General features: G+C 48.9%; 2 protein-coding genes across 5 annotated transcripts; both read left to right on the top strand.

Moving 5' to 3' along the window:
* The first annotated feature begins 7,006 nt into the window (after window positions 1-7,006).
* Window positions 7,007-12,952, top strand: ANKRD33 (ankyrin repeat domain 33). Of its 3 annotated transcripts, XM_070454387.1 has the most exons (6): window positions 7,007-7,241; window positions 7,494-7,561; window positions 7,905-8,156; window positions 8,366-8,495; window positions 8,674-8,814; window positions 9,878-12,952. In XM_070454387.1, exons 3-6 carry the CDS (start codon window positions 7,950-7,952, stop codon window positions 10,591-10,593), a joined length of 1,194 nt encoding a protein of 397 aa, XP_070310488.1. In that variant the 5' UTR covers window positions 7,007-7,241; window positions 7,494-7,561; window positions 7,905-7,949; the 3' UTR covers window positions 10,594-12,952. The 3 variants fall into 3 exon arrangements, with proteins under 3 accessions (XP_070310488.1, XP_070310489.1, XP_070310490.1); XM_070454388.1 differs by lacking the exons at window positions 7,007-7,241; window positions 7,494-7,561 and adding an exon at window positions 7,569-7,651; XM_070454389.1 differs by lacking the exons at window positions 7,007-7,241; window positions 7,494-7,561 and having other exon boundaries at window positions 8,069-8,156; window positions 8,370-8,495.
* A 9,861-nt stretch (window positions 12,953-22,813) lies between these two features.
* ACVRL1 (activin A receptor like type 1) lies at window positions 22,814-37,229 on the top strand. 2 transcript variants are annotated; one of them, XM_070454386.1, is made up of 11 exons: window positions 22,814-22,875; window positions 23,360-23,551; window positions 28,259-28,327; window positions 28,868-29,116; window positions 29,303-29,514; window positions 29,768-29,867; window positions 30,221-30,367; window positions 30,652-30,927; window positions 31,751-31,948; window positions 34,744-34,874; window positions 36,134-37,229. In XM_070454386.1, the coding sequence occupies exons 3-11, from the start codon at window positions 28,264-28,266 to the stop codon at window positions 36,266-36,268; spliced, it is 1,512 nt and encodes a 503-aa protein (XP_070310487.1). In that variant the 5' UTR covers window positions 22,814-22,875; window positions 23,360-23,551; window positions 28,259-28,263; the 3' UTR covers window positions 36,269-37,229. The 2 variants fall into 2 exon arrangements, with proteins under 2 accessions (XP_070310487.1, XP_020740372.1); XM_020884713.2 differs by lacking the exon at window positions 22,814-22,875 and having other exon boundaries at window positions 23,160-23,551.
* The last annotated feature ends 15,759 nt before the right edge of the window (window positions 37,230-52,988 follow it).

Raw genomic sequence — 52,988 nt, 5'->3', positions numbered from 1 at the left:
CACAGTTCCTTCACTGTTAATCCTTCAGTCTGCCACATGAAGACTCCAGAAGGAAATGTACCTGACAGAGGGTCCCTGTATCACCCAGGATGTTATCCTTATTTTACACATTAACCAGCAACCTCCATTCTCCCACCACCACAATCATCTCTATCAGCAAAGACATATAGAGGCAGGAAGCGTCAAGACCCAGGCTGGGATGCTGAGCAGGGGTTGGGGAGGGACAGAGAGTCCTCCTGAGGACAAAGACTGCAGAGGACACCTCCAAACGGGGCACTGCTGCAGATGGAAGGTGAAAGAAACCTCACAAACCTGTGTACCCAGACCAGTTGGTTCATGTTGATCTACAAAAATAATTCTCTTGTCCTTTGTGCCAAAAATGGAACCCCAGGCCTCTCCCCCTGTGCACCTGTCTTGCCAAGACCTACCCATGCGCCTGACCCCAGAACTCTCTGCTATAGCCTCCATTCTTTTGGGCCGGGTGCGGGGGTGTGCTCTCCCAATTCCTGCACAGGGCTGCCACCTGCTGGCTGAGAGTGGCCTTGCAGAAACAGGACCCTTGAAGGGGCTGGTGGTGGTGTGTGCTGGTCTGGTTAGACTTTCTCTAGGAAGGAAGAGAATTCGAAAAGCAAAATGTGAAAGCCCCTTTCACCTAGCTAGATGTTTTAGCTATGGGACTCTCAGAGGAGGTTAAAGGCTCCTAGCCGTCTACAGTCACTCCTGAGGGGTTCAGACCAAAGGAGAGACTCAGGAAACTGTGAATTTTCTGAGTGGTCGACACTGTGCCACGTGCAGGAGACGGAGGGGACCCAGGTGCGGGAAACAGCCAAGTACAAAATTAACGATAACTAGTGTGATAACTAGTGTGAAAAGCACCAGAGCCAAAATGTGTGCCTGACACAAAGCAGGGCTCAAGAAATAGTTATTGAATGAATGAATGCATGAGTGAATGAAGAACAGAGCACGGAGGAATGATGAACTCTGTACAGGAAAGGTTGGGGAAGAAGAGGAGGAAATATTTCTGCTTCTTTTCTTTCCCCTTTTTGTTATCAAGAAATAATTATCCTGGTGGAAGATTCAAACATTAAAAACCAAAATATGAAGGTCCCCTTTCACTTCATTCCTATTCCCCTCCTTAAGTTAATTACTGCCAACATTTTTTGTGTGTGTGTGTGTGTGGCGTGTTCCCTGACCAGGGATCAAACCCACCCTCCCTGCATTGGAAGTGCGGAGTCTTAATGACTGGACCACCAGGGATGTTCCTTACTGCCAACATTTTAATGAGCTTCATTCTTTACAGTAGCTCTCAACTTTGGCTGCACACTAGGATCACATGGGGAGATTTTTTAAATCCCATCGCCCAAGTTGTGCCCCAGACCAATTACCTCAGAATTTCTGGGGTGGTTCCAGGTATCATTATTTTTAAAAGTCCCCAAGTAATTACACTGTGCAGCCAGTGTTGAGAACTGCTGTTTCAGGCCTTTACATATATGTAAGCAGTCAACTGTGCATGTGCTTGCACACACATACCACATATATATTACCTTGGGTTTTTCTTCTTCATTAACACATCTAAGAGATATTTTCAGAGCAGTCCATATGGATGTATCCTATTATTTTTTAATGAAGGCAAAATTTGCATGTGCATATTTTTCAAGCCCTCCTTCTACTGATGAACATTTAAAAGTTGTTTCTAAATTTTTAAAAATTAATATGAATAATCTGCCTGCAATGCAAGAGACCTGGTTCAATCCCTGGATCAGGAAGACCTGGAAAAGGGAATGGCTACCCACTCCAATTTTCTTTCCTAGGAAACCCCATGGACAGAGGAACCTGGCAGGCTTCCTTCAGTTCATGGGGTCACAAAGAGTTGGACATGACTGAGTGACTAACATTTTCAATACAAATAATGCTGCAAAGTATATCCTGTATATCTTTGTTCACATATGCGAGTGCTGTTTTGGGAAGGCACTTTTCCCAAAGTGCTGGGTTAATGTGTATGTACATTTGTTATTTTGATAGACACTGTCAAAATACTTTCCAAAAATACTCTGCTAATTTACATTCTTCCAACAGTGTAAGCATTTAATATTATTAATGTTTAATTTTTGCTGAAATGATGGTCCAAAGTAATATTTCATTATTGTTTTAATTTGCCCTTTTCTGCTTACTTGTGAAGTGAAGCATCTTTTTCATATATTTATTTTAGCCATTTGTATTTCTTCTATGAATTAATTACCATGTCTTTTGCCCATTTTCCTATTAGACTGATTTTTTAATTAGGATTAGAGGAAATTCTATTTCCAATAATATGACTGGCTGGACTCAAGGCTAGTCTTTCTGAGTAAAACAGTAAAAATGCTAGTTAAAATGCAAGTGCAAATTATTTAAAAGCCAGAAGAATTCGCCAGAGAGCAAGAATTTATTAGGTTAAAATCTAAGGGAAGGTAGAAACTCAGGGAAACAGAGCAAGGAATGTACTTTAGTCTGAGAACAGTTGTTGAGTTAGACAAACTCAAGCACAATTTATAGTAGCAGAAACTTGGAAACACCCCAAATATCCATCGATAAGGCAGTAGGATAGCTGTGGTATATTCAGACAGCAGAGTATTACATAGCAACCAAGATGAAGGGACTGTAGTACCATACAACAGCATGAGTGAGTCTTAGCAAATGTTATTCAATGATAAAAGCAGACAGCAAATGACTACCACAGCATTTACATCCTGTAAACTAAAATACTAGAATTATACATGTGTAATATACATAATGTATATACGTTGAAGGAATATCTAAAGATGCAATGAAACAATATATCAAGGAAAGCAACAAAATAATGGATATGAAGTTCAGGATTATAGCTACCTTGAGTGGGGAGAGGCTGAGGGTAATTGAGGAAATCATGTAGTGTGATGTCAAGTTCTAGCTTTTGCTTGGAGACGTTATTCTGGGTGCTTATTGCCTTATTAAAAATAATTAACTAAGTAATAAAATAAAAGCAGACTATATAGGCATCAATAAGGAGAATACATCATTAACTGGGGATTGTGCTTAATCTGATTCAGCATACATGAGGGCTAAGAAAAAGTTGCATCTACATCAACAATAAGGAAAACAAAAACATGAGACTTTAATTATGATAGCAAGAAAAACTAGAAAGAATCTAGGAATCCACCTAACAGTGAATGTATAAGACTGTGCTGGAGAATAAAAAAAGTTAACACTATTGAAGGACATAAACGGAAACCTGGAAAATGAATAAATATACCATGTTCTGTGGAGGAGAAAATTTAATGTTGTGAAGCAGTCCACTGTCTTCAAATTAATCTATAAATTCAATGCAATTTCTATCAGAATGCTGGCAAATTCTTTTCTAAAGAATCCAGCAAACTGATTTGTAATTTTATGTGAAAAGATAAAAATCAATTTTGAAAAAGAAATTTTCAAAAGATGGAGTGCTCACCCTGTTAGGTAGTCAAACACACTGCAAAACTGATGTAGTAAAATCAGTGTTGCATCAGCAGAGAAAGGCTCTAATAAAATGATAAAAGAGAACTTAAACACGACATGAAACATTAAAGAGAATTCGAAGTTTATAGATGGTAAAGATGATGCTACAGGGGAAAGAGAATTGCTTAATAGATGGGGTTATTCACTAGTTGGAGAAAAGGCTGGATTTTGTATTAGTCTGTTTGAGCTGTCATGACAAAGGACCACAGAATAGGAGGCTTAAACCATAGAAATGAATTTTCTCACAGTTCTGGAGGCTGGAAGTCTAAGATCAACATGTCAGCAGGGTTGGGGTAAGAGGTCTCTCCTTAGCTGGTAGATGCCTGTCTTCTCACTGTACTCACTGTACTTTCACTTCTCATGGCCTTTCCACTGTCCTTATACAGGGGCTGGCATGGCAGGGAGAAAAAGAAAGAGGCAGCGGGCTCTGATGTCTCTTCCTTTCTTCCTTTTTTTTCCTTCCTTTTCTTAAAAGGATAGCAGTCCCAGGGCTTCCCTGGTGGTCCAGTGGTTGAGAACCCACCTTCCAGTGCAGGGGACCTGGATTTGATCCTTGGTTGGGGAACTAAGACTGCACATGCCACAGGGCAGCTAAGCCTGAGCACCGCAATGAGAAACCCCTGTGGTGCAACAGGAGACGGCCACAGCGCCGTAACTAGAGAAGCCCGGTGCGCCACAACGAAGACCCAGCGCAGACAAAAATTTTTTTAATTAAAAAAATAAAAGGACAGTAGGCCCCTATTGGAATGGGGCCTTACCCTATGACCTCATTTAATCTTAATTACCTCCATTATGTCCCTATCTCCAAATATAGTCACAGTAAGGGGTCACGGCTTCAACATATGAATTTTAGGGGGACCCAATTCTGTTCATAACAGTCTTCCTCATACCATATATAAAAGTAAATTCCAGATGGATTAAAGACTAAATACTAAAAAAAAAACCTGCAAGATTAATAAGAGAAATGAAGATCCTTGTGATCTTGGAATGGGAAATTCTTCTCAAGCAAGCCTCAAAAGCACCAAGTATAAGGAGAAATTTTTATGAATTTAACCACATCAAAATTTAGGATTTCTATCAATAAAGTTCACAACAGATAAAGCTAACAGAAAGCTTTATATACAGTGAAGTGAAGTGAAGTGAAGTCGCTCAGTCGTGTCTGACTCTTTGCGACCCCGTGGACTGTAGCCTACCAAGCTCCTCCCTCCATGGGATTCTCCAGGCAAGAATACTGGAGTGGGTTGCCATTTCCTTCTCCAGGGGATCTTCCCGACCCAGGGATCGAACCCGGGTTTCCCGCATTGGAGGCAGATGCTTTAACCTCTGAGCCTACAGTAGCCACATCCAAAACCTGTCTAACAATGGGTTTATTATCTAGAATATTAAAAGGAATTCTTGAAAATCCAATAAGAAAAACACAGGAAAATCCAATAGAACGCTGGACCAACACTATCAATAGGTGATTCCCAGGAGGGGAGACAAGAATGACTATCAGGTATGTAGAGAGATGCTCAACTTGTTGATAGTCAGAAAAATCCAATGTAAAATAGCTGTATCCCTTTATAGTTCTGTACTATCAGATTGACAAAAATTAGAAGTCTAAGGGGACTTCCCTGGTGGTCCAATGGCTAAGACTCTGTGCTCCCAATGAAAGGGGCCCGGGTTTGATCCCTGGGCGGGGAACATGTAGCAACTGAGAGTTTGCATGTCGCAACTAAAGATCCCGTGTGCCACAACTAAGACCTGGTACAGCCAAATAAATAAATAAATAAATAAGTGGCATGAAGTTGGAGGCAACATACGTATCCAACACTGGAAGAGTAGATAAGTAAAATGTAATGGATGCACTCTATAGAATTCTATGCAGCAGGAATAAGAGGGAAGAAAGAAAGGTTAAAAGGTACACTGCACATATTTTATCAAGATAACAAGATTTTTCCAGGAGTCTCACCCATTAGAGTGCTGCTTGCATGTCATTGGCCAAAATTGTGTTACTTTGCCTTACCTAACTAAAAAGTGACTAGAGAGAATGGGGAGTTATGGATAGGGACTGCATTATCTATCAGTGATGTCTAACAAATAATCTAGTTGATTTCTTCCAAATGCTGCACAAAATCCATAGTGTACATTCACCACATTTTGCTGTGATGGCTAGAGGTATAGCAGCCATCTTGTGACCATGAGGGAAAGTCAAGAGACTCCTAGAGAAGACCTTGAAATCTTAAGTTACTAAATCAACATCAACAGCTTCTTATCCTTGAACTTTTTATCTTGTATGAAGAATAAATCTCTATTTGTTTAAGCCACATGTGTCAGAGTGTCTGTTCAATTACAGACAATAGAAATAAACCTGGCTAGTTTAAATGGAGAAGCAGGCTCTAGGTCCAGGAACAACTCCCAGCTTTAAGAGGCACATGACCTCTGCTTGTGATGGGGAAAACAACAGTCATTACTACAGGAAGCCGATGAATCAGGAAGCTACTCACCAGAATCCCCCTGCATCTATCATGATCTGTGACAGCAAAACGGATGTCCCATGCTACTTAGCTGTATTCCAAATTTATGTCTCACACAAGAGCAGAACATAAATCATAGATTCCTAGCTCACAAGAATCTGGGAGATGTCATTTTAGCTTTCCAGCATCTGCAGTTTTGGATAGATGTTGAACAGTCAGTCTGTGGCAGCCACCACACCGCTAAGGTCAGTTTTTGATTACTTACAACCAAAGGCACTCCTGACGGATACACTGCAAGGAATGCAACAAGGACAGAACCTGAAAACATAGCGCTGAGTGAAGAGAACAGACACAATGAGATTAGCACAATCTAAGGTGTTAGTTAAAGTGAAAGTCGCTCAGTGGTGTCCAACTCTTTGGGACTCCATGGACTATACCATCCATGGAATTTTCCAGGCCAGAATATTGGAGTGGGTAGCCTTTCCCTTCTCCAAGGGATCTTCCTAACCAAGGGATCGAACCCAGGTCTCCTGCATTGCAGGTAGATTCTTTACCAGCTGAGCCACAAGGGAAGCAAGGTGTTAGTTAAAACAGACACAAATCAACACTACCTTTCTCAATGAAATGTACATTTTCAAGGATATTTGTGTCAATTGGTAAAGGAAAGGAGAATGGGCTCCGGGGATCAAGGAAGAAAGAGATAAGTCAAATAAAGTAAAACAAGAGAGAGATCTTATACAGTCTTATAATTGAACTGATATAAGCAGAGGAATATGACTTGCTCCATTTTCTACACCTGAGGCCCAAAACCAATTCATTAAACTTGATATTTATTAGTAATTTAAAGAATGGTTTGACAATACTTCATTATTAATTTAATAAATAATTATAAGTAAACAAATTACATAATCAAATAAATTCATTTAAATATCAACACAATTTAAATATTTCATATTTAATTTACCACAACAAACTAATCCCGTAAACTTTCTATATCATAATTTTTGTGCCCTTAATTAAGCAATTCTTTATATTTTAATTTCTCCAGAACCTCAAAAAATAGATCCAGGTGACCCCTGGAACCCCCATTTCCCTCCAGCCCCTGTTTGGTGAGATGTCAATAGCACCCTCTTCCACCACCGCCCCATCACCAAGGCCCCGCTCCACCAAGGAAGAAGGGACTTCAGCTTTTGAGACTGAGTCTGAGGACATCGCAGCCCTTCCACGATCGAAGGATCGGTTTCTGATAGAGCCAGCCTCCCCTGAAGGCGCGAGGTGAGTGCGTGGGCTGAGATGGGGTGCTTACTCTCAGAACCGCCTCCGCGGGGGCGGAGCTGCCCTGACTGGGCCCCGCCCACCCCGGGCAGGCTTTTGGGGCGGGTCTCTGTCATCTTGGAGAGGAGAGCGCCGGCCCCGCCTTGCCCGCGCCCCCCCCCCCCCCCCCCCCCCACCGCACCGCCTCCCCCCAAGTAACCCGGCTTGATCCAGCTCAGCTCCGAGGTGTTTGAGGCAGCTTTTTCCGTTAAGGCGAGCCATCTGTTACCAGCGTTGCTTCCTGGGGCGGATAGTCCACCTCGACACACGCCAGAGACACGGTGAGTGTGCTTCCAGGAGTCTGGGGAATGCTTTGGGCTCCAGGCTGGGCCCCAGCAGTGACTGCCTGCTAGGGACCCTGCGAACCCCAGGTAAGTTCCCATGGGAAAGAGAAGACCGCTCCTCTCCTTGAATCTCACTAGGATCCTCGCTTAGTAGTGAAGGACTCCTGTCCTCTTAAGACTCTTGCAACTCTCTGCCAGGGGTTTGTCCTCTCTCCAAGGTAGATGGGACGGGAGACTCCAGCAAGAAAAAGCTCTCCCCAGGGCCAGTTGGGCAGTCACAACTGCTGGGGTCCCTCTCCGGGTCCAGGGAGAACACTGTTCCCCTCATCCTGTGTTATAGATGTCAACCGCGTGAGAAGGAGCCATTCGCCTTCTTGGCTGCAAGATGGAAGACCAGGAGCCGACCTGGCAGAAGGGAGGGCTGGATGCATCTGAGGCCCTGTCCTGCCCGGACAGTGAGGCCTCTACCCCAGGCTGCACACTGGGGGCCCTGTACTGGGCCTGTGTCCGCAATGACCCTGCCCAGCTGCAAACCATGCTGGAAGATGGGGTCTCCCCAGAGGAAGCCACCCAGGTGGACGGCAACGGGAGGGTGAGCCACACCGGGGGGCTTGGCAGGGCAGCGAGGGCACTGTGAGCTTCAGGGTCAGCACCCATCACCTGGGTCCTCAGGAGGGAGTGGGTAAGAGTGGGTCTTCCCAGGGCCTGGGACATCTCTGAGACGGTTGTGGGTTTAGAGGACCCAGGGCCCCCATGGAGCTCCTGGAGGAAACCACAGAGGCTGAGCTGCCCCTCCTCCAGACAGGCCTCATGGTCGCCTGCTACCATGGTTTCCAAAGTGTGGTGGCCCTGCTCAGCCGCTGTCCTTTCCTGGATGTGAACCAGCAGGACAAAGAAGGGGACACAGCCCTCATGCTGGCTGCCCAAGCAGGTGAGAGGCTGCTAACCCCATCCTTAATCAGTAGTCCCGCTCCAGACCCGACCATAGCCCCACACTGTCTGCAATGACGTTCTCCCACCCCAGACGCTGCCTTGTTGGATGGAAGGTGGGTTTGGGGCTTTATCATCCCTTTCTTGAGTAGCTAAGCTCTGCCCTTGGTGCCTTGTAGGCCACGTGTCTCTGGTGAGTCACCTGATCAACTACTATGCAGGCCTTGACCTGGAGCGCCGGGACCAGCGGGGACTGACCGCGCTGATGAAGGCCGCCATGCGGGATCGCTCAGAATGTGTCGCTGCCCTCCTCATGGCAGGTGCATGGGGCCTGGACCAGGATCTGTGGCCTTGAGTCCTTCCCCCATCCCTCCCCACCAGCACTGTCTGCTATCATAGTTGCAATGAGGAGAGAGATGGAGAAGGAAGATCAATCCAGGCTGACCTCCTGGAGTGGGGGGGAGTGTGCTGGGACTTCTGATAAAGGGTCCAGCTATTGAGAGCTCTGTTTACACTGTGAATGATGGTCCCAGAAAAGAAAGGTTGGGAGGATAACTGGACTAGCTAGATAACCTAATACCAAAAAAAGCTGGAGTCTGGAACCAGGTTCTTGAGTTCTCATCCCGGCTGTGCCACCAACTGGGTGATTGAGGGCTAACGGCTTCCCTCTCTGAGCGTACCCAGGGTAATGAGAGTGATGGCCTTCTCTGGGCTGATTTCCAGCTCTGAGGAGCCAGGGTTCCAGGAATGCAGTGATGGATGGTTGAGATGTAGGGGCAGTGTAGAGTTGTTCTGGGGTGAAGTTCACATTGTCTGTGCACTCTCAGACCATCATTACTCCATGAGGTGGGTCCCCCCTCTGTTGTTCACTCTGGGGAACCCCAGCCTTCAGCTTTTCCCTTCCCCATTGCATCAGACTGGGTTTGGAGTCAGAAGAGAGGAAGGTCTGCGCCCCCTCCTTTGTTTCAAAGAGACAGCCTCTCCCTGCTTCCCAGGATTAGGGGGGTGTGGTGATGAAGGGCGGAACCAGGAGTGGGAACCAGCAGGATCCCCTCACCTGCTCCAGGGACCCCCACCCCATCCTGGGCAACCTGCACACCATCCCTCTGGTGTGTGCCTTAGCTCAGGGGGTCTCTGTTCTACACCAGGTTTGGAGACCCTCCCTCCCCAGGAGGTCTCTCTGAAGTCTGTTCCCCTCGCTGGACTCCAATTTCTTCATCAGTCCTAAGCCAGAAGTTGAATCTGGGGCTGGTACTGACCCTGGGCTATAGCCACTGAGGATCCTCAGCTCCAGCTGCAACAGGATGAGACACTCCATCCTATTGGTAAAGAATCTGTCCTTCTGCAAGTCAGCATGACACCCCTGTGCCCCCCACCCCCCAGGTGCTGACCTGACAGCCGTGGATCCCGTCCGGGGCAAGACCGCCCTGGAGTGGGCGTTTCTGACAGACAGCTTCGACACGGTGCAGAGGATCCGGCAGCTGCTGCGGCGGCCCCAAGTGGAGCAGCTCAGCCGGCATTATCAGCCTGAGTGGCCAGCCTTGCCCGGGCTCGTGGCCCAGGCTCAGGCCTCCCCGTCTCTCCTAGAGCGACTGCAGGCCACCTTGACCCTCCCCTTTGCGCAGTCTCCTCAGGAAGGGGGTGTCCTGGACCACCTTGTGACCATCACCACCAGCCTGGCCAGTCCTTTCCTCACCACCGCCTGCCACACCCTGTGCCCTGACCACCCCCCCGCAGTGGGAACCCGAAGGAAGTCTGTCCCGGAGCTGCTGGGCACTGCCCCGCCCCCGCCCCCAGCCCCCCAGCCCCCTCAGGAAGTCCCCGGCCCCCGGGTCTTCACCCCCTACCAGAGCCCTCAGGGTGTGCTGAGCATGTGCCCCCAGTGGCTCCAGCCCAGGGATAGTACCAGCCCCAGGCCCCGAGCCCCCAAGATCCTCCTCTCCAAGGCACCCTCGGCTGGCTTTCAGTGGAAGCCAGAGCCCAGGGCTTCAGGGAACCGCCGGCTGTCCCTTCCTGTCTGGAGATACCAGGAGCTCAGGATGGAGAGGAGGAGACAGGAGGAGGCCGGATTGGCACAGAGCCAGGGGAAGACCGGCTAGGCAGGGCTGGGAGCAGGTAACCAGGGCCCTCCCTCAGGCTCCTGTGCCCTCCAGAGGCCCTTCAGCCTTCCCTCAGCTTCTAAGCGGTTCTGCCCTCAGGCTGTGTACAGGGTTACTCATACAGCACTGTTTGCAACGATAAAAGAGTGGAAACGACTTAAGTGTTCATCAGTAGGGGGCTGGCTAAATTGATTCTGAGTATAAATACTGCATAACCTTATGATGTATTCTATACAGTGACAAAACAAGAGTAAGGAAGCTCTTTATATTCTGGTGTGAAACTACCTTCAAGATGTATTAAGTGAAAAAAAACAAAGGGTAGGACAGTGTATATGGCCTGGTACTATTTGTCAAAGCAAAATTTGCACCAAGGTAAACTTGACTAATATAGATACATAGTGAGATCCAAGATTTATTTAACTATTTAATGAGTAAACCAGCAGGATGGATCGGAGGAAGAAATGAGGACTTCCCTTGTGGTCCCGTGGTTGAGAGTCTGCATTCCCAATGTTAGAGGCCCAGGTTTGATCCCTGGTCAGGGAACAAGATTCCATGTGCTGGGACAGCCAAACAAATAATATTAAAAAAATTAACTTAGAAAAAAGGAAGAAATGAAAAATTATTGACACTGGGGGAAAAAGAATGCTTGAATAAGACTGCAAAATTAGATACAAAGAAATTAATTCCTACTTGGCAATAAAACCATAACTTTTTTTTTCCTACCTGCAAAAAAATTTGCTGTTCATCAATCTTCTACAGGTTAACCTCTTTATAGAGTCTACACACTAATCAATCAATAGCAAATCATGTAGCAGTTACTTCCCCTGGCTGACCCATAGGTGGGGTTATTAGTCAATGATCTAAAATAACTCTGAAAGGACTCTGATTTTTTTGATGTGCGTTATTTGCAAGTTTTGGATATTTTCTATTAACATTTGTTGCATAAATATATTTGCTTACTTATATGCAATAATAAAAGCAAACACTTATAAGACGCTTACTATATACATTAATACATTTAACACTCCCAATAATTTTATGAGGATTTTAGCTTTGAGGGTACAAGGCAAGAACAGGGTAAGGAACTGCCAGTGTCACACAGCTAGAAACCAACAGAGATCAAGACTGAGGGCCAGTTATTCCAGTTGTGGGGGCCAGACTCTTAACACCAAACCATGCTGCTTCACTGGAACCCTCCTGGAAAGAGGCATGGTGGTTTGGAGGGGAATAAACCTGAGCAGATAATCAAGGGTAGAAGGGAGACTTTTCACCGAGTATTTTTTTTTTTTTTGAAACTTCAAGCTTCTTTGAAAAGTAAAGTTAATTTTTTTTTCTAGCAGTTTTAGATTTACAGAAAAATTGTGAAGAAAAGTTTCCATATACCTCACATCCACTGTCTTCTTTTATTGACACAAGTATAGTATATTTGGTAATTAATGGGTGAATATTAATACATCCATTCTTAATTCAGGTTTCCTTAGTTTTTTCCTAACATCCTTTGTCTGCCTAGGATTCCTTCCATTTAGCCATCGCATTTCCAAAGATTCCTCTTGACTTGAGTTTCTCAGATTTTCCTTGTTTCAGATAACCTTGACAGTCTTGAGGATGCTTGGTCGGTATTTTGTAAGTGGTCCCTTAACTGGGATTTGTCTGTTGTTTTTCTGAATAGACCGGGTTGTGGGTTTTTGGGAAGACCACAGAGGTTAAGGCAATGGCACCCCACTCCAGTAACTCTTGCCTGGAGAATCCAATGGACGGAGGAGCATGGTGGGCTGCAGTCCATGGGGTCATGAAGAGTCGGACACGACTGAGCGACTTCACTTTCACTTTTCCCTTTCATATATTGGAGAAGGAAATGGCAACCCACTCCACTGTTCTTGCCTGGAAAATCCCAGGGACGGGGGAGCTGGTGGGCTGCCGTCTATGGGGTCGCACAGAGTCGGACATGAGTGAAGTGACTTAGCAGCTTTACATTATGTTCAGGATACATAACCTATTATAAACATGACTTGATCACCTGGCTGAGGTGGTGTTTGTTTCAGGTTTCTCCACTGTACTGTTACTCTGCCCCGCTTTTCTATATTGTACTGTCATTATCTGAAGCCCACACTTAAGGAGTGGGGAATGATACTCCATTCTCTTGGGGGTGGAATATCTACATAAATTATTTGGAATTCTTCTGCACAAAATGTTTTGACTTTTTAGTCATGTATTACCAAATTTTGAAAGACTTAAAAATAAATCTGCTCCTGTGTCCATCAAAAGATGAATGAATAAAGATATGTTGTGTATATATACATACACACACAATGGAACACCACTGTAAAAAAAGAATAAAATTTTGCCATTTGCAACAACATGAATGGACTTGGAAGGTATTATTCTGAGTGAAATAAGTCAGAGGAAGACAAATGCTGTGTGAAAAATAAAAAAATAAATCAGTGAGCATAACAAATAAGAAATAGATTCACAGAGGATAAACTAGTGGTAACCCAAGGAAAGAGGGAAGTGGGAGGGGAAAGATAAGGTTAGGCAATTAAGAGGTACAAACTGCCATGTATAAAATAAAACTACAAGGAAATACTGTATAGCACAGGGAATATAGCCAATTCTTTATAATAACTATAAATGGAATATAACCTTTAAAATTGTAAATTACTATATTATATAACTGAAATTTATATAATATTGTCAATTATACCTGAATTTTTTAAAAATTTATTTTAATTGGAGGCTGATTACTTTATAATATTGTAGTGGTTTTTGCCATACATTGACATGAATCAGCCATGGGTGTACATGTGTTTACCTCAATTTAAAATAAAACAGATCTGTTCTTTGAACAGAGGAAAACACACACAAATGCTGATGTGACAGCAACTATTAGGGTTAGATAGTATGTGATTTCTCCTAGAAACGGTGGTGAACCAGAGTGTGTTCAAGGCTAACTTTGCCATTCCCTACCTGTGTGATCCTGAATAAGACACTTAAGTTTCTCTTACCTCTCTTTTTCTCATCTGTTAACAAGATTATTAGAAAGATGCATTAGCTAATAAAGGTAAAGAGGATCTGTATACTGTAAAGTGCTGCCAAGAGCTGAAGTGCTATGGAAGGGCCTTGGAGAACTGAGTTTGATTGAGTTGCTTCCAAACCTCCAGAATGGAGCTAGAGTTCTTTCCTCCTCAACCACTGCTGAAATCAAAGCCCAAGAAGCCAGCCCTGGCAATGGGAATTGCAGCCAGGAAAGGAACCACATGGCAGGCTTGGAACAGCATGGGGATTACATGCTTCAGCCTAGCTTGCCTTTGGGCTCTGGTGGGTTATAGGAACTTTCTAAGCCTCAAGACTCTCATATGTAAAGTGGAGGTAACATTAGCATGTAGGGCTGTTGTGAGAATTAGATGAACAAATGCAGCTGTCTGCACCATGCACTAAGTTGCTTTAGTCATGTCTGATTCTTTGCAACCCCATGAACTACAGCCCACCAGGCTCCTCTGTCCATGGGATTCTCAAGGCAAGAACACTGGAGTGAGTTGCAAAATTTTCTCTTCCAGGGGATATTCCTCACCCAGGAGTCTCCTATGGGACCTGCACTGGCAGGTTCTTTACCACTAGTGAGACCTGGAAAGCCTGTGCCTGGCCTAATTCTTGCAACCTTCCTCTTTTACAGTTGAGAAAATTGAGGCAATGTGACGGTTAAGCTACTTTCCCAAGGTCACCAGCTGGCTAAGTGGCACTTGGAGTTCAAGTTCGTGGGCTCTGGATCCCATGTCCCTTCCACTGCAGCACACACCCCCACTCACAGCCCAGGCTCCCTGGCCCTCTGAGACTCCTTCCCACTTCTAACTGGCTTGAGTTTTACGAGTGTGCAGGGGTGACCATGGCATCCTCAGGGCTAGAGAACTACCCCCTGTGGCTCTCCCTCCCAACTGGCTGGCCTGGGGTAGATCTGGGCTGGGAGGTCCCATAGGCAGGCAGTCACACCTGGGCCACAGGTCAGACAACATTTTCCAGCAGAGGGAGCCTTTCCACCTTGGAGAATACCCACCTCTCCATCCCTGGCCATCTCCAGGGCAGCCAGAGTCCCAGGTCAAGCCATTTCTCTCTAATCCTCTAGCAGCTCCTGACAGCCCTTCAGGTCACCAGCGAGGAAAGAAGCCTAGGGCCACTCTACCTGTGCCGCCCTGAGTTAACCCCTCCACTAGCATCCCAGCTTCTCCACACTCTAGCCTGGCTCCTGATGCTTCCCAACTGAGTCCCCATGAGCAGAGGCCAAGGAGCCCAGGACAAGGCCCCTGGTGGTAAAGAACACAGGCCACATCAGAGCCGCCCTGCTGCGACCCGCAGACCTGGGTTTGACTCCTGACCCGGCCTCTTATCTCTGTGACCAGCTCCTCTCCAGCCTCAGTCTCCTCCACATTGTAAGATCCAATGTGATAATATCCAATCGCTACTTCCCAGGGTTGCTGTGCCGCCTAAACAGTGGGAGGCACGCCAGGCATAGAGCATGGCCTGGCTCACAGTCAGCACCTGGTAAACAGTAGCTTTTGTTACTGCGCTGGGCGGCAATGGGTAAGGAAATGGCCGAGGGGGCAGTTCCGTGGAGGAGGCCAGTGGATGTGTCTTTGGAACCCCATGGCCTCCCCTGCAAGTCCTGGATACCATTCTGGTGGTCCCTGAATGAGAACACGCACTTCTCCCAGATGACCTTCTCAGACCTGCTCTCCCACATGCTCTGCATGCCTAAGCCCATTCCCAACACCGCAGCGGGCATGGCCCGCTAGCCTGGCAGACGGGCTCCTCCAGAGAGGACTGCAGGTTGACTGTACTCACTGGGATGTCAGCCAGGCTGTGGGGACTCCTGGGAAACCTTCCCCTCACTCCGGCGAAGGCAGAGACTATGTCTGTCTTCCTCACTCCTGCCTCTGTGCCTGATTCATACAGGCTCAATGGATGTGTATAGAAAAGAACCAAGTTCAGGTTCCACTAAGGTCTGGGATGCTTGTTCAGTTGCTAAATTGTATCTGACCCTTCTCTGGGATGCTCAGAGGGGCCGTTATCACCTCCCTCTTTTTTTCAGGGGCTGCCCTGCTTCCAGGAGTGGCAGTGTTCCTGGTTACTCCAGGACATGGCCTAGGAGACTCCTGTTAGGCCAAGGGAAGGCAAGGGAGTGTATATATTATGGGGGGGGACAGAACAACAAGTTGGGGCTCATTGATTTCTGTCCCGCTTTTCCCCACCTGGGGCACCTGGACAGGATTCCTCTCCAGCTGTCCTATTTTCCAGATGGTTGAAAACATCTTCTCTGTATCATCCACCCCACAGTCACCAGCCAGTCATGCCTCTCTCTGCCTCAGAGGGCCCATGGCTTCCCGTGTTTAAGGAAGATACCACACCTGAAGGGAATACTTGCGTGCAAGGAGTGGGGTTGGATAGACTCTGCATCACTCATAGTCAGACACGCAATGTCACATGGGGACACACAGTCAGCCGGGGCCCACGGGGGCCTGTGGACGCACAGGCATAGAAATACACTCAGGCCCCTTGGTCTACAAACTCCTAGTCGCACACAGAGACGCCACCACACGAGCACACATAAATACCCCATCACACAGCTGCACAAACACATCTGCTCACTGACAGAGGCAAAAATAAAGGCAGGGTCCCCCCACTCCCTGTGGTTCCTGGCCCACCCCTCCCCCTCGGATCCCCACTGCTCCCCAACACTTTGTGGTCCCCTAGCTGCCTGGCTTCACATATGGCCTGTGTGACTGGTGGAGGATGCAGAGTCTGTCTAACCGTGGGGAGTGAGTGGTGGGGGGCTGAGGGAGGTCCAAGCCTGACCCTTGAGTCCTCCCCATAGACCTGGGTGCCTTCCTCAACTGTGAAATCTGTGGTCCTCTCAGGGAAAGGAGAGAGGGGGCAGCTGAAGCCTAAATCCAGCTCTATGGTTATTTCCTCCACACCAGTCTTAGCTACCCCACCGCCCCTTCATCCTGCATCTGGGATCTGCCCTGGGGAACAAGGGGCAGAGCCTGCAGATGAGGGGGTCTTGGAGACAAGAGGTCGCTGGGAACCCTCAGTGCCAGGCCCCCTGGCGCTGGGAAGGGCAGCGTCTGGGCACAGATGCTGGAAGGGGTAGGAAAGGGGCAGGATTTGTGGCATTTCCCCTCCAGCTGGAAACAAAGGCAGATTCCTGTGTCCTGCTCCAACAATCCGGTCCCACCCACCCGAGTGGCGGGAGCTGAAGGAAATCCCGCTGGCCTCTGGCCTCACCCAGCCACTCGGCGTCTCTTGCAAACAATCTCTCTCCCAGCCTCCTTATACAAGGAGGACCCCCTTTCTCCTAGAGACCTCCATCCTTATACAAATACCAAGTCCTCCCCATTGGGAATGGTTCCATAGCCGCTCAGATTCTCTCTTCCAGCAGCAAGGATCCCCTTAGTACCACTCAAGAGCCTGGCAGGCCCATTTTCCCCTTGCTGGGCAACTCTGCCCACCCTCACTCCAGCAAACTCAGGCCCTGCTTCTGTTTAGAGTGGGCAAAAGCCTCGATGCCCTGGCAACTCCTGTGGCATACAAACACTCAACCAGACCTGCAGGGCATCTTCATGTCCTGAGTTTCAGTGGAACATCCTCTCAAACCAAGATCAGTGGACCCATCTTCCCTTTTTTTTCTTTGCCATGCTATGCAGCACGTGAGATCGACTAGGGATCGATCCCACGTCCTCTGCGTTGGAAGCACAGAGTCTTAACCACTGGACCACAAGAGAAGTCCCCACATCTTCTTTTATTGTGGCAAAATTGCAGCTCAACTCTCCTGACGTATTGGAGTCAAGGGACACTGTGTGATATAAATAGAACAAGAACTAAATGTATATTGGGCTTCTTTGTGGCTCAGATGGTAAAAAATCTACCTCTAATGTGGGAGACTTAGGTTCGATCCCTGGAGGAGGGCATGGCAACCTCTCAGTAGTCTTGCCTGGAGAATCTCCATGGACAGAGGAGCCTGGTGAGCTGCAGTCCATGGGGTCGCAAAGAGTCGGACACGACTGAGTGACTAAGCACAAACGTATATTAGAATAACATATGATCAATAATTAGAAGGAAGAGAACCTAAGTGACCTAATTCTGAAGCTTTAAAATCTAGAGATAGCAGAGAGACAAATACTACATGGGTACATGGGATCCCTTACATGTGGAATCTAAAAGCAAGTCAAATTCATAAAAACTGAGAGTGGAAAAGTGCTTGCCAGAGGCAGAGGGGTGGAGAAATGGAGAGAGGTTGGTAAAGGATACATACTTTCAGCTCTAAGGTGAATAAAGTCTGAGGATCTAATGTATAACATGGCAACTGTGACACCGAGGCCCTCTAAAACAGTTTCCTTACCAAGTTTATGATCAATCTCTTTATCCAAAACCTGCTCCCTTTCTTGTTCCCTCTGACCTCAATCCTGTGCTAACTGAACACCAATCAACCAGAGTCAGATGACGAAAATCGCTGTTGCTGATAACATCGTTCATGACTAAAATTGCTAATATAAATATCACCATTAATGTACGAACTCAGGTTGTTTGTCGAGGGCAAGAATAACTAACAGACCCCAAAGCCATGAACCACCTGGCCAGAGAATCATAAACCAGAGATATCCTGATTCTCGAAACTACCATTAAGAAATGTTCACAGGACTGTCACAAGACGATGATTAATCCCAGCCTCTTTGATCTTCCCCTTAAAAAACTCCGACCTCAAAGACCAAGTGGGAGTGGATGGGAGGCTTGGCTCCCAATCCCTTGCTTGGTGTCCTGCGATAATTCCTTACTTTGCTGCAAACTCCTGCTGTCAGAGTGGGGTTTTCTGCACAGTGGGCCCAGGAGCCCTTCACTCAGTGACAACTGTAGCTCAGAACACTCTGCTGGATAATTGAAATTAGCTGAGAGAATAGAACTTAAATTTTACTTACCCAAAAAACTTCTCACCAAATTAAAAAAAAAAAGGATAAATATGTGAGGTGATGGATATGTTGATTAAGTAGATAGGAAGAATCCTTTCACAATGAATATGCATATCGAATCACCATGATGTACACTTTAAATATCTTTTTAAAAAATCTTGCATCTTTTAAACCATTGAAGTATAGTTGATTTACAGTGTTTTTACTTTAAATATCTTACAATTGTATTTGTCAGTTATACCTCAATAAACTTGAAAAAAAGAATCTAGAGATACCAGTGTAAGCATATTATTTAGAGTGATCAAAGTAAATGTCAGAGAAATAAATAGCTTTGGGAAAGGGTTGGCCCCAGCAGGAGGGTCTGGGGATGAGAGTCGCTTCTCATGGTAAACTCTTCTGCAGAATTAAAAAAAAAAAAAATCCATATTTACTTGGTGCTTATTTGGGATTTCCTGAGTTATTTTCAGAATGGCTGCCTCATCCCTCAAAGTCCTGTGCAGTGGCTCTATACTCATCTACACAACAACCCCTCAGAGTGCTATTCATAGAAGAGGCAACGTTTAGCCCTGGTATTTGAACAGGTAAGGAAGTTCACCTCCCTGCCACACAGCCAAGCCTCTGCCCTCCTGACTCTCCGTTCATGCTGTTTATCTTGCCCCACAGCTCAGCCTCCCTCTCTCAAAACCAGGTGTCTGTGAGGGTTTTACATCTGGAAAAGGAAGCTTACAGGCCTTAAAAAGAAAAAAATTAATTTGCCTGCACTGGATCTTAGTTGCACCACGTGGGATCTAGTTCCCTGACCAAGGAGCGAACCTAGGCCCCTTTCATTGGGAGAATGGAGTTTTAGCCACTAGACCACCAGGGAAGTCCTGGGTCTTTTGCTTTTATTTGGAGAATGTGGTGGAGACAGAGTTTGCATCCCTTTCATACAGATATGGAACCTGAGGCTCACACACAGGGCATCCAGCATGGGCAGTTGGGTGGAGGACAGTCATCCTCAAGGAGGCTCATGGGAAGGGGCAATCCACAGGTGGCTGGACTGCCAAGAGATGGTGCAGGGGCAGCCTCTCAACAGAGCTCAGGTCCCCCCCGCATCGTGCGGGCACCATCTTGTCGCAAACTCCTGCCCTGATGTGCTCTCGTTTCTTAAGAGATTCTCTCCTGAGACGAGTCATCTTTGGGGCTCTGACTCTGGGTGGGCAAAGAGTGGACAAAGCCATCCTGGGGACATCCTGGAGGAGCTGGAGAGGAAGAGGAAGGTGACTCAGTGATTCAAATTGTGGTCCCTGTCTGCCAGCCTCTTCCTGAGGTGCTGGGCAGAGCTCTGGCCGCCCCACCCTCATCAAAGTTAGCACTGGCCAAACTGCCTTTTCACCTGAGCTGAGGTGTCAGTGCTTGGGAGCCGGTGGTTTTCTGAATCTTAGAGTCAAAGAAAACAGCACGCAGCTGGGAAGAGCCTTTGGGGGTATCCGGTCCAGGTCAGGCTGGCACTGGTACCACGTCCCCAGGGTTACCGCTCTTGCCAGGACTCCATGGTGCCTCTGGCCTCAGTGGAGGAGACCCAGAGAGGGGACGTCCTCTCCCTGAAGCCCACAGAGCTGAGACTCTCTCCTATGTGCTGAGTAGATGGATAAACGGAATTCACAGGAATCCACCCCACTTCTGTGAAGAGACCCACAGTTCTTCCTCCTCTGGTACCCTGTTCTAATGTTTCCATGTCTCTCACATTTGAAAAATCCTTAGGTTGTCTAACTTTCATTTCCCACTCTACAGTTAAAATGAAACCAAACCCACCTTACCCCTCTGCTAACCCCCCACCCACTCACCCCTACCTCCTACGCCTGGCTTTTCTTTCCTACTCATCCTGGTGCAGAACCGGCTACATAATTTGTAGGGCCCAGTACAAAATGAAAATGCTAGGCTTTCTGTTCAAACATGAGTAAGAATTCCAAGATGGCAATAGCAGAGCATTAAACCCAGTGTAGGGAGCTGTGGGTCTGCACAGGTTAGACACCCACAGAGTCGACCCTGCCCTAGTGTCAGAAGCAATGCTTGAATTCAGTACTCAGCTGATCCTGCAAGGTCAGGTTGTTCAATCCCCTGCCTTCATGCCAGGCCCACATCTCCTGCCTTCCATAGGTGAGAATCTCCTTGAGAGGTCACCCCCACCTACCCTTCCCAGGATCTCCGGGCCTCAGCTTTACACACTGCTGGGAAATCCTTCTAAGTGTCTAAATATAAGTCTTAGCCCTCCAGGCCTGTTTCCTTTTGTTCTGTCCTCACTGAATATAAGGAACAGCTGGTCCTTTTGAGTAATTAATTCTCGTAGACTTGGACACAGTCTGTAATTCCTTTTTCCTTTCCTCATTGGGTTGAGTCTCCAGCACTTTTTCCAACTCTGCATCCCCCCTCTGATGTCTTCCCCAGGGAGGGGAAGCACAGAGTCCCCAAGAAGCCCCAAAGAGCACAAAGTCCAGAGGCTCCATGCTCTGGAGAGGCGGGGAGACTCCAGCACTGAGGAACAGCCATCCCCCACCCCCATCCCCCTGCCCCATCAGGCCCTCACTTCCTCCTCCAAACCCTACTCTCCTTTTATCTGTTTCATGAGCTCTTCCTAGATAAAGTCCCCCATCCCCCGACTCTCCCCAGCAGCACTGAGTTCTTGTTCATCTCCATGTTTCTGCTCTCAGTGTGTGTTTCAGACTGAATGCTTCCCTTGGGGGAGCCCCCACTTCCATCTTCCAGGACAGACATCGCTAGGCTGGGATTGAGAAGGGTTTATCAGAAGCCATAGCAAGGCATGGGTGAGCGTGGGTATGAAGGACGGACACCAGCCACACTCCCAGCTCTCTAGCTAATAGAGTGCCGAAGCAGCCACTATAATCTGAAAGAGCAGATACTGTAATCCCATAGTACTTCCTATTGGCTGCAGGACACAGTTCTGCCCTGACACTGAAGTTTGGGTGTGCCTTGGTTCTGGAATTCACAATGCTCTAAAGTTGTGAAGCTACTGTGGGTGGGGGCTGGGGAGGGTTTCAGCAGAGGAAGTGAGGTCAGTCAACAATTGATGCCTGTCTGAGCCTTTAGTCATTGTCTCCCCCAGCCTCTATTCCTGTCAAAGGGTGTGTGTGTGGAGGGGGTGAATGGAGGAGATGTCCTGGCCCATCTTACAGAATCCCCATATTAGAGCAAGACGCCTTAGAAGTCTGTTCTGCCTCTAACACCCATGTCTTTTCACCTAGCTCTGAAGCCATCTTCTCCCCAGCCTTTTCATTCATTAATTTAATTATACTCTCAGATGGAGGGCTTAGGCAGCCTGTGTCAGTCTGTCAGCTAGTGTCTTTGCTATGAGCCAAGATAAGCACCAGAACTGTTTATTATGCCCATTTAGCAGATGGGAGACTGAGGGTTAGAATTAGGAGAGGTGTCACTTGTCTAGGGTTACACAGCTAGTCCGGATTCAGACTTCAGAGTCTTTGTGGATAATCTAGAGGCTAGAGATAAAGTGGGCTTCCCTGGTAGCTCAGATACTAAAAAATCTGCCTGCGATGCTGGAGACCTGAGTTTGATCCCTGGGTTGGGAAGCTTCCCTGGAGGAGGGCATGGCAGCCCACTCCATTATTCTTGCCTGGAGAATCCCCATGGGCAGAGGAGGCTGGTGGGCTGCAGTCTAGTGGGTGGCAAAGAATCAGACATGACTGAGCGACTAAGCACAGCAGAGGGATAAAGTGGAGTGCTGCCTTCAAGGTGCTCACAGTGGTTGGAGCAAAGCAAGACAACAGTGTCACTGCTCTGATCCCTGGGAAGGCCAATAGGAGGACGGGTTTGCTTCTCTGGGAGAAGCCATTCTACTCCCTTCCCCAACGCATCTTTTTCACCTTGTCCCAGCAATGTACCCAGGGAGCTGGGGCTCCCCACATCTAGAGGTCCATTTGGTGGGGTGAAGGGCCAGCCTCGAAGGGGGCAGTCGAAGGCCTCTCAACTCCATTCTGGCCGCCCATGGTGGGAAGAGGTGTCCCTGTCACTGAGCTGCGCTGCCGCCGAAAGGACTCAGACCCGTCACCACTGACCCACAGCTGCCGCTTCTGGGCCTGTTTGCCCTGCGCTGAGCGCTGCGCAGAGAGAGACTGCGGAAGAGGGGAGGGGACAAGAGGGGGTGAATGGGGCCCCGGGAGGAGGCTGAAGGAGCTGGACGACTTAGGGAATCTCGGAGGGAGGGGGGCAGAGGGCGGAGCCAAAATATTTCAGGCTGCTAGCCCCAAAGTCTGCCCTTGCTGCTGAGCCTCGTAGGCAGGCAGAGGATCCGGAGTTGTGGGTGGGAAGACAGGTAACTTCTCTCCATCTGCCCTCCCCGCCTGTCCTTCCCTTGGTGCCCGCTTCTCGTCAGGGGTTCCCCGGCATCCCTCAGCGGCTCCGGGCGGGAGGGGCGCCTCCATCTCCACCCCTCCCCCGGCCGGTCCACGGAGGGTGCCTCGCATCCTGGCTGTGGCCCCGATGGCTCTGGGCCTGGACCCCACGAGACCCCCCGCAGCCCAAGGCCAAGGCCCGCCCCTTCGGGGAGGCGGATGTGGGAGGCTGGAGGCGGGGGCGCGGCCTTGATCCCCGGGCTGGGGCAGCCGAGGGGGAGGCCGCCCTAGGGGTCTGCTGCCGCGCGCAAGGGAGGGTCCGGCCCTGAGCCCTGGCTAGGGGCGAGCAGGCGGCCGTCGGCTAGCTGGGCAATAGGAAACGGTTTATTAGGAGGGAGTGGTGGAGCCGGGCCAGGCAGGAAGACGCTGGAATAAGAAACATTTTTGCTCCGGCCCCTTTCCCAGTCCCCGGAGGCCGCTGCGCCAGCCGCACCGAGCGAGCCCCTCCCCGGCCCCAGCCCCGTCTGGGGCCGCGCCCGGACCCCGGACCCCGGCCGGCTGTCCAGAGCCCGTCGTGTGACCGCGGCCGCCGCCGGTGAGGGGAGGAGGCCGCCCGCTGCACGTCCGCGCCCCGCCGACCGCAAGGCAGGCCCAGAGGTGAGTCGAAGTCCGTTGAGGGGGGCACCTGACCCCCACCCCAATGGGCCCTTTCCCACGGCAGATCCCAGAGACCCTCAGAGAGGTGGCCGTAGGATCAGTCCCAGCTCCTCGTAGGGCAAGCTGGCCCTCGCCCTCCGCGAACATTTGCCTATCACCCCACCTAAGACTGCAGCGGGTTGGATCGAACCTGAATTGGGATTCAGAAAACTTTGTTCCTGGGGCCACTTAGCTTCGCTGTTTTCCCATCCTCATCCATAAAATGGGCAGAAGGATACCCACCATGCTTCACTTACGGAGAAGGGGGTCACATGTCCTTCCAGGCTCCTGGCTTGACCTGGGGGTGGGTGTCCACTTCCCGTGCTGTTGAGCCTCTCGTTGAAGCCCATCTTTCCCAGAGCAGCCCTTGCAGGTCTTGCTACAGGAATCTGACACTCTGGCCCCTTCCTCCAAACCTCACCTCCAGCCCTGTATGGTCACAGAGACCCCATGCCATGGACTTCTTTCAGGATCCAGGTCAAAGGGGATCGCACTCTTCCTCCAGAATAGGACCCCGGATTTTCAGTCTGCCTGGGAGGCCAGTGCTGTTATGAGCATCTCTGAACTGGTCACCCACCCTCTCTTTTCTTTTCTAAGGACAGAGGGATAGTGGACAATAGCTCTCACCCTCTCTATATGGGCAGCTTCTGGCTAAGTCAGGGTCTGTCTGACATCCCTGATCCCTGACTGTTTATTCGACCTGGTACCTGTCCTTTCATCCTATCAGGTGGTTAAAAACGGCCTCTATTTATTGAGTACTTACTATGTGGACACTTAGGTATAATACATTTTTGTCAAGTAATCCTAGCTGCAACCTAGGACAAGAGGTGTTATTATGTCCATCCTACAGAAGAGGAAGGAGATTCAGATGTGGGTCATTTGTCCAAAGCTCCATGGATGGTTGGGTTTTTAGTAACTTTTGTTAAGTGCTTACAATATACCACTTAGTACACTTATACCTATGAAATGAGCACTATTATAATTTTTTTATTATTTATTTGCCTATGTTGGGTCTTAATTGTGGCACATGGGATCTTTCGTTGAGGCACGTGAACTCATTGTGGTGGGCTCTAGAGCCCATGGGCTCAGTAGTTGTGGTGAGTGGATTTAGTTGTTCCGAGGCATGTGGGATCTTAGTTCCCTGACCAGGAATTGAATGTGTCCCCTCCATTGCAAGGCAGATTCTTAACCGCTGGACCACCAGGAAAGTCTTGAAATGAGCACTGTTATTATTCTCATTTTTCATAGGGGATCTTAAGCTTCGGAAGGTTTAAGTAACTTGTCCTAACTCTCATAGCCCTAAATGCAGGATTGGAACCTGGGTCTATATGATCCAGAGATGACAACCTGACGCCTATGCTACACTGTGCTGCCTTTGCATTCCGTCTGAGATCCTAAACTCCCTACTTGATGCTACATCCCAGTCCAGTACTGTGAAGGGTTAATGAAGTGATGCAGAGGAAAGTGCTTTGTGATGCTAAGGGGCCACCCAGCATGAGCAGTTCAGTCTGGTCCTCTGCTGTGTGGGTAAGACCGGTTGATGTACAGAGCAAGGCACTTGCAGCCCCAGGACAGTACTGCTGTGCTGAGAAACTGCTGCTCATGGGAGCTCATTAAATCAATCCCTCAGGTGTGCTGGGGAGAAGGAAACTGACCTCCACTTTCTGAGCACACCCTTACTCTGGTTCTCCCCACCTAAGACTAAGGCTATAGCACATAGATGATTTCTAGACAAACGCATATTGGGTACCAGGCGATGACAGTTGCAGTCTACTAATGCAACCCCCGCTTGCTCTTTTTCTTCCTTTGAGGGACCTATCTAACACCAAACAACTGCAGAAATTAAATGACCAAGTGAGGATGTATTACCAGCAATTTAAGTCAATCAAGACGCACATGGTGATTCTGGGCAAGAAACCTAACATCCCCCAGCTTCCGTTTCCCTATTAGATTGTTGTGAGGATTAAATGAGATCATCCATCAAAGTTCAGTACTTAGCACATAAGTAGTACTCAGAGAAAGCTAACTCATTACTAAGAATTTCACAGTGGTTAAGTTAGCGTTTGAAATTAGTTTAGCATTTGTGATTTCTGGCTAAAAACTGTGATGCTTCTGTCAGCAGGAGATCATTCAAGAAGTTTTGTTAGGTGGGAAAGGAGTCCACCAGTCCCCAGGAGTCTAGTTGTGCTGGAGTCAGGTGTCAGGGCGCATTATGCCGGGTCAGCTCTGAGTTGGGACTAATCTGGACTCAGCACCCTCCTGTACTGAAACTTACTCTCAGCCTAGTAAAAAGTTGGACAGTCACAGCTTTCCTTCACTGCATTCCCAGTTTTAGGCCAGAGGCAGATTCTGCAAATGCTGCCAAGCCCTCCCTGCACTGTTCTTGGGCCCCAGAGGCTGGAGATGGCCTGAACGAAGCCCATACCCCACCCCTCTCTGCAGCGTCTCCAAGTCCTTGGCTCCAGTGTTTAGCCTTGTCTGTCCCTTCTCCACTAGAAGTGGCACGGGGTGGGGGGTTTCCCCGAATGGGAATCAGAATCCCTGCCCTCTGTACTCCACTCTATCGTGGAGTTGTATAGGACTCATTTCTCAAAGTGTGGTACCCACACAAACTGATCCGAATTCCCTGGGGGAATTTTAAAAAATGCATGTTTCTTACTGGTCTCAATGGACTGAACCAGAATCTGGAGCAGGAGTGAGACCAAAGAGTGCATTCCTAATGAAGCACTTGAGATGATTCTGCTGCTTAATAGTGTAGTGAGAGGGTGCACTGGAGCACAGAGAGGGGAAAGCATGGGGAGAGGATTCTAGAAGGATGCCGGCTATCATCCTTATTGTTACCCACTTTTTCCTTCTTGCTTCATCCCCTCTCCTTTAGCTGCTTTCTGAGCAAAGACTGCCAAGGATGGATTCCCGCCCTTACCCCAGTGGAAAAAGCCAGCTTGTCTGGGGTTCCTTCTCCGGCCACCAGTCCCACTACAGAGTGCTTGCCAGAGTCCCCCCTGTATTGCGGGAGGGGTATGAGACAGGAGGTCAGGCAGAGGCTGGGGACACAGCTGCAGCAGACCAGGGCTCCATTTCCTCCCCCAGCCCTGGGCCTCTGGGGCAGAGGAAGCCCAGGCAGGAAGACCAGAGCTGCCACCAGCCAGCGAGGCCCATGAAGCACCCCCCCCACCCCCCGTCATCCTGCCCTCAGAGCCTCAGCATCATGGATCTTCATTTGGCATCATTCTTAGACTAGGGGCCTTCTGCAGCCTATATGGCCCTATGCCCAGCCCCCCAGCCTTACCATGTTACGCCAGAAGACAGTTCTCTTCCCTCATGTCTGCTGCCCCTACCTGGGCATTCTGTCCCCATCACACACCTGCTACTCTCCACCATTCAGAAAGTTCTTCTTGCTGTCTGACCTCAGTCCTTCTTGCTGCAGCCTCAGCCCTAATCTTTTCATTCTAAGCCTTTGAGAGATGAAGATGGGGGTCACTTCTGAAGCACTAGCTGGTCTGGGACTTGAGATGGGACTATCATAGACCAGAATTACTCCCCTAACAATCCCCACCAAACTTTTGGAAAAGTTCAATCTTAACCAACCACAGAAGGTCAAACATTCAGTGTCTAAGTATGTTTCACTTCCCTTCCACATCACTGGCCCTCCCCCCACTCTTTCCCAGGACCTCAAGGACAGAGAGAAGTGGGGGAGTGGCTCAGAGAGGACATCTTATAGTCTGATGAGGGTGCAGAGAGGTTCCTTAGAGACAGTGTGGCCTGGCACTGTCCAGGCTTGGTATGGCTGATACAGCCCCGCAGGCTCAGACATGGGCTGTCACCCCAGACTGGGATATGGAGTAGAAGCCCCACTGGACTAGGAGTCTGGACACCTGGGTTGTACTCCTAGCACTGCCACTGAACCCCATTTGACCGTGGACAAGCCTCCTCTCCTGGCTGAGCCTTGATCCCCATCTTCTCTAAAATAAGGAACTGGGCTCTGTGAATCACAGGGTGTAAGAGGATTCTGTCACGGGGGTGTCCCAGCCCCAAATGGCTCCTGCAGACCCTGTAGTGACTCCAGCCTGCCCTGAGACCATGTCCTGAGCTCCCTGCTGTGCGTGACTCCTGCCTGTTCTATCCAGACCCCAATCTAAACAATCTTGATTCCTGTTCCCAGCTTGGCGGGACCCTGAATGGCAGGAAGTGAAGACAGGAGCCTGTTTATGTTTGAGGCAGCCAGGCCTGAGGGGGGGGAGCACTGGGAAAGGGGTGGGCAGGGGTGAAGGCTGGGAAGGGGTGGGCAAGGGACAGGGGACAGACAGGGGTGGGGGACTGCTAAAGAGATGCTCCTTCCACCCCAGCCCCATGCCCTCTGCGCCCTCCGGTCTGCACTCAGCGGCAGGACAGCTGGGAGTCCCCCGAGCTCTCACTTAAGTATGGCTCCCCACCCTTTACCCCTAACAGGATGGTTTCCATGGGGAAGTGAACCAGGACTTCCCCTGCAGGCCCCGCCCCAAAGCCAGACACAGGGAGGAGGCCTCCCTGCCTGCCCCCCCCCCCACAAAAAAAAAAAAAAAAACTCCCAGCAATTTCCTCTGGGTGGGAGGGACCCACAGTCAGTGGCTGAAAACACAGAGGGGAATCACATTTCAAAGATGTTATTGCACCCCTTCTCCTCTCCAGGGATCATGACCTTGAACCTTCCCAGGAGAAGGCTTCTGATGCTACTGATGGTCTTGGGCCTGACCCAGGGTGAGTACTGGGAAGCAGGTAGGGAACAGGGGCCTGAGGGAATAAAGAAAGGGCTGTCTGGGCTCAGGTCTTGTTGGGCTGAGTCTGAGGAGCTGGGAAGAGGGGGACTGGGGAGACAGGGCTCAGTGAGCTGAGCTACCCCAACCCTCCTGTGCTGGCCTCTTGATCCAAACCAACAGGCTGGAGCTCTTTCAGACTCCAGGGTGGGAACATGTGTATGGGGATTCAGACAGTGGGGCTGTTGGCGGGGGTGGGGGTGGTGGTGGTGGTCCTGGGAGAGCTCGCAGCACTGGGGCTGGGGGGCCTGCTGTGCCTGGAACTGGGAGGGGCAATCCAAGGATCAGGGAAGGGAAAGAAGCCTTGTTCTCATGGTGGCAGCTGCCCCTAGGAGGGGGAAGGCTGAGGATGGAACTAAAGGACTGGGACCCTTGAGGGCTGGTTTGAGAGCTCAGAAGAGAGGGGGCGATTGGGCAGACTTAGGGGTTAGGCTCCTCCTAGAGATCTGGGCCCAGAGTGGCTGAGCTTCCATGTGTCCCTCAGGTGACCCCTTGAAGCCCTCTCGGGGCCCGCTGGTGACCTGCACGTGTGAGAACCCACACTGCAGGGGGCCCACCTGCCAGGGGTCCTGGTGCACAGTCGTGCTGGTGTGGGAGGACGGACAGCTCCGGGAGCACCGGGGCTGCGGGAGCATGCACCCAGAGGTCTGTAGGGCGCGCCCCACGGAGTTCGTCAACCACTACTGCTGCTACAGCCCCCTATGCAACCACAATGTGTCCCTGGTGCTAGAGGGTACGTCTGGCTGCCCCGGAAACCCCTCCCCGGCTTCTCCGACTCTGCCCTCCCTGCCCTGCTTGCCTCTCATGCTCTGGTCTGGAGGGTGGGGGAGGCAGGGCCCTGGGGTCTGACTGGCAGAGCGGCAAGGTGGGGGGCATCCAGGCTGGTAGAAGCTGGGCCTCAGTATCCCTCTTCCACCAGCCACCCAGACTCCTCCGGAGCAGCCGCAAGGAGACAGCCAGCTGCCTCTGATCCTGGGCCCCGTGCTGGCCTTGCTGGTGCTCGTGGCCCTGGGTGCCCCGGGCCTGTGGCATGTCTGGCGGAGGAAGGAGAAGCAGCGGGGCCTGAACAGTGAGCTGGGCGAGTCCAGCCTCATCCTGAAGCCATCTGAGCAGGGGGACAGCATGTTGGGGGTATGGGCCTGGGGGAACCTGGGACACAGGGTGGTTGGTGGGGGGTAGACAGGAGCCACAGAGTCAGGGGGGCACAGAGTGGCAGGTAGCTGAGCAAGGCACATGGCAGGCACTCAGATTTGGTTGGGCACTGGTCGGGAGGGGTTTGTGAGTGGGAAGTGTGGCGAGATGAGGCAGTGGGGCCCAGGTTGAGGAGGGAGAAATGGGTTTGGTGGGTGGGGGCTGCCCCCCAGTGGCCTCTTGGTACTCCCAGGACCTCCTGGACAGCGACTGTACCACGGGCAGCGGCTCAGGGCTCCCGTTCCTGGTGCAGAGGACAGTGGCTCGACAGGTCGCCCTGGTGGAGTGTGTGGGTGAGCAGTGGGTGAGCTCAGGGGGTGGGGACCAAGAGCTCCCAGTGAGCTTGGAGGGGTGAGGGAGTCACAGGTGGGGCCAGGCCTGGGTCACAACAGGAATTCTGCCAGTCAGGGAGGGGGTTGGAGATGGGGCAGTGCCTGATCCTTGGCCAGGCGCTGGGGTGAAACAAGAGGCAAATGGAGGTGGCCCGCCAGAGGCATGCGGTCTGAATTCAGTTAAACAGAAGCTTCAGAGGTTCTGCAGTTGGAGCCAGGGCGGCAATGTGAGGGGGGCCTCTTCTGAGGGCCACTGCCCAGGGCGCTGCGTGTCTGTATGTGACCCCCTCCCTCCTCTCTGGTTGCTGGATCAGGAAAGGGCCGCTATGGTGAGGTGTGGCGGGGTCTGTGGCATGGTGAGAGTGTAGCCGTCAAGATCTTCTCCTCCAGAGATGAACAGTCCTGGTTCCGGGAGACTGAGATCTACAACACAGTGCTGCTCAGACACGACAACATCCTAGGCAAGCGGGGATGGGACGGGGAGCGCTGGGCCAGACCCCGCGTTCGCATGGCCCTGCCCCACCACCCGGCCTCTGAACACTGACCTAACCTTGAAGGACTCCCAGCGGCCCTCGGCCCCAGCTTCTGACTCCAGCTTCCTCTCTGCCCTAAGCCAGACCAGGCTCCACCCCATTCCCAGCTTTGCCCTGACCTCGTCCACCCTGTCTCCCCAGCCCCGACCCTGACCGGCCCAGCCTCCTTCATCCCTAGCCCCGCGGTGAGCCCCCTGATCCTCCGCCCACAGGCTTCATCGCCTCGGACATGACTTCCCGCAACTCCAGCACGCAGCTGTGGCTCATCACGCACTACCACGAGCACGGCTCGCTCTACGACTTTCTGCAGAGGCAGACGCTGGAGCCTCAGCTGGCCCTGAAGCTAGCCGTGTCCGCGGCCTGCGGCCTGGCGCACCTGCACGTGGAGATCTTCGGCACGCAGGGCAAACCGGCCATCGCCCACCGCGACCTCAAGAGCCGCAACGTGCTGGTCAAGAGCAACCTGCAGTGCTGCATCGCCGACCTGGGTGAGTGCGGAGGGGCGGGCCCTTGGCGGGAGGGTGGAGTCCGTGCGCCCTCCCTCTCCACGCAGTTCTGTCTGGCCTGTTTGGATGCCTAGCTTCAATGGCCTGATTGGCGCGTTAAAGCTTACAGGGGTGTGTGTGGGTGTGTGTGTATACACACTGGCGCTTTAAAACTTACAGACGTGTGTATGTTCTCATCTCACCTCCTGTAAAACTTACAGGTGTGTGTGTGTGTGTGTGTGTGTGTGTACACAGTGGCACTATACAACTTAACAGACGTGTGTATGTCTTCATCTCACCTGTGTGTGTGTGTGTGTACACTGATTGGCACTTTAAAACTTACAGATGTGTGTATGTGTGTGTGTGTGTGTTCTCGTCTTACCTGCACAAGAGCCCCACACCCCACCAGGGGCCTTAACGCTATTTTCAAGCCCAAACTCCTTCCACCACTTCAGCCAGGCTCCAGGTGTGGGAAGAAAGGGGCAGGGAGCCAGCAACCTGGGTTCTCATCCTGGCTTTGCTGACCACATTGCTCCCTGTCACCACGCATTGGGGTTCAGTTCTGAAATATATGCCTGCCTTGCCTACGCACATCTCACTGGATTCGCACACCTAGAGAGTGCCACACAAGCCAAGTAGGACAGGGACAGTTATTCCTGTGGCTGCTGTCTCCCAGCCCACCTCAGGGAGGATCTCCAGTTGCCGGCCCCTCTGTGTCCTGCCATCTCTCGCCCTCTCACCTCACCCTGGGATACCAGCCTCCCCAGGGCCACCCTGTCTGTGGGCTTGGGTGAGCAGCAGGAGTGACAGGCCCGGTTACCCACAGGCCTGGCTGTGATGCACTCCCAGGGTAGCGATTACCTGGACATCGGCAACAACCCGCGAGTGGGCACCAAGCGGTACATGGCCCCCGAGGTGCTGGAAGAGCAGATCCGAACCGACTGCTTCGAATCCTACAAGTGGACGGACATCTGGGCCTTTGGCCTGGTGCTGTGGGAGATCACCCGCCGGACCATTGTCAATGGTGAGCCTCCGGCACCCCCCTGCATGGGGTGGGGGAGGGGAACAGGGCAGGTGGATTCCCAGGCAGACAGGTGGGAGATGGGGCTTCCTGTCACCGGCTGGTGCCCGTGGCCTGAGGGGCTTGTGGTCAGACCTTCCAAATTCCCTTTACTGTCACCTACCAGCTGGTTCAGCTGAGTGACCTTTTAAGGTTCATCTGGGTCTGATTCTGGCTATGAAATCTTGGGTAATTGATAATAGCAGAAACATTAATAGCAGCTAACATTTATTGAGTTTCAGGATGTGCCAGATGCCATGCTGTTTACATGTATTATCTTACTGAGTTGTCCTGTGTTGGCAGGGAGGCGGTATGCTTGGTGATTATGAGCATGGGTGGGAAATCACACCAAGTTCAATTCCTGATTTTTGCCGTGTGCAAGGTACTTTACTTTTCTGTGCCTCAGTTCCCTCATTTGTGAAATGAGAAGAAAAGTAATTTCCAGTTGTTGAGATAATCCAAATAAAGTAATCAGGGCAGTATCTGGAACTGTTGTGGAGTTCAGTAAATATTGGTGGCGATTGTTGTTGTAATGACAAATAGTTGACACAGCAGCACCCCCATTTTACAGATGAGGGGACTGAGGCACAGAATTACAACTGGCTAGAGACAGCACTGGGGTCTGAAACCAGGCAATTTGACTTTCAGGACCAGTGCTCTTTATTACTGTGCTACTTCCACCTCTTTGGTCCTTGTTTCCACAGAAATGTGGGATGTAATAGTGCCTGCGCTGCCTGCTTATTGATGCCTTACTATTATAATTATTAGTTTTTTTTGGCTGCACTGTGCGGCATGCAGTATCTTAGTTCCCTGACCAGAGATCAAACCAGTGCCCCCTGCACTGGGAGTGGAATCTTAGCCATTGGACCACCAAGGAAGACCCTAGTGCCTCATTATTACCATGGGTGCTACAGAGAACTGAAATTTGGAGGGGAGCAGGCACAGGGACCTCATTCTTCATATAGAGGGCCTGCCCTGTGGCTGGTGCCCTCCCAGTCCTGGGGTGGATGGGTGCTGGGTGGTGGTCTGGACCAGGTCGGGAGCCTGGTCAGTCTTTGTGGAGGCTGTCCACGGAGAGGGGCTGTCAGGAGTCTTGACAGGTTGGGGACCACCCTCTTGCTGGGCTCAGCTTCAGACATAAACTCCAGAGGCTGGGGCTGGTAAAGGGGGCACCTGGAAGGAACCGAGGCCCTGTGGACCCAGCCACAGGCAGGAAAGGAAGGCTGGACCAGCCTGGGCTGAAGAGGAGGCTGATTGCAGACTCCTGGGGAGGAGGGAAGCTCTGTCAGCTCCATACAGATTCGCGGCGCATTATAAACACTGTAATCTGGTGTCAGCCCCGGCGCTGATTAAAGGCCCATTAGACACGCTCAGGCCTCTGTGCAGCACTGATTAGGGCTCAAGCAGCACAAGGCCCGGCCTGGACGCCCGCCACGGGGAGCACAGCTGGCTCGGGCTCTCCCGAGGCTGCGGCTGTTCTGTGTGGCTGCAGCCCCCAGCCTCGGGCTGGAAGCAGGGTGGGGCCTAAGGTGCTTTTCTGGGGTCTGGCCTCTTCTGCCCCAGTGACTGCCGCTCCACCAGCGTCATCTTCAGAAAGATCCTGCTCGGGATGGCACACTTGGGATGATGAGGGGAGGGGGTGCTGCTGGCTGAGGGGGTCAGCAGAGGCCTGTGCCACCCCTGAGAGTGGGTGAATGTGATCTGGACCTGGGTAGATCTTCCCTTAGAAGGTGTATTTTCTTCCCCTTCTCCTCATTCTACATCCTCACCCAGCAGTCTGCCTCCCTCAAGTGTAGCTTGGAGGTCAAGAGCATGGGCTTTGGTAAGACTTACTGGGCTTAACTCCTAGCTTTGTCACTTACTATCTGTGTGATTTTAGACAAGCTTCTTAACCTCTCTGGCCTGAATTTCATTTTGTGTGTGTGTGTGTGTGTGTGTGTGTGTGTGTGTGTGTATGCGCGCATGCTAAGTTGCTTCAGTCCTGTCCGACTCTGTGAACCCATGGACTGTAGCCTGCCAGGCTCCTCTGTCCATGGGATTCTCCAGGCAGGAATACTGGAATGGGTTGTCATGCCCTTCTCCAGGAGATTGTCCTGACCCAGGGATTGAACCTGAGTCTCTTATGTCGCCTGCATTGGCAGATGTGTTGTTTACTACTAGTGTGACTTGGGATCCCCTTCATTGCTTATAAAGCAGAGCTAATAAAATAATCTTCCTCATCTGATAGGGTTGTTTTGTGAGGATCTAAGCCATGCAGTTAGGACAGTGCCTGCCACATAGTAATTGCTTGGTAAACATTAGATATTTTGGGGCATCTCTGATAGTTGGGGCCTGGAAGCAGTACCCAGACCCTGGGTGAGAGGCAGCTGTGAAAAGACTGGAACAAGATCTGTCCTAGGAATGCAATGTGTTTAAGTCTTGACTCTGCCGTTACGAGCTGTGTAACCTTGGGTTCAACTTCTCCGAGCATCCCTTTCTTCATCTGTAAAATGGGTGGTCAGGTTGCTGTGAAGACTAACAGGATAACGCATGTAAAGTGTTTATAGCACAATGCCTGGCATATATGGTGAATGTAAGATAAATGCAGTAATTATTGTTTATAAATATATTTATTATATTATGGTGTTCCTTTCAGAGGTAGCATGGGAAGGCAACTGGTTTCCTGGACCCTGGGACTGAGTGTGGGCAAGGCTCACTTCTGGGTGGTGTGGAACCTGCTTGTGGTCCTAAGTGACTGTCCCATTGTCCTTCATCCCTAGGCATTGTGGAGGACTACAGGCCACCCTTCTACGATGTGGTGCCCAATGACCCCAGCTTTGAGGACATGAAGAAGGTGGTGTGTGTTGACCAGCAGACCCCCACCATCCCCAACCGGCTGGCTGCAGACCCGGTGAGGCCCCTGGGGGTGCTGGGATGGTGTGGGGTGGTGGCTGGGCTGAGGAACTCGTGTCTGGCCTCTGCTTCCCTTGGGTAGGCGCTAGTGTGTCCCCAGATCCCAGGGGCCTCTCTGGGTACTCCCTCCCACATTCCTGCCTGTGGACCTCCAGAGACCCTCTGGTTATTCTGGGATTTTTTTAGAACATTTCACCTTGCCTGCAAAGACAGAGGTTCTCTGCTGTTTTTTGCTGTGAAGTTACTGTTGTTCTTTTTTCTCAAAGCATTCCACATACTTTTTATAGAATGCACACATACGTATATATAGGCAAATATAGGCATATACACACTTCTGTACAAACATACACATGTACATACAGGGACACACACATGCACACACTCAAAGGTACACGCATATGCACACACTCACAGGTACACGCATATGCACACACTCACAGGTACACACACATGCACATATATACCAGACTGTTGGCCCCATGAAGACAGAGAAGAAGGCCTTTTGTCTCTCTCTTGGCGCTTTTCTTCTTGTTCCCTGTCACAGTGCCTGGCACACACTAGGTACTCAACCAGTGTTTATGGAATGAATGACTGAACACTGACATGTGTACACTTGTGTATATACACAGACACATGTACATTTCTGCACAACATTACAGAGTCACAAAAAGCCACTCCTATACACACACATATACACTCCCTCCCAGGAACTGGCTTGAGTTCCAAGGCAGAGGTGAGGCTGGCTCACTCTGCGACCACTGAGCTTCCTGGACACATGCATTTTGAGGGCAGCACCCACCACCCAATCTCCGTGTCCACTGGACCAGGCCAGGGTTGGTGAAGGTACTGGGAGCCACTGCCTTCTGCAGTGGGGTCTGCTCTCAGAGGGGGATGTGAGAGCCCCAAGGCCTGCAGGTCTCCCCTTTCTTGGGTCTTGGTGGAGTGAGGGTGGGGGTACTCACCAGAGGGTGTCCGTGAAGTCCTGAGTTACATCTGTCTTTCCATCCTGCCTACCTTTCCCCATCCCCTTCTCACTCCACTCCCTTCCTCTTCCATTTTTGTCTTTCTCTTCTCATCCTTGCCCTGTTCCCGCTGTCTCCCCTTCATCACTGCTGTCTCTCCTCTCCTTTTCGGCACTTTCATTTCCTTCGTCTCGACTTTTCTGTCCACTTGGGCATCCTCCTTGCCTCTTCCTTTCCATGGTCCCTGACCCATGTCTCTGCTTCCTCTCCTCTCCTTCACTCCCCCTCCCCCCAGGTCCTCTCAGGCCTGGCTCAGATGATGCGGGAGTGCTGGTACCCCAACCCCTCTGCCCGCCTCACTGCGCTGCGGATCAAGAAGACACTACAGAAGCTCAGCAATGGTCTCCAGAAGCCCAAAGTTATTCCCTAGCCATGGGGCTGAAGCCTGACTCCCCTCTGCCTGCAGTGTCTGTGGGGTGGTTGGTGGATGGCAGCCTGCCTGGAGAGCCGTTCTGTGAGTGTGTGTGCCGGGGAGGGGGGTGCCCCTCTATGGGCAGCTGTGCCTGTCTGACTCGGCCCCCAGCCCATCCAGCCAAAAATACAGCTGGGCTGAAACCCGATCCCCCCACTGTCTGGCCTGCTCCAGGCAGCAGGCTCTCTGACGCCTGGCTCCCTCCCTACCCCCCATGCCCTGGACGCACCCCCTATACCACCCCTATGCATCAGGACAGGATGCAAGAGATCCCAGAGCCACAGCGGTCAAGCCAGGGAACTGTCCTGGGCCCAGAGCCTGGACCTGCACTTTACCCCCTGCCCTCTGTCAACCCCACTGCCCCACTGGAACTTCCAGGATGGCACAGAGCCCTGTCCAGCCTTTAGCAGACACTCTGCCCTGCCAGGCTTCAGCCTCTGGCCCAAGCTCCAGACACCCAGGGCCCATCAGCTTTTCTCTGTGGGTTTGTATTTCAGCTCCAGGCCACCTTGGGCCCCTGTCTCCTAGACATGAAAACCCCCCCGCCCCCCCCCCCTCCCCCCGGCCCCGCAGAGATGGAGCCTGATCCTCGGCCCCTCTCCCACCCCTTCCTAGCTGACTTATTGTGACATGAAACCCAAGGAGTCTTGCTGTGGGTGTGGCCAGTGGAGAAGTGGCAGGTCAGATGGGCAAGGCCCAGGGCTTCCAGAATAAACGAGAGGATGTTGGGGCCAAGCGTGGCCGGGGAAAGCCCCATCTGGGAGTCAGGAGACCCAGAGTCTGGTCTGGGTGGTTGCTCTCTGTGACAAAAAGGAGGCCTTCCCTGTACCAGGACCTTTGTTTCTTCATCTCCATATCGAAAAGTTTTGTCCTGATGTCCTTTGAAGTTTTTTCAGCTCTAAAGTTCTTTGAAATTTCAGCCTGTGTAAGAACTCTGTTCATCAGTGCCTTATACTCCTTCTGCCCCAGCCCCTGGCAATTTGCCTCAAGATGGAAATTTGAAAATAACTTTATCTGAGGCCAAGAGTATCTGAAATGTTTCCTAGTCTAATTCTACAAGCTCCAGTTCCTGTCTTAACCCATGCCTCTGGCCATCCTTGGGCTCAGACAACCCTGGGTTGTCTGGCAGGCAAATCAGCCACTCACCTGCTCTGTGGCTTCACCTCCTCTCCCCAGGGCTGAGAGGGTCTGAGGAAGCTTCCTGCAAGGCATCCAAGACAGAAGAAATCTGGCTCCAGCCAACAAGCCTCCAGCACCCAGATTCTTCCCCCATGGGCCCCTCTGTGGCCTTCCTAGTCCCACACATTTGGCCAGACCCCAGAGTGTATATGTCTAGGAAGAACCTGATACCTGTAGAGAAACACATGGAAAGTTCAGCATTTGGAAATATCAAATTTTTGGTGTTCCAGGGTGTATATCCATGTGCTGAGGAGGTTACCCGAGCCCTCAGTGGGTGGATGGGCTAGAGGGCAGTTGGGTTGGAGGTAGGGCCTGAGAGTTGGGGGGCCTGCGGGTTGTGAGGTGAGGCGCAGGGCTCAGATTAGGGACACGACAGCCCCAAACTTGGGAAGACCTGGTCTCACATCCCTCAGCCCTGAGACGGCATGGAGAAGGACCCTCAGTTCTCCACAATAGGTGAAGGAAACAGCCTCCTCCCCTCCTGTTGGAAATGCCCCAGCACAGCCTCCCTGGTCAGCTTCTCTAGTGTTCCTTCCACCATCAGAGCAGCACTTTCCCAGGCTGCCTCCCAGCATTGTGCAAGGCCCAGAGGAGAAGCAGGAAGTGAAACTGGGTGAAACAGAAAGCTGTATGAACCTGCCAGGTTCCCACAACATCGCAGGGCACTTTGCTTCCTGGCAGAGTCAAGTCTTCTGGGTCACTGGAATCCGCCTAAACCAGGAATCCCCCTGAAGGATTTTATCTCTACTGGATTTTGGGGGGTAAAAAAGTCTCCTTAGGCTCCAAGCCAGAGACTGAAGGCAGCAGCTCCCCCAAAGGCTGGAAAATCCCTAAGAAGAGAAAGTCTGAGGCAGGAGGCCAAGTGATGGGGGAGGGTTGAGAGAAGGGGCCAGAGTTGGGAGAACAGCTATGGCCAGAGTAGGCGACACTGGTGAGAGAAGTCTGCACAATGCTGCTGAGTTCAGGATGATGTTCCAGGCCCAATGTTACGGTCTCTTAGCCTGGAGGTACTGTTTGTGGGAGCGCTTAACTCCTGCTTAGCACATGAGTGAGTGAAAGTCGCTTAGTCATGTCCTACTGTTTGCGACCCTATGGACTCTGCAGTCCATGGAATTCTCCAGTCCAGAATACTGGAGTGGGTAGCCGTTCCCTTCTCCAGGAGATCTTCCCAACCTGGGGATCGAACCAGGCCTACGCATTGCAGGTGGATTCTTTACCAGCTAAAGCCCAAGAATATTGGAGTGGGTAGCCTGTCCCTTCTCCAGCAGATCTCCCCGACCCAGGAATCGATCTGGGGTCTCCGGTATTGCAGGCAGATTCTTTATCAACTGATCTATCAGGGAAGCCGCTTAGCACATAGTAGGTCCTCAATAAAGCTTGGTTGAGTCCGGAGCTCTGGCTAAGTCTTCCCAGGTCGGTGCCTCTGGTTCCCTCTGGTTCGCCGAGGGAACAACAGGGGATGCGGAAGGAGCTGGTCCCAGAGTATCCTGCGTGGGCTCTGCCCTGCAGAGAAAAGTCACAGTTGGTGAAGGAACCTGCTTGGACCCGGAGCTGCCGCCCAAATCTCAGCTCCCACCGCCGGCTGGGAGCGGCCCTCTAGCGGCGCCTCCGCACGCCCTCTGCTGGCCAAAGGGCGACCCAGCAGCCGCCTCCCGCCCCGCCCCGCGCGTGGGGCCGCGAGCCCATTCCCTGCCTCGGATCTTCTTACGCCGCGCCCAGGCAGCTGTGTGCGTGCGCTTACCCATGCTTCTGTTCTGTAGGGACGGTCCCCCGAAAACCACATCTAGAAAAGAGCTGCGTTCTCACTCAGAGGCAGCTTGGATACGCCCGCCTGAATTCGCCGTTCTCAATTCCCTCTTTAAATGCCCACCCCTCCCTTGCCAGGAGTCAATCCTTATCCCCAGGATGGGAAAGTGACCGCCATCCTCTGGACCCACCTTGGCGTCCAGGGAGGCCTTAGAAAGCACCTCTCCGCCCCCCCCCCCCCCCCGAAATTGGGGGCGGGGCCATGCCATAGGGGAGGCAGGTACTGAAAGAAGCCAAGAGGTGACCCTTCCATTTGACTGCCCAGCCTAGGAAATCTGTGCCTTCTCAGTAGAGGCTCCCTTAGGGAATCACAGAACTGGGGTACCCTTACCAAAGGATGACCTCCCTTTTACCACGGAGGACCTCCCCTCCTCCCAGCAGCCCACAAAGTGGCTCATGCCTGGAGCCTGCTACTGACTGCAGAAGCCGTTGTCTATGGACCCCCACAACGGACAGTGCCCTCTTTCCTAGAGGATCTTTTAAATTAGCTTTGGGAAAATGAGAAAATGAGAGTGTTCTTTTCCCCTCCTGTCCCTGCCAAACCCTGATCCTTACATCCCACCGTGATGTCCACATATCGTTGACTATGGGCAGAAATGCAATGAGTACATTGCGGAAAAGAAATCACAAGACAGGCTGCGATCTGGGAAAGAAGAATTGGCCCATTGCCCTCCAGGGTTAGAAGGTCATGGCATCCAAGCCCCTGCCTCCATGTAGAGCCTCAGGGAATCTGCCTGCCTTTTAAAGAAGAAAATCCATCAACTTTTTCTCAGTTTTGTCCTGCTTTCCTGGGGGGACCCCAGGCTCTAATTTCCTTACCTATATAAAGAGGGAGGGGATCATCTAAGTGGTAAGGATACTCCCTAAGGGTGATGGGTGTCTATAACATGCCCAGATGAGAGTGAAGCTTGTTTCTTGGAGCATGTGCTTTGATGACCACAACTTCCTTTGCCAAGCCCTTGTGGTACCCAGTTCTCCCTACTCTCGAAGTCACCATCCTCCCTCAGTCCTGCCTGCATCTTCCCTCACAGAGGGTGGCTCTTCTTCCTGCAGAGCTTCACTCACATCAAGATGAACAGACCAAGAGGTAGCAAATCTCCCTGTCTATTCAGCCCTGGGGGTGGTGTGGAGGGGTGCACGTCCAGAGTGGGGACGGATGCTGACTGTGCAGTCGTCACTGTGGGTGGGCGACTCTTGGAACGAGCTGCTTCTACCAGGACCACATTCAGTTCTAGAAATAGAGACAGAGGGCTTCTTGACTTTGCATATGATTTGCATAATGTCATAGACACACAGTCTATTTTCAGGCAGCCTTCAGGTTAAAGTGTTGTCACTGCTGCCCTGCGGGGTGTCACGTCTGGATGAGTCTCTTCCCTGTTCTTTCTCACCCACCCACTCTTACTGACCTAGATCCCCAACTGCAGGAGCCAGTGGCAGGGTGGGAGGGGCAGAGTGGGGTTGTCCGGGGAGACACGGGGGCAGGGCAGAAGGCACACTGGCATTTCCTTTGTTACCACCACCACCCAAAGCAGTGTGGAGCTGTTCAAGGGCAACTGATAGGCAGAGGCAAGGAACGGGAAGCAAGGTGGCTGGCTCATGGTCTGTTCTGCACAAACTGCTCCCGCCTCTTCTACCAGAACAGCCAGTTCCCATACCCTCAATTTAGTCTTCTGCCAGTTTAAAGGAAGACATCTAGATAAACCTGTTCCTCTCAGCCACCATAAAGCTTGGCTTGGCCCAGCTATCCCTCTTGGGCATTTATTTTCAGCAGTAAGATTTGATCTTAACCTCTTGTGAAATCTGACCCTCATTCTGTCCCTCTTCTGGGAACCCCATCTGGGAGACCAGTAAGCTAGTCTGATGATCAGTGTTTACAAAACACCTGGCACGTAGTAGGAGGTGACTCAGTGCTAGAAGAGTCCCCTTCCTCTCCTTCCTCTAGAAGTCTGTGCCAAGCACCTAATTGTCCCAGGCCTAGATGCCCGAGTCACCATTTTCTGAGGGCGCAAGGCAAACAGAAGGGCCAGTTGGGGTGACTTACTAAGACGTCTATTGACCTTGGCAGCTCCTTTGGCCTCTCAGCTAGGAAAGAGGGGTGTTGGTGGGTGTTAAGTGCAAGGGCAATTCTCATGTCACAGAGGGCTAGGGCTGAAGCCCCACCTAGGCTATGATCAGGGCCTGTCTGCTGTACTGTCTTACTGTGGACACCTAAGGATTCACCAGATGCCAAGGCAAGAAGCCTGGGAGACTTGCTGGGTCCTGGGAGTCATGAGGCCGCTCAGTCAGGCTGGACAGCAGCACCATACCACCCAGAGTTCCCGGCCCCTGGCGCCCAGTCCCTCTGGACCTGCCTCATCCCCTTAGGCAGGCGTTTCCTGTTGATAAGAAGCTCAGTCAACAAACACTGATAAAGAGATGAAAAAAGGAAATTGACAGGGCTTGGGTATAATGGGCATTTTTGTCTGCCTTTTCTACCCTTCCTCCTTCTTCCAGCACTCCTCCCCCACTGCTTCCCAGAACTGAGGCGAAAACAGGCCCCCCACCTCCACTATGGGCCCTGATTTGCAGTTTCCAGGAATTTAGCCTTACAGAGCCCTTAGAAGCAGGGCCTCGTTTGACCTGGGGTGGGGGGGGGGGGGTGGACTGGGGAGAGCCGGTAGGAGCTCAGAGGCAGGAAGCTCTGGGTGCTGCAAGGCCCCCAAGTCCAGGGAAAAGGGCAGTGGCAGCAGGAAGGAAGGACTGTCAGGCACAGGTTGCATCTCCGACCTTCCTTCGCTGTTCCCTTCTCCTCCTCCCCCCAGAGGCCTGGATCCAAGTCGTGCTTAGGTGGCTGCATGGTCTATAATTAGTGGATTTTCCATCATTTTAGTCTCGGGCTCATTACTGGAAAATCTCATTAATTTTGACTCTACTAATTTGGAATCTATGATCCTTCGGGACAAGAAGCTGGACTGATGTTTAGAAAAAGAAAACAAACAAGTTTGCAAAGTGGGTCCGGCTGCCCTTCCTGGGTTTGGATTTGTAAACTCAGCTCAACAAAGGCCCTTTTCTCAAGCACTCAGCCTGCAGTTAAGATGACCAGCCACCAGGTGGTTGATGAGGCTTTGTCCTCACTAATGCAAGTAGTCGTGGATCATGGACAAGGGTGTTTTATTTTATTTTATTTCATTTTGGACGTAATACTAATAAATCATGTTGGTATGTGTGGTTGTCACCTAGGATTCACAGGAGATTTAAATTCACAGTTGTCAACGTAAGGGTTAATGCTATTTAGCTTCTTCATGAATCTATACCATGAATGAAGAGCTTTTCTCAACCTATCTCACTGAGGGAACTACAAGGATGATAGGCATAATACTATGCTTCAACTCATGGATTTCTAAGCATCGCTCACAATACAGATTTGATTTTCAACATGAGGCTTCTCTCAGTGTCCTTGAACAGCATTCGTTTCTCTGTTCAGTTCAGTTGTTTTAAAGATTTGTATTAAAAAAATAAAATAAAATAAAGATTTGTATTCCATACTTCTTCCTTTTCCCCCAGAGAGATCATTTCTTGATACAACAGTTAGGCCAAAGTAAAGGAGTGAAATATATGGCTCTAAATGGCCAGTATTTAAAAGAAAACCAACAGCCATCTACAACTTGAGGTCTTTCACCTGAATTCGGAATTGTTTCTAGTCCTGGTTACACCCAACCAGGGCTTTCTCTTGGCTTCAGGCCCTCAAAGCTGTCAGTGTAAATCTGACCTGTGAGGGGAGGAGCAGTGTGGTGCCAAGGGTTTTATCCAAGTCCAGACTCTAGTCGGAATATTTTTTTAGTAAATCAATAAATGTATTCCAAATTTTATATGAAAAAATATAAACTCATGAAGAGCTAAGTCAGTATTCCCTTATTTTAGGTTATTTTTTTCATAGGTTATATATTCACTTTATTAGGAAACAAAAGTGTCAAAAGGCAGACGGTGAAATGTCTCCCTCTCATCCTTATTGCCCATCTGCCCAAGTTCCTTGAACCCCAAAGAAATGACTGGATTTAGTTTCTTATGCTTCTGTCTCTCCAAAGTTTCTTTATATGGATTTAAGTGAATTTGAATATGGATCCTTGTCCCTTCCTATCTTTGTACAAACGTAACATTATATACACTATGCAACACCTTGTTTTTTTCACTTAATAATATGTCTTGGAGATCTTTCCATATCCAGCAGAGAGCTTTAAGATTCTTTCTTCATTTTTCTCCTTCTCTCTTGTTTTTCCTCTTCTCCCTCATCTTCTTCTTTTTGAAAACAGCATGGTATTCTGCTGTTTGAATGTACTGTAATTAAACCAGTCCCCCATATCAGAAGTTTTGGTTGTTTCCAGTTTAGGGCTACAGCAAACAAAGCTGCAGTGACTAAACTTGTATGTGTGTCATTTTGCTTCCTTCAAACATACCCATAGGATAAATTCTAAAAAGTGAAATGCCTAGGTCAAATGATACATGAATTTGGCCAAGACAGTTTTAAAATAGTGTGAAGAGTGGAGACTTGCTGTAGCAGTTAATAAAACATGACAAGCCATAGTAATGGAAATAGTATAGTACCAGACAATGGACACACAGACAAATTGACAAGTGGAACACAATTAAGGGCTCAGAAAAGATCCATGTACACTGGAGAACCGATATGTGATAAAGATGTCATCAAAATTTCGTGAAGATGGTAACTAAAGGGTATAGTGGGTTTTTTTTCCCAGGGGGAGTGATGAAAATGTTCTAAATTAATTATGATAACTGTTATACAATTCTGTGAATATACTAAAAGCTACTTTAAATGGATAAATTTTATGGTATATGAGTTACATCTCAATAAAATTGTTGAAAATTAATGAAGACAAAGATGGACTACAAATGGATTAAGGGCCAAAATGTGAAAGGCAAAACCATGAGGCTAATAAAAGAAAATGTAAGAGGACATCCTTGTGACCCAGGTATGGGGAAAGATTTAAACAAGACTCTTAAAAGACAAACTACAAAATGAAGAACTATACGGATATGATGACATCAGTACATTTTCAGAGATTCACCATAAATTTAATATCCAAGAATTAATAAAACCAGTAAATAAATGGCAGACCAAAAGAGATATTTACAATCCCTGAAAAACTCTACAAGATATGAGAATGATATCTGCAGTATATGAGAGACTCCTGCAAATCAACAAAAGTCAATTTAAAAAATGGGCAAAATACATGAAGAGTTTATTCACAGAAAAGGAAACCCAAAATAAAAAAAAAAATGCTAAAACTCACTAGTGGTCAGAGAAATGCATATTCAAATGACATAAAACTAATATCTACCAAAATGGCAAAATTAGAAAAGTGAGTAATGTCAAGTATTAGCAAGGAGATGGGGAAATAAGAATTCTTATTCACTTCTTGTAGAAGTCTAAACTGGTGTAGCCCTTTTAGCATTGCTTAGTGAAAGTGGCTGTGCCCATGTGATTTGATCTCGTGATGCTATCTTTGGGTCCATATCTCAGAGAAATTCTCATACAAGCCCACAGGGGACATGCACAAAGATGTTTAACACCGTGGTGCTTGTGGTAGCGGGGAGCTGGAGCCAACCTCGGTGTCCATTGCTGGAGAAACAGAAAAATAAAATGTTGTGGATGAATGTGTGCGTGCTAAGTCACTTCAGTCATGTCCAACTCTGTGTGACCCTATAGACTGTAGCCCGCCAGGCTCCTCTGTCCATGGGATTCTCCAGGCAAGAATACTGGAGTGGGTTGTCATGCTCTCCTCCAGGGGATCTTCCCGATGCAGGGATCAAATAGTTCAGAGTATTATGTCATTCATCAGATGGAACCAGATATACATACAGCAATATGGATAGATCTTTAAAATACAGAACTGATTGGCAGAAGAGAATAGGGGCTAGATCACAGTGCCTTTTATATAAAGTTAGAATGCATAATAGAACTATCCTGTGATCCTGCAATCTCACTTCTAGGTATATATCTAAAGGAATTGAAATCAGAATTCCAAAGAGTCCTCTGCACTTCCGTGTTCATTGCAGCATTACTCACAATAGCCAAGGCATGAAGCAAACTAAATGTCCGTTGACAGATAAATGGAAAAAGAAAACGTAGTATATACATACAAGGGAATATTATCCAGCCATTAATTCATTTTAATATTAATATTTAAAAAGAAGGAAATCCTGCCATGTGCAACAACGTAGATGAACACAGAGGACGGCATGCTAAGTGAAATAAGCCAGACACAGATGGACGAATACTACAGGGCACCAGTTATATGAGGACCCTAAACTAGTTAGACTCAGGACTTCCCTGGTGGTCCACTAGCTAAGACTCCCTGCTCTGTATGCAGGGGGCCCAGGTTCAATTCCTGGTGAGGGAACTAGATCCCACATGCCACAACTAAAGATCCCACATGCTGCAACTAAGACCCAGCGCAGCAAAATGAAAACAAAATAGGCATGTAGAATGGTGGCCCCCAGAGCTGGGCTGAGGTAGAAATGGGGTGGCAGTCGTTGGAAGGGTACAACATTTCATTTATGCAAGACGAACACGACCTAGAGATCTACTGTACAGCAGAGAGCCTCTAGTTAACAATACAGTATTGTAATCTTAAAAATGCACTAAGAGGGAAGAGCTTATGTCAAGTGTTCTTAACGCACACACAATAATAATAGAATTCATACATATTCAAAACAGTACTGCGTTCTTAACAAGGATATGCATGTACTTAAGGACACAAACTCACTAGAATGCTCATGCGGAGAGGGAGCAAGGTGGATGGAGATTGAAAAGGGGATTGGAAAAAGGTGGAAGATACAGTCTGAGAGACGACTTGCTGCCTTGCACAGGTCAGTGATAATAACAAGCTACCGTGTGATTAACCTGAGGCTCACACATACAGGGGGAGAAGACAAAACCACAGAGTCTGAGTCTTGACTCAGCAGTTCCGGAGTTCGTGACTCGGGCATGCAACAGCACATAATACTAGGTTTCCTCATCTTGAAATGGAAATACTCTGAGGAATAGCGATCATGTTGGAAAAGGGGCCTGGCCAGAATTGCTGTTCAATAATTAATAATAATACCATCGAGAGTGCTCTGCCCTCACCAGTAGTGTTCATGGCTTTGGTTCTGCAGAGCTCCAGGCTAGCTTGGGGTCAGTACCTCTTGCTGAGACTTCCCTGGTGGTCCAGTGGTTAGGACTCCTTGCTTCCACTGCAGGGGGCATGGGATCCATCCCTAGTCAGAGAACTAAGATCAAAGGCAGTCCCTCTCCCCAGGCCCTGGCTGGCTCTCAAATCTCCCCAGCCTCCTCATGTGGGAAGCAGCTAAAGAGGAGAGATTTCCAGGGAGATTTGAAATGTGATTGCAGATATACGTGTATACGTGTATAAGCCATATACATATATAGGTACATGTGTATGGATATTTATGTGTATTTATTTCAACGAGAAAAAGATTCTTCATCCTGTACTTACTGGCTGCTCCTTTTGGATCAATACTTTGGTTAGGTCTTTTGTGAAATGAAATTTATATTCACGCCCACCGTTCCCTTAGTAACAATCTCCGGCAATCAGATCTGCTCTCTGGTGGAAATGGCCTTTGGAAAGTGCTGTGCGGTGCACAGTTACACAATCTTACCTTTGCCAGAAACTGTTTTCTGATGTAGCTGGTATCTTTTCCAGAAAAAAAAAGTTAACTACATTTAAGCAGACTTAACAAGGTTTTAAAATAGATATAAAGTGGTTTCACCCCACAAGGGGAATTCTTAAAATACTAAAGTACTGTTTTTAAGCATAGTCAAGTACTTCAGAAAAACTAATTTACATTCCAAACAATTTCTATGCTAATTGCAAATGATTCTTTCCCAACTACTAGGTAATATTTTGTGTTACTGTATGTACCTGAAATGCAAAAAATTCTTTCTTTTTTTTTTAAGCCAATATTCACTCATTCAAACTGGCCTTTACACAATTCTATTGGATTTGCACTTTCCTCCCATTTCGATAAAAATTTGATTTTTTTTTTGAATTTGAGAATTTGATTTTACGGTATTGAGGTAAAAACACAAAAATGGATTTATCACAGTTGTGTAAATGAGAGGGTTGCAACTCTCAGATCTCCATCGATTTTGTCTTTTCCTTCATAGAAAATGGAAGCGCCAGGATGCTCTCTACTGCAGACGCCAAACCCATAAACTTGTTGCATCCGAATCTCTCCTTCCTTAGGTCTCCTCTCAGGTCCTCTCTCTTACTTTTCAAAATGAATCCTTGACTTGCCCTTCTCTATGGAGTCTTTCTCACTGGGGTGTGAACTTGCTGCAAACAAAATACTCTCACCCCCACCTCCCTTCCAGCAGCCCCAGTGTCTCTCCTTCCCTTCACGGTCACATTTGTTGGTGAAGTCTCTGCTTCCACAGCTCCCACTCACTCCTCAGCCCACCACCTTCTGGCTCGGTCATGGAAACAGCTCCTGGAGGTCACCACTGGCCTCCTTGTTGCAAAATCCAGTGCACCCTTATCAGTCTTTCCTTTTTTAACTCGACCTCTTGGCAACATTTGACCGCTGACTGCTCCCGCCTCGGCTTTTCCTGCCGCAAGTTGCCGGTCTCTCTCCAGCTTCTCTGGGGGCTCCTTTTCAGATGTCTTTGAAGATGTCTCTTTACCTCTCTTGGAAATGCTGGTGTTCCCGGCATTCTGTCTGAGATCCTCTTCTTCGTGAACACATGCCCCCCCGTGTGAGCTCATGACACCTCTAAGGCTCTCCAATGATGACTGTCAAATCTGTGTCTCCATCCCCCACCTCCACCCTGGACTCTAGACCTTAAGATCCAGCTGTTTCCGAACAGCTCCTTGGATGTCTCCCAGACATCTCAAATTATCATGTTCAAAACATAACTCCTTATTTGTCACCCCAAACCTGCTCTGCCCCTGATGTTCAGAGAATGGTATTACAATCCAAGCAAACACAGGAGATTCACTCATGACCACCTTCTCCCAGGACCACCACCATCTCCCTATCACCCTTCCCATCAATGAAACACAAATTCTTGTTCACCCTACCTCCCAATTATCTTACCAATTCCATCCACCTCTTTCTGTCCCCATTTATCCTCTAGTTTAGTGGGATGTCCGCCTGCTCTCCTGCATCCATCTAGCCCCTCCAGCTCATACTTCACACTGAAACTGGAGAACTTTCTCTAAAATACAGATGGACACTCCATAATGCTCTCTGCTGAATGTCGCTGCCCTCAGGTTAAAGTCTAAGCTCCTTATTAACAGGCCCCTATTGCTCGATCTGACCCAGCACACAATTCTGGACATGTCTCTTTCCACAACTTTCCTCCAACTTCACGTTCCAGTAATAGAAGTTCCAGTAATACTGGACTTCTACTCCTTAGACCCATAGTTCCCTTTGCCTGTGGGCCTTTACACATGCTCTCCCCTCTGTCTAAGACATTCTTAGGTCTGATTCCTTGCATTTGTCAGTAAATGGGTATGGTGGTGTGATGAAGCGGACTTCAGAGAGAGGCAGACCTGGGTTTCAAATTCCAGCTCTGTTGTTTTCAAGCTTTATGTATGACCTTGAGCCTGTTGATTAACCTCTCTGAGCCTATGTGGCCTCATCTGTATAAAGAAGGATAGCTAGAGTATATAGATTTTTCTTTTCAACTACCTGGCTCTCCCCACCTCTCCACTTTCACCCACTTTTCCAGGTACCACCCTTTCTTCCCTATTTCTATAAGAGCAGTGGTGGGCCCTGGCAGCCATGTTTGTACAACATGACCAAATCCCCTCCCTGCAGATATCTGGACCACAGGTTGACACCTGACCCAACCTGGATCATCAGTCCCTACCTCCTGAATGAGGAGTTGGGACCCATAGAACGTCGTACCAGAATCTTCCCTGAGAATATAGACCTGATGACTTCTCCTGAAGTCATATGTTCCTTGTGGATGGGATGCAAAGAACGCTGGTCTACATCAGCGAAGGTGGAAGCACAGGCACAGATGAAGCAAAAGCGGGAGGGGAAGAGGGTGGAAACGGAGAGTCTTGTCCATTTGACTCCTGCTTAAAAGGCACAGCTTGAGTCCAGCTGCACTGAGTCTGGGAGAAACTAAAGGAAAAAAAATTCTTTTTCTTAAATAGCTAGACTGAATTTCTACTATTTAGAATCAATGAAATCCGAAGTAATCTATCTATCTTACAGAGTTACTGTGAAAGTTAGAAATGAGGTATGTACACATACTGTAGGTAATCAAGAAATAATGGTGATAATATTATTTTACATTCAAAGGATAAATGACTGAGGAAGGGATGTCAGAACTCTCTGCACCCATTTCTCTAGAACAGTCTCAGAAATAGGGCCTAGTGCTTAGCACTGTATCATCCCATGGGTATTTTCTTTTTAATTGACAAGGCAAAGTATCATATTTTTGTATTTATGAAAAAAAGGAAAAAAATTACACCTTATCTCATCCTACCAAGCTGAAGCAAATATTTGCATACATACTTTAAATGATTATAACCATGGGGCATATTTTATTTTGTGGCCAGTATTTTTTACTTTTATCATAAACATTTAAATATTTCTATATAGAATTCATAATCATTTTAATAATTGTATAATGTTTAATAACATTCCAAAAATATACATATTTATTTATTAAGCCATTCCAAAAATATATATATTTTCTGTTTATTTCTGTCATAAATCATGCTGCAATATGTATCTTTGTGGAAATGTTACTTTATTGAGTAATTTATTTCTATAAGAACAGTGGTGGTCTTAAGTAATTTATTAAGCCATTAATTTATTAAGCCATTCCAAAATAATGTAATTATTAAGCCATTCCAAAAATATATATTTTTCCTGTTTTTTTCTGTTGTAAATCATGCTGTAATACGTATCTTTGTGGATACGTATGCTACTTCAGCTTACATTGTTTTTGTAGTTGAAGCATAATTGATTTACCATGTTATACTGATTTCAGGTGTACAACATAGTGATTTGATATTTTTATATGTTTTATTCCATTTAAAGTTAGAAAATGATTGTTTTAGTTATAAAAGTAATATATAGTCATCTTTGCGCATGTTGATAATAAAGAGGAAAATATTTGTATTTTAACCACCCAGAGATAACTCTTGTAAACATTTTGCTAAATATCCTTCCAGATCTTCTTTATAATAATTAAAAAGTAAGTATTAGATTATACTATACTGCATATTTTATAACCTTCTTTTCCCCATTTTAACTGTAGATCACAAACATCTTTAAATTTTCTGCAATCCTTTATATAGATGTATCTAACACAAACAATTCTCTTTTTGAACATTTATTGCTGCTGTTCAGTCACTAAGTCATGCCCAACTCTTTGCAACCTCATAGATTGTAGCACACCAGGCTCCTTTGTCCTCCACTATCTCCTGAAGTTTGCTAAAATTCATGTCCATTGAGTAGGTGATGCTGTCTAACTATCTCATCTTTCACTCCCATCTTCTCCTTTTGCCCTCAGTCTTTTCTAGCCTCAGGGTCTTTTTCAGCTCTTCACATCAGGTGGTCAAAGTATTGGAGCTTCAGCTTCAAAAACAGTCCTTCCAATGAATATTTAGGGTTGATTTCCTTTAGGATTGACTGGTTGGATCTTCTTGCAGTCCAATGGACTCTCAAGAGTCTTCTCCAGAACTACAATTTAAAAGCATCAATTGTTTCAGCGCTCAGCCTTCTTTATGGCCTAACTCTTATATCTGTACAAGACTACTGGAAAAACCATAGCTTTGACTATAGGGCCCTTTGTTGGAAAAGCGATGCTTATTAATGAGCTATCTAGATTTGTCATAGATTTCATTTGTTACCAATATTTTACTATTTCAGCTGAAGTTGTGATGACATTCCTGATTTTCAAATCATTATGCAGGTATCTGAATACAATATTTCTTTAGGATGAATTCCTACAAATGGAATTTTAGGGTCAAGAAGTATATGGATGTGCTCGGGATAATTCCCAGGAGTGAAATTATGAGGTCCAAATATAGAAATTCTTAGGACTCAAAAAAAAAAAAAAAAAAAAAGGCTGCCTTAAATTGTTGAGTGGAATTTTAGTGGGACAGAAGAGAGGGTTTTTGTCCTCTCTGAATCACCTCCAGAGGAGAGGCAGGTGGCAAGCACTGGGTTGTGGGACCCGCTCTTGGTCCTCCTCCCTCCTCCCCTTCTCTCTCTGGGACAAACTCCCCTCCAGTCCCAGTCACTTCTGGGCAATGGCAAAGCTCAAAAGACTGGGTTCCACATGCGAGTTCCAAATTTTTATTGGCTAAATGATTCAGGCAAATGACTTAGGTGTTTTGAGGACTCACCAGTTATCCCATCTGTAAAGTAGGGTTAATTATACCTACTCTGGAGTCCTGTAATTTGTCTTGAAGGTGGAGTAGTAATATATCAATTAGAAATCCCTACTCTAAGCTGTGCATTGGTTCAGCCTCAGAAAGAAACACTTGTGTTTAGTATCAGAATCCACTCCTGACAACTGGATGGAGATGTGATGGTGGAGCATGTTGAACCATGGGATTTCACCCATGTGACCTGTGGCAAGTCCGGGCGGGAGTAAGCCCCTATAAACCCTGCCCTCTGGCACTGTCAGGATCTATTTTGGGGGGCTAGAATGGTGGCCAGCCTATTGCTGTAGTGGCTGCAACAGCAGCGGTGGGATTCTTTGGGTTTCATCCACAACCCTTTCCTCCCCCAAACCCAGGCGGCCCCTGTAGGTTCCCATGACAACGGCACGCCTGGGAAGGACCAGTTTTAGGAAAAATCAGATTTTACTGTAAGAAAAACTGATCAGAAGCCACAGGCAAGGCAAGCTGGGACAGGGGCTCTGTGGTGAGGCCAGGTCCTGAGATAAAGACCACAGAGGTGTGAGCACAGGCTCAGTGCTAGGCAATCTATGGAGCAATATCTGACATGTTTGGAGTACTTCTCGTGGCCGGACACCATTAAATGTGCTGCTGTATATGTATTGACTTGTCTGATCCTCAGGACAAACCTGCGGGGTAGGGCCATTCTTTTATCTGTTTTACAGGTGAGGAGACCTGTTGCTCAGTCGTGTCTGACTCTCTGCGACCCCATGAACTGCAGCACGAACAGGCTTCCCTGCCCTTCATTATCTCCCAGAGCTTGCTCAAATTCATGTCCATTGAGTTGGTGATGCTATCCAACCATCTCATCCTTTATTGTCCCCTTCTCCTCCTGCCCTCAATCTTTCCCAGTATCAGGGTCTTTTCTAATCAAGTTGCAAAGTTGGTTCTTCGCATCAGGTGGCCAAAGTATTGGAGTTTCAGCTTTAGCATCAGTCCTTCCAATGAATATTCAGGGTTAATTTCCTTTAGGATTGACTGGTTTGATCTCCTTGCAGTCCAAGGGGCTCTCAAGAGTCTTCTCCAACACCACAGTTCAAAAGCATCAATTCTTCGGTGCTCAGCCTTCTTTGTGGTCCAACTCTCAAATCCGTACACGACTACTGGAAAGACTGTAGCTTTGACTAGACAGACCTTTGTTGGCAAAGTAAATTCTCTGCTTTTTAATATGCTGTCTAGGTTTGTCATAGCATTTCTTCCAAGGAGCAAGCGTCTTTTAAGAGACTAGCATGGTGAGGTTTAAAAACTGGCAGTCTGACTTC

The sequence above is a fragment of the Odocoileus virginianus genome, chromosome 24 (genome assembly GCF_023699985.2).
Source record: "Odocoileus virginianus isolate 20LAN1187 ecotype Illinois chromosome 24, Ovbor_1.2, whole genome shotgun sequence".
Lineage (NCBI taxonomy): Eukaryota > Metazoa > Chordata > Mammalia > Artiodactyla > Cervidae > Odocoileus > Odocoileus virginianus.
This window is presented reverse-complemented; position numbering and strand designations above follow the sequence as displayed.

Coding starts and splice junctions, on each gene's coding strand:
- ACVRL1 (XM_070454386.1), top strand. CDS start 28,264: ATGACCTTGAACCTTCCCAGGAGAAGGCTTCTGATGCTACTGATGGTC. Junction 29,515..29,767: donor AGGGGGACAGCATGTTGGGG/GTATGGGCCTGG, acceptor TGGTACTCCCAG/GACCTCCTGGACAGCGACTG. Junction 29,868..30,220: donor CGCCCTGGTGGAGTGTGTGG/GTGAGCAGTGGG, acceptor TTGCTGGATCAG/GAAAGGGCCGCTATGGTGAG.
- ANKRD33 (XM_070454387.1), top strand. CDS start 7,950: ATGGAAGACCAGGAGCCGACCTGGCAGAAGGGAGGGCTGGATGCATCT. Junction 8,157..8,365: donor AGGTGGACGGCAACGGGAGG/GTGAGCCACACC, acceptor CCCCTCCTCCAG/ACAGGCCTCATGGTCGCCTG. Junction 8,815..9,877: donor CGCTGCCCTCCTCATGGCAG/GTGCATGGGGCC, acceptor CCCACCCCCCAG/GTGCTGACCTGACAGCCGTG.